This window comes from Coptis chinensis, chromosome 4 (assembly GCF_015680905.1).
Source record: "Coptis chinensis isolate HL-2020 chromosome 4, ASM1568090v1, whole genome shotgun sequence".
Lineage (NCBI taxonomy): Eukaryota > Viridiplantae > Streptophyta > Magnoliopsida > Ranunculales > Ranunculaceae > Coptis > Coptis chinensis.
The window spans coordinates 9,438,478-9,510,566 of record NC_141459.1 but is presented as its reverse complement, the minus strand read 5'-3'; the positions used below and the strand labels follow the sequence as shown (position 1 = coordinate 9,510,566).

At 36.9% G+C, this 72,089-nt stretch overlaps 5 protein-coding genes, 1 long non-coding RNA gene and 3 pseudogenes across 14 annotated transcripts in view; 6 read left to right on the top strand and 3 right to left on the bottom strand.

Moving 5' to 3' along the window:
- The window catches only part of LOC147501736 (costars family protein), a 747-nt gene extending 353 nt beyond the window's left edge, over window positions 1-394 (top strand). The window contains exon 2 of the mRNA XM_086606741.1: window positions 1-394. This exon is cut by the window's left edge and continues 11 nt beyond it. Within this exon, the coding sequence (XP_086462867.1) occupies window positions 1-187 (187 nt within the window). The 3' untranslated portion in view covers window positions 188-394.
- A 342-nt stretch (window positions 395-736) lies between these two features.
- LOC147501735 (KH domain-containing protein HEN4-like) lies at window positions 737-8,566 on the bottom strand. Its single transcript, XM_086606742.1, has 8 exons — window positions 7,759-8,566; window positions 5,924-6,601; window positions 5,545-5,814; window positions 5,253-5,358; window positions 5,028-5,218; window positions 4,866-4,948; window positions 1,645-1,756; window positions 737-1,232 (listed from the first exon to the last, which is right to left on the bottom strand). Exons 1-8 carry the CDS (start codon window positions 8,428-8,430, stop codon window positions 1,095-1,097), a joined length of 2,250 nt encoding a protein of 749 aa, XP_086462868.1. The 5' UTR covers window positions 8,431-8,566; the 3' UTR covers window positions 737-1,094.
- Window positions 8,567-9,060: 494 nt separating this feature from the next.
- On the top strand, window positions 9,061-10,914 carry LOC147501734 (pentatricopeptide repeat-containing protein At3g09650, chloroplastic-like; annotated as a pseudogene).
- A 1,682-nt stretch (window positions 10,915-12,596) lies between these two features.
- Window positions 12,597-15,877, top strand: LOC147501733 (putative UDP-rhamnose:rhamnosyltransferase 1 pseudogene; annotated as a pseudogene). Its single transcript, XR_015221448.1, has 3 exons — window positions 12,597-12,724; window positions 14,355-14,456; window positions 14,522-15,877. The product of XR_015221448.1 is annotated as a putative UDP-rhamnose:rhamnosyltransferase 1 pseudogene (transcript).
- Window positions 15,878-18,938: 3,061 nt separating this feature from the next.
- On the top strand, window positions 18,939-26,242 carry LOC147501732 (uncharacterized). 7 transcript variants are annotated; one of them, XR_015221445.1, is made up of 11 exons: window positions 18,939-19,589; window positions 19,691-19,900; window positions 19,995-20,123; window positions 20,504-20,574; window positions 21,792-22,131; window positions 22,227-22,441; window positions 22,537-23,024; window positions 24,065-24,272; window positions 25,001-25,130; window positions 25,339-25,480; window positions 25,573-25,944. It is a non-coding gene; the product is annotated as an uncharacterized LOC147501732 (long non-coding RNA). The 7 variants fall into 7 exon arrangements; XR_015221444.1 differs by lacking the exon at window positions 25,001-25,130 and having other exon boundaries at window positions 18,944-19,589; window positions 19,691-19,791; window positions 19,868-19,900; XR_015221443.1 differs by lacking the exon at window positions 25,001-25,130 and adding an exon at window positions 26,059-26,242 and having other exon boundaries at window positions 18,946-19,589; window positions 25,573-25,838.
- Window positions 26,243-27,126: 884 nt separating this feature from the next.
- LOC147501731 (cyanidin 3-O-galactoside 2''-O-xylosyltransferase FGGT1-like) lies at window positions 27,127-28,859 on the bottom strand. Its single transcript, XM_086604385.1, has 2 exons — window positions 28,023-28,859; window positions 27,127-27,991 (listed from the first exon to the last, which is right to left on the bottom strand). The coding sequence occupies exons 1-2, from the start codon at window positions 28,575-28,577 to the stop codon at window positions 27,218-27,220; spliced, it is 1,329 nt and encodes a 442-aa protein (XP_086460511.1). The 5' UTR covers window positions 28,578-28,859; the 3' UTR covers window positions 27,127-27,217.
- Window positions 28,860-31,596: 2,737 nt separating this feature from the next.
- On the top strand, window positions 31,597-33,120 carry LOC147501730 (limonoid 21-O-acetyltransferse-like). The gene has a single exon (XM_086603822.1). The coding sequence runs from the start codon at window positions 31,668-31,670 to the stop codon at window positions 32,970-32,972; it is 1,305 nt and encodes a 434-aa protein (XP_086459948.1). The 5' UTR covers window positions 31,597-31,667; the 3' UTR covers window positions 32,973-33,120.
- Window positions 33,121-61,335: 28,215 nt separating this feature from the next.
- On the bottom strand, window positions 61,336-62,238 carry LOC147501729 (uncharacterized). Its single transcript, XM_086604384.1, has one exon. The coding sequence runs from the start codon at window positions 62,236-62,238 to the stop codon at window positions 61,336-61,338; it is 903 nt and encodes a 300-aa protein (XP_086460510.1).
- A 266-nt stretch (window positions 62,239-62,504) lies between these two features.
- Window positions 62,505-64,241, top strand: LOC147501728 (putative UDP-rhamnose:rhamnosyltransferase 1 pseudogene; annotated as a pseudogene). The gene has a single exon (XR_015221440.1). The product of XR_015221440.1 is annotated as a putative UDP-rhamnose:rhamnosyltransferase 1 pseudogene (transcript).
- Window positions 64,242-72,089: the final 7,848 nt, after the last annotated feature.

The following is a 72,089-nucleotide window of genomic DNA, read 5'->3' as shown; positions in this document are numbered from 1 at the left end:
TGTGCTCTTTCACGATGATAGGTGTGCAAACTTATTTGAAGCTCTGGTTGGGACTCTGAGAGCAGCAAAGAAGCGAAAGATACTAACATATGATGGTGAGCTACTGCTTCAAGGAGTTCATGACAATGTAGATATAATTTTGAAACCGTCACCAGCTGCAGCTACAACGGCTTCCCCCATTGTTTAAGGATTCTTCAATTTTTTGCTCTATTTGTCTAATTGTCCTTTGTTTTTTCCAAAACAAATATGCATTCTTGCAAACATTGTCCCATTGGGGTTGAGGGACTTGTTCCTGTGCTAAGTCCGTGTTTATGTTTAGTAGCTCTTGTTCATTTGGAAGTGTGCTATATTAGTTTTCATTTTCAATGCCAAATCAAAAGTGTGATGTACTTGATTAGTGGATTGGTGGTTAGTGTTTATTGTTTTTAATCAGTAAGATGGATTATTGGCTGTCCGCATCGAAGGCAAAAGCACGATGTTAATTTCCATACATGAAAAAACTGGCCGGTTTTAGCATTCAGTATCAATCCTGCGTAATTGAGGACCATAATCAGCAAACATAAAACTCTTCAAAGAAAAACTGTTTTGATAAAACATAAAACATCTTCCCTAACCAAGAAGTAAATCACCTCTTGGTGTACACTAGCTTTGAAGTTCTCTTGTAGAGATGTGCAATTGACTTCTCTTTCCGGAACACTTGTTTTTGGAATGATGCTCGTTCCAAATTAGAACTCAATTTAGTTTTATGTAGTCATTAAGATTAATCACCAATCTCTTGGCAATACGGAATTTCAAATGCAACCCAACATTTACATCCCCGAATGCCATTAATTAAACCCTTGATATTATAAATACACCAACCAATAAACCTGCTCCTTAAAACCTTGGTAAAATAGTTACAAAATTGCCATGTCTCATTGATCAGTTCAAACAAATCAGCTGCATGATCCTTTTGCAGTCAAAATCAGTAATCGGTACTACATGGCTCAGATCATGTCTCACAAAATCCTCCTTGGATATCGAAGGGTAGTTGAAGCAAACGAGCAGTCTTCCCCTCTTATAGATGGTCATAACAGTAGGGAAGGATGGTCAGGTTATGATTGTCCACTCAAGATGAACGCTTGGAGGAGGCTCTGTGCAGCCTGAGTCTGATCGGGTGTCCCAGATATGACAACAATTGTCTCACTTGTTCCAGGACGAGGATCATGGATTGAAACTTTGGCACCAGAAATCTGATACAGAATGTTCCAACCACAAGGATGAGAAAAAAGCAGATGCTGAAAATAAAAAAGGAATTTGGAATGCAATATCATTTAAGGCCACTTGGCCAGCTTTTCGATATATGTGATTGTAAAATTCGATAAAGCTACGAAGGTCAGCAAACAACTTTTCTGTTAAAGGTTCTGTTCACCAAATATGATTGCTAATGGTAATAAATTATCATCTATTCGTATAAAAGTGGAATAGCTCCATAGGACATAGCAAGATAATTAATTTTTTTTTATCGATAAAACGGAATACTTTAATTAGTCGAATAAGTACAGTAGGTTACAACATGGTTTTCGTACCCAGAAGCTAGAATAGTAAATGGTAAGATAACTACTATAAAGGAATAAATGGAAGGTAAAGTTGTGCAGCACTCACCTGTCTTAGACGGTTCAGATTGGTACCATTTTCCCCATAGACAGATCCTAAAACTTGTTCGGGAACTAATATCTCCACAGTAGTATTCGTTACGATAGCGGTTTTGCCTCCACTGGAGAAAAAAACATAAATATCTGATGACCTTGAGTGAAAAAATCCAAACATCAACATAAAGAACCGGTTACATTTTGTGTTTTGGCAACCCGAAATGCAGTAAAACCGATCAATCAAACAAAGAAAACCAAAAACTTGAGTCTTATAACAGGGCTATAGTCTATAGCAAATTGTCTTCTATCTACTCCCCCAAATTGAGGAATCAGAAACATAGGCGGAAAAAAAATCCAATACGGAGGATTTCAAGCAACGATAAATAATCAGCTTGAACAAAGTTCAGTTTGTATAAGAGAGTGAAGGAAGTGGATTTGACCACCTAGTGTGATGCATTATACATATATACTATATATACATTACATGTGAAACAACAACCTGCAGATCACTTAAAATATGGAATGTAAAGCAAAAGCATATATTTGCAAAGATATTTGAATTTGAAGAGCAGAGCACCTAATAAACTTTAAAATCTCCATTTAAAGAGTCTAAACGTTTGTTCCATTCATCACATTACCGTATTGTTATAGTAAATCTCATCTCCGTTATACTTCATATTCTACTGTTGTTGTTGTTGTTGGATTGCTAGATATCCTATAAGACCGACCTACAGACCACCACCTGACTTCGTTGCTTGTGTGCTTCGACATACATAGCCAAACTGGGCGCCTACAGAAGTAAACCTTTCTAAATGCACAAGCTTTACTGTGCAGACGGAAAGCCCTCGATTAAAGCCATGGCTAGAATAAGACAGCTTCGAAGACGAATAATGCTATGGCAAAGCCTACAACTCTTTTATCTGTCTCCCACCCCATTCTTTCCCTAAGAAGAGGGGCCTCTGGTCTACCCTAGCCCTCCCCGATTGTCTTATTGTTTGTTGGTCTCTACTCCCTCGGGAGAAAGAAAAACGAAACCAATTCCACTGCCACCAGCAGCGGAAGCTCCATCGAAAAAAAATGTCAAAGATCTATGATGTTGGGCAGAAAAAACTTCTTCATCAGGAAGGTCATCAGAGATGACAACAGGATCATTGACGGGGTTGTCTGCTAACCAATCAGCAATGGCTTGCCCCTTAATAGCTCGTTGGGGTAGACATACAATCTCAAACTCCGATAGTTTAAGAAGCCATCGAGCGGTTCTCCCAGATAACTATGGCTGTGAATCCTGTGATAAGAGAGACTTCAACGGATCGGCCTTTGTCAGCAGATGAATTGTATTCCCCAACAAACATATAATGTATCAATTTCTGAGTTGCAAACACACCTTCTCAACCTTTGAATATTGTTGTTCTGTCGGCAACATAATCCTACTAAGGTAATTTATGGGACGTTCATGCCCCTCGTTATCCTCCTGTGCCAAGAGAACGCCTAAAGATGTATCGGTTGAAAAAAGATATAAGATCAACGGCCTCCCTGGAAGGAAGTGGGATCAGCATAAACGGATGGGAAAGAGAGGTAGGTGGGGCTGGTCGAACAACTGAATATCCGGACTCAACTGCTTAGGTCGTTGCGCTGGCAAAGGAAGGAGGGTGTTCCTGAAACTAGGTTACCACGGAAAAGGTTTGCCATAACCACTTCACCATACTTCCATAAGTTTGATCATCAGAGCTTGCGGCAAGGGACTGGACTCTACTTCCCTTCCTGTATCTATGTCTGTCTGCTGCTCTGCCCTTCTGTCAGTCACCAACACCATTCTATTGCCTATGCTTGTGAGCTATCTACTTCTTACGTACTTAAGTTGGTAAATGAATAGATGGCATTACCTCTCAGCTTCCATGAACGAACTCAGTGGAATCAACCTTCTAATTAATTGGCTATGCAATTAACTTTTGAATTAGCTTGTTTCATCTACGAGCTGAGGGAAATATAAGCCCCAAGGTAAGCTAAAAATTATCTCCGTCCTTCTGTCTTCCCCTCTCTTCTTCCTCTTCTTTCCTTCCTCCACCCTATGAAGCACGGATACTTCTATATGGGTGAAGTATCCGTATCCGACTGTCAGTCACCAATACCAATTTGGATTATCTGATTTTTAATTAATTTTTATTTTCCACTTCACGGGGGATACGGGGGATAAGTTGGTAAATGAATAGATGGCAATAGTAATCTCACAAATTTTTTTGGAACTTCAACAAAAAAAAAAAAAAAAGTGAAATAAAATCCAAGATAAGAAGAGATGCAAAGAATAAAGATGAAGTGAATTAAGATGTAGAAAATGACTTAGTTGAAGTTGGACAACTTGACTGACAAATCCATTGTATTGTTTTGAACTTTTTTGTTGACATTTGCTTGCAGTGTTATACACTTATACAAAGTTGCTGCTTAATGTGTTTGAATTGGTCATTTTATGAAGTAGAATTGCCATTTTAATTTGAATTTGGTGAAATATATATATATATATATTATTCAAACGTATCCATGACTTATATATTATTCAAACGTATCCATGACGTATCCGTATCCTATATTTTTGAAAAATGTCGTGTCTTCCGTATCCGTATCCGTGCTTCCTAGCCTCCACCCCCTCCCCTCCCCCTTCTTCTCCAATCATGCCCCCATTGCCTTGCACTTCACTAGTACTACCATCATAGGTTGCCAACTCTTCATATGTGTCCAAAAAGATGGCAAAATGCCAACTCTGCAGAAACATATACAAAATAGAGAAATTCCCTTCTAAGTTCCAGCCAAACTAGATGTTCAAGGAGACTCAGATATTCTTGTTTGACAGCCAGTCACACCCTCATATGTATGAGAAATGATAGGAATTCATCTACTGTCTCAAGTGACCCAAAATTCTTCCATAACATGAGCGATATCTTCCAAATAAACGTTCACCATCAGAGCAAATTTTGAAGAGGGAGAAAGTGGGTAACAGGATTAGGATTTCCACCACTACTGAAAAAATTGGAGGATCATATACAGTTTGTTGTCTGAAACACTACAGAGATAAACACAAGGTAACAGGAACTGAACAGCAGATGGCCCATAGGTACCAGACTTTCATTTATACTACTGAACTCAATAGTGGTTTCAGTTAAGAAAAATAGGAAGAATAAGAAAAAGAAAGAAAAAGGGAGGGGGAGGCAAATTCTTCATTCAGGATTACAGGGCACTAACCTGCCGAAATCCAAACTTCCCCTGAGGGATGTCAATCCTCTTCCAGAGTCTGTCATGCCTCTTGAATTACCTCCACCTATTGTCTGCAAAAGATATCACCATTAAAAAATGGGATAAAAATCACAAATCATGAGGCTTGTAGTTAGCCACAAAGAAAAGTACCTGTGATGTCCATAGCTGTGGAGAACGAGAGTGATCTAAACTGTGGGAAAGTCCGAGGTGATCAATACCATGTGCTAGCATAGTCTGCCTATCTATATTACGATGAAGGCCTAGAGATGGGTACAATGCTGGAGATGTTTGCTCCCGCAATCTTCCATAGGGACTGCTTTCATGAATGGTAGAGGATGAATAGATCCCCAGCACCAGCACCAGTACCAGTACCAGCACCAGCACCAGCACCATTCATCGTTTTATTGGGAAATAGGTTATCCCTTAGTCTACCAGTGACGTGAAACACAGCATTCTGAACATTTCTTAAATCACCAACTATCTGTAATAAACAGATCTCTTCTGATTAGAAAGAACTAGCATTTCTCAGGTTTTCAAAGTTTCCCAACCCAAACTTATCTGAACTGCTAATATCAAAATATAAAACATTAAAATGAAATCTTACAATCTACCGGTGTCATTAATTGAGTGTTCATACTTCACTACAACAAAATAAACACTCTCATACCTGGACCACTTGATCATTCTCTGAGTTAGACTTTGACACCTTATCACCTCCTATTATCCTTATAGCAGTATTAGTTAACTTCCTCATTTCTTGAATTATTGTGCCTCCTTTGCCCATCAAGCAACCGACTTGGTTAGGTGGTACTAGGAGACGTGCAGAAACAGATGCACCCTTGCTTGCATCTTGCCCCTTCTCAATGCCAACCTCCACAGACCTAGTAAACACACGTACAACAGCATTTTGTGCTGGAGAGTACCGTGATTCTGGATTCTACTCGAGAAGAAACCAAAACCAAATCAGAACACGACAAAATACCAATACCATCGTTTAAACATGGAACATGAGGTTAATAGAACAAAAACAAAAGGCTGGGGCAAACCTCCTTAGCAGAAACAGTAACAACACGCTCATCTGCCTCTGAAACAGATGATCCAACACTAATAGTAGCACCTGTTTCATCTTGCAGTGCCCTGACAATGGCCCCTCCCTTGCCAATAACACCTCCAACACTGTCGTTGGAGCATAGTAATTTGAACACAATTTCTTGTTGCCTCTGTGCGTCTAATGCAGAGATCCTATCTACCTCTGTTGGCAACGGGCGATTTCTTGAAGTATAATCACCCCTTGAAGGATAATCAAGAGAACTGCCGATGGTTGGTTGTACCAAGGAACTTCGATGTGGGAGCTCTCCATATACTTCAGGAAAAGTCCCTTGGACAGTCCCAATGGTCGGTTGTACCAAGGAACTTCGATGTGGGAGCTCTCCATATACTTCAGAAAAAGTCCCTTGTACAGCCCCAATGGTCGATTGTACCAAGGAACTTCGATGTGGGAGCTCTCCATATACTTCAGGAAATGTCCCTTGTAAAGTCCCAATGGTTGGTTGTATTAAAGAACTTCGATGTGGGAGCTCCGCATATGCTTCAGGAAAAGCCCCATGTAAAGTCCCAACAGGTCTGCTTCCAGCTGCCTGTGCCTTTTCAGTTGGCGGATTATCTTGGAGACGGCGGGAGATTGCAATAAGTGCTTTCTTTACAGCGAAGACATCACCCAGTATCTGGCACAATATCAAGCACTTTTCAACTGGAGAGGAGGAGAATGTATACAGAAAGTGCTTGATTGCAGATTTCAATAGCACAATATCACATCATTTTGTATACATATTTTTTTGGTAACTAAAAGAGGGTAATGATGTAAAGCACTTTTCACACCATTATAAAAAATTCACAATATTTTCTTGAGGTTTTGGTCGTATAACCTTCTTCCAAGGCATATATTTAAAAACATGTTAAAACACTATTTAAGGTTCTTACCCAAAACACCAAGGAATATAATAACTTCCATGAACATGTGTAATACAACCAAGTACCTAAACTTACCATAATATAACAGACTAAGAGAAATCGTCAAAAACTCGAGAATCTTACTCCAAATGAAGAATATGTTATTGTTTGTGTACAACTATATATTAACATGATAATATCCAATCCTATTTTTTTACTTGACAATATTACTATTAACACCAAAATTGATTCTTGCTTCAACGTTATTACCCTAAAATTGAAAATTCCTTTAAAGAGTATATCTAAACTGAACAATTACAACATCACAGAACATCATTCTTCAAAGGAGCTTTCATGCAGCTAATAGAGATATTAATTCCTAAACTTTGACACTGCACCTCTTTCTCTGTAAGTATAAATTGACAAAAGGAGAAAAAAAAAAGACTGTCAACATAACCTAGGACTACTACTATATGTACTTAGGTCTCATACGGATCACAAACAAAGTTTACAAACTCTTCTCCACCTCTTCTTCCGCATAGGAAAGTTAATGTAAGTCAGATTAACTAGCCTAATGCACCATAGTAAACTCTATCCAAGCTCATGCCTCATTGTAGAGCAGTCATTGGACAAATGTTGTTCATGTGACACCTTAAAAATAAAGACACAATCACCCCCCACTGCATCTAGTTACATAGATGACTAACAACAAATTTACTACAATTATCTTTCATATCAAGCATGGCCCAAACTCAAAACCACCCAAGTATTGACAATCCCATAAACTTACTGCATCTTTCTCAAGCTTACAACAAAATGCTCACTACATTCTGAAGCAATACCTATGAGGCTATGAATTTATACTACCTACATACGAACAATATAAAAACACACATTAAACCATTGAAAACAATAAATATAAAATGCTTACTTGTATAACTTCATCACCAGAAGAAGCACAAGCCGGACGTTGATCAGAAGGCATAACTCTAATTTTCGCCCCACTCTCTTTCCTAACTTTCTCAATATTCTTCCCACCTTTCCCCATTACTCCACCAATCTGACTAGTGACCGCAAGCATTCTACATGACACATTACCACCCGGGGGTGGAAATATCCCTTCGCTCTCGGCTTCCACATCCAATATCCTCTCAAACACTCTCAAAAACGCTTCCTGAGCTGGCGAAACTTCATACTCATCCCCACTCTCATCCTCCTCATCATTCAATCCTTTCAAAGTAATAATCTTTTTGGGATTCTCCTGCGCAACGACAAGTATAATTCTCTCGTCGCAAGCGTTAACGGGCTCTTCAATACGGATTTTGGCACCGGTTTCTTGACGGAAGAGTTTAACTACACTGCCTGATTTGCCTATAACACCACCTATTTTTGAGACGTGGCAGAGTAGACGTAGGGCGGTGTGTCCGTGGGGTGTGGTTAGTGGGTTCCTCGAATTAGAATTAGTGTTACTGTTGTTACGGCGTTTTGAGGAAGTGGTTGTTCCGTTTGAAGTTGGGTGTGGGTTGTTGTTTAATTCTTGCATTGTTGTGGAGAGATTGTGGTATTGTCTCTTTGCTGGTGGAGAGATAAACGATCCATCCATTATTATGGTCTCTTTCAGTGAGTTGAGTTTTGAGTCTATTGCTATTATTATTATTATGTTTGGGTTCGATTTGCTAACGTGAGATTCAAACAAGAAGGGAGATAGATGGATGGATTTCTTTTCTTTTTTCTGGGGATTCACAAGTACAGGTCGGGATTATGACTTTTTGACTTATGACCACCCTATCTCTCTATATCTTTGAGATTTTGACTTTCCTAATTGGGCTGGCCAAGGATAATTGGGCCCTCACTTTCTCTACTACCAACAGCAAAATGAGAATATCTACAAACTTCCTCACTCCCTACTCTCTCTCCTCCATCGCTTCATTTCCCGATTCCCTAACTCACTTTTAACTCACCCAAACCGGCAAAAAAACCCATCTCTTCAAAAACTAACTCCATTCTTGAGATGTTGGATAATAAATATATATACTTTCAATACAATGGTTAATGTGTATTGTAAAGTTGGGGATATTGAGATTACACAGCCGGGTTTGTGTCCGGATAAGGATGTGGATAATGCTAAAAGGGTGTTTTTGAGCTTATGACGAAAAAGGGTTGTCCAAGGAATGGTGTTGCGTATACTAGTGAGGATGAGAGGATTAGTGAAGCTTTTGCATTGTATGGTAAAATGGGTGATGATTATTACCGACCTACTGTTTGTACTTATACGCTTCTTATTTCGGCACTTTGTAGATTGGAAGCGTTTGATTTGTACAGGGGGATGAAAGAGAGCCGAATTTCTATACTTACAGTGTGTAAAGAGAAGAAACTTGATGATGTTGAATGAGATATTGGGGAAAGGTTTGACCTACAATGCTCTTATTAATGGATACTGCAATGATGGAAAGACTGATGTTGCATTTCAAATTATGGATTCAATGGCATCCAGTGGTTGTAAACCAGAGACTCGCACATACAACGAGGTGATATTTGGGTGTGTACGGAGAAAAAGGTTCATAAAGCTTGAGCGTGATTTGAAACCTAGTCCTGTCACATATCATTTGCTAATATGTGGCCAGTGCAAGGAAGGTCATTTAGACAGTGCTTTTAGGTTAATGCATTTGATGAAGGAGAATCGTGTGGACATACTCCATGCTAATAGACTCGCTATGTAAAAAGGGGAGGTTAGAAGAAGCTAGTTACCTATTTGATTCACTCACTCGGGGAGAAAAGCATAAAGCCATGTGAAGTGATATATACTGCTTTGATTGATGGGTACTGCAAGTTAGGGAACATGGACTTTGCCCAGAATTTGTTTGAGAAGTGCATTCCCAACTCACACACTTACAATGTGTTGATAGATGAAAAGAAAATGGACAAAGCGTTGCTGTTACTAGATAAGATGGTGGAAGTAGGTGTGGAGCCAACAGTTTTCACTTATACCATCCTTATTGATGGTATGCTGAAAGAATGTCAACCTGACAATGCAAATGATATCCTCAGGTCTAAAGCCATATGTTTGTACATATACTTCATTTATTCATAGGGAAGTTGGAACAAGCCGAGGATTTTATGATTAAGATGAACAAAGAAGGAATTCGTCCAGATCTGGTGACATACATACACTGCATTGTTAGATGGGTACGGAAATTCGGGATCAGTAGATTGTGCTTTTGATGTTCTCAAGCGGATGGTCGATGCTGGATTCAAGCCTTCTCACGAAACTTATACCATATTGGTCAAACATTTTATCAATGAAAAACGAGTCTTCAGAAAAATTTATAATACTTGTCTAGATCCAGCTGCAAATGGTGCTTCTATTAGTGTTGCTGATGTCTGGAAGATACTTGACCTCGAGACTGCTCTGAAGCTCATTGAAAAAATGGTTGAACTTGGTTACTCGCCTGATATCAGCACTTATGATGCTCTAATTGCTGGATTTTGCAAAGAAGGTCAGTTGGATGTCGCTCAGAATTTAGTCCATTATTTGACTGAAGTTGGATTAGATCCCAATGAGAGTATTTTTACCTCTCTTGCAAATTGTTGCTCCAAATATGGTATGTATGCAGAAGCATCAGCCCTGGTGGATATGATGGTTAAACAAGGTCATATACCGAATTTGGAATCATACAAGCTACTTATTTGTGGGTTATGCAACCAAGGAAACATTCAGAAGGCCAAAACTGTTTTCTGTACTCTACTTAGGCCCGAGTATAATTATGATGAAATAGCTTGGAAAGTTCTTATTGAAGGTTTACTTAAGTAGGGTCTTGTGGAGGAATGCTCCAAACTAGTTAGCATCATGGAGGAAAATGGTTGCAAACCTAATTCTCATACATATACATTGTTGATTGAAAGACTTTCTGATGGACACAATGGTGCAAGAAACAAGGAATAATGGTGGTCTTTGGATTGCTTTTGGCATGTCTTTATTGTGCAGTCAGTTTGGTTATCTTCATCGCTGGATTGGGTGGAGAGGCATCATCTCCTCAATTATTTACCTGTTGATGGTAATGGATATGGAGCAAAGATCCTTCTGGTTCAAGCCACAACAAGGATTACCTTCTCAATCCTGTGAAGGAATTGTAATAATTAATGAAGTGGAACTGGGAAAGTTGCTTCAAGATAGTGAAGAGGCACCCGTCCAACCTTCAGAGACTCCTGGGTTTTTAAAAACTTTTCAAGTAGCACTTTAATGAGCATCGCGTTCTGAAGAGGCAAGTAATTATCCACTTTGGTTATATACTTGTATTCCTTTTCACCCCCAACCAAAAAATTCATATTTAAAACTCTGATCATATTTTATGCCTTGAGAAGCTCCCCTCTAAAATTTGACTCAATATATCTGTAGATCTAATTTGTAAATCGGTTTACACAAATACTTAATGCCACTTACAAAGAAGTGCTTTGCTTTTGTTTTGTTTTTGTTTTTTGTTTTTTTTTAATGTTTTCTCATTTTATTATTTTATCAGTGTATGCTATGGGAATCGACTAGTTTTATTTCTAATCTAGGGAATAAGTGTGTATATATATATACTTTTTTTAATTTTTTTAATTTTTTTAAACTTACTTTATTGTTCCTTTTCTTGATTATCAGTCCTCTCTTTCTATTTTCTCCTAGTTTTAAATCTTTTTTCGTTTACTTGGTGAGAGAAAGGCAAGTATAGATTATACGTGAAAACGATATATTGATTTAATATGGAAGGAATGAAACAAAAAGTTGAAGATAACAGTCGATGAGTAAATTGGCACTCCTTTTGGAACATTTACTTCCGAATTTACTGAATTCACGGCTTCTGATTGGAATGGAGTTTGATACCTCAATATTTGATAAAAGTCCATCAAATATGTTGGTTCTTCTCTTCTTTTAATGACCAAAGACAGGGAATAGATCTATGTCCCTTTGTCCCCTTACTTAGTTTAGTTCTCTTTTTGGTTCAGTTTGTATTTACTGAAGTGCAGGCCATACACAATAAAAGGATTGTTGTAGTTCAACTTCTTTATGCCCCCCACCACCACCACCACCCAAACCCAAACCCGGACCCAAACCGAGAAAAGAGAGGAAATATGCTATTTTTCTGAACTTATTTTACTCAGGAAATTCACATAGCCGAGTACCGAAGTTTATAAGCTGTCTTTGATCCTTTATAAGGATCAGTAAGAGGTAGTCACAGGATGTTGATAGATTCCTAGGCACAGTTGGAATGAATGTAGATATAGTTGATGGTGACCCCCCATTCTTAGTCCCAATGGCTCCCATGTGAAGGATCAAATCACACAACTCACATTTATCACTATTTCAATTGCCTCTGCAAGAACATGTTCAAGTGTATACTCGTAAATGAAAAGGAGAAGGCTTCTCAATTTACTTTTAGATTATGCGGCGAGGATGCTTCATTTTCCAAGCATTTTCCGTACACTGTATTACCCTCCATTTCATAGGATTTTGAGAACTAAATTTAAATAATACTCAGTGTGTTGGAGACTTTGTACACATCTTGGACGCTAAAGCACAAGTCCATGACAGCATTATATGGCTTTTGTCTGCATTGTTTTCTTATTTTGTAGAAGCTAAGCACCAAGAGTATTCATTGTAATGCTAAATTCTTATATTGTGTACGTCTGTGGGTGTTTCCCTTTGTGTGCTGTTTTTCCCCTTTGTTCTTGACTTCTTGTTTAGTTTCTAAGTTTCATTTCTGATCTAGTTGAACTCTATGGTTGTGCAGATATCTTCAGTTTTGTCCAGTGGAATAAATGGACCATTCTTTGTTCGGAATTATCTCATGCGTCAACATCTAAGAATGGACGTAGAAGTGAAATACCAAGGTTCCCTCCCCGCATCTTTTACTGTGGTAAGGAGTGTTGGGACCATTTGGAACTTGATTCTATTCTTTATTAATAATAAAACGGAAAATGTTGTCTTGTATAACTCATATCATAGTATTTCATTGTTCTCTTTTATTTTCATGTGGTAATAGAAATGAATACACAGTTGGAAATTGGAGCAATACCTACAAAAGCAATCACATGCACATATTTTCTGCAGTATTATTATTATTGTGCTTATTATGTGAATGACGAACCAGCGAAATGCAGCGAGGATATTTGCTAGAATACTGTCTAAATAAAATAGACTTGGGATAGTTCAAAAATGGTAACAGCAGCTGGTGTAGTACTGTAGTGCACTAGTGCTTAGGTTCATGCCAAATGGCTATTGTTCTTGGTAAGAGCAATTTCCCTCCATATATCATGCCACTTACGCTTAACGTCATGCCACTTACGCTTAACATAATGCCAAATGCATTTCAACTGCCTTTTTTTTGAACCCCGAGTGGCCGTCGTTATGACTTTATGTGCAACAACAAACATATGAACTGGAGATATGCCCAAGCAACATAACAGGGTTTCTTTCATCGACCCACCCATAATGTGAGTTTCAGTAAAAATTGTTGATTTAGCACTCGAAATAAAAAATGAACCTCCACCGACCACCACAAAAAGGAAAGGAATCAGATTCGTTAGTCATACTGTATCCCCACACCCCTACAATTCTTCTACCCACGACCTGAAATGGCACTTTGGCAGTGGCTAAAAGGATTTTAGAAACTCACGAGTGAGGCGTACATATTCCAGCTGTTGACAGTGTCTCCTGGTTTCTTATACTTTTACCATTTTATCAACCTTTGAATTTGTTTAAGTATTCATTTATATCATGAAACATCTGATTACCGTTTTCGAATTGTTGAAGATGGTATCACATTGCGTCAGGGTTCAGAATTAAACATTTCTGCTATACATAATAATCCTCTATCCTAGTGTACTTAAAAGATAACCGGAACTGAGATTTATATCACTGTCATCTGATTTTTGGCGAGGCTTCCATAATTATGCTGCATTTGTCGATAAAACCATGCATTTGTTCAGAATTTAGCACCATTTCAGCTGTAATCCTCTGTCCAAATTATCTTCATTTTGCATCATGATTTGTATGAATTTGAGAGTGGAAAACCCGAAATGTACTCCAGTTTGCTGTGCCCCTGATTTTGTCTTCGACAGCCAGCCAGACCCGTTATGCTTGAAACTATGACGGTAGGACACCTGCTAATTATAAGTAAAGCCCAAAGACAAGTAAAGATGCTTTTCTTGTACATGTGTGGTGTGTCACTGATGATTTCATGCTTTTTGTCACTCTTGATAAGCTGATCACAGTCATCTTCTTATGTGGGGGTTGAAACTAGTCACCATCTGCTCTCTTTATTTTTGTTTTTTTTTCTTTGTTTTGTAAATGAATAGAGAATGATGTTGTAATAAGATTTGAATCAGGTATACTGTAAGCAGGCACCTGGTTATCATGATGAATGTTTTGATTAGTTTTAGGCTTTTAGCCATAATTTAATTGCTCAAATACACCACAATCTAGCCTTAGCCTTCGTGCGCCATTTATTAAATGCCTGATACATGTGTTCTCCGGATCTCTCTCAGCCTGCTCTTGTTTTTTACTTGGAAGTGTCAATGCCTGTGTCCTACTACGAAGACACCTAGACACCTAGTCCAAGTGCAATGAGACAGTGGCATCAAAACAAGGTATGTATATGCTGCCATAAACTTAGTATAATAACTTCGAAGTACTCAACAAAATTCACCTGCAGTGCGTTTCTTCTACCATGTATAACAAAGGGAAGCTTCATGTAGTTATGCTTCCATGGTTAGCTATGGGTCACATAATACCTTTTTTAGAGCTTTCAAAGTGCTTGGCGCAAAAGGGTCTTCGTATATCCTTGGTGTCCACCCCAAGAAATATCAAAAGACTTCCAGAGATTCCTCAAAACATATCAGCTTTGATAAACTTGGTGGGACTCCCTTTACCTAGTGTTGATAACTTACCAGAAGATGCAGAGGCTACCATTGACCTTCCACCAAACAAGGTTCACTACCTTAAGAAGGCATTTGACGGGCTGAAGAATCCTTTTGCTTGTTTCTTAGAAGATTCGGTTCCAGACTGGATTATATACGACTTCTCATCATACTGGTTGCCTCCAATAGCAACTAAACTTGGTGTCCCTTGTGCTTTCTTCAGTCTATTTAATGCTGCATCAGTTGCGTTCTTTGGACCGCCATTCAAGTTAATGGGAAATAATGAAGAATCCGGAGGATGCTTATCGGTATGGTTCCGCTGTCAATGGTTCTGACGTTGTACTAATCCGAAGTTGCTTGGAATTTGAACATTTTTGGTTAAATTTCGTCGAGGAAGAGGTTCTTCAGAGACCAGTAATTCCTGTAGGCCTACTTCCTCCCTCGGTGCAAGGGAGAAGGGATGATGAAATTGGGGAATGGGCTGAAATAAAAGTATGGTTAGACAAACAGAACAAGGGATCAGTGGTTTACATAGCACTAGGGACTGAGGCAGCATTAACTCAAGAAGAAATAGATGAATTGGCGCTTGGCCTAGAGCTATCAGATGTTCCCTTCTTTTGGGTACTAAGGAAACCACTTTCACTCGAAGGTGACTCATACATGCTGCCAGTTGGGTTTGAGGATAGAACGAGGAACCACGGGGTTGTTTGTATGGGTGGGGCTCCTCAGGTTAAGATACTTGCACACTCATCAGTAGGGGGTTTGTTGACTCATTGTGGTTGGAATTCCATCATCGAGGCTCTCGCTTTGGATGTGCTCTCATACTGTTGCCTCTCTTAGCAGAACAAGGGCTGAATGCGAGGAAGTTACATGGGGATAAGATTGGACTGGAGATACCGAGAGACGAACAAGATGGATCATTCACAAGGTACTCGGTAGCTGAGTCATTGAGGACAGTAATGGTGGAGGATAAGGGTAACTCCTTCAGAAGAAAATCAAAGGAAATGAAAGAGATCTTTGGTAATAAGGATCTTCATGATCAATATGTCAACAATATTATTCAGTATCTCCAAGATCATAAACACCAAAAAAAGTAATTAACTTCTCCAAGAGTCTCACATATGAAGTTTGTGCGAACCATCTCTTAATTATATTCCTCTCTTGATCTTGGAAATGCTGTATAATCTGTTAGAAATGCTGCATGTTCTGTCATTATATACCATCCTGTACTAGCTTGTTCGTTATTTAAACACGTAGTCAATCAATATCACTTCCATTTCATCTTGACACCTGTTCATAATTTGTTATACTTAGTTATGTTGCTGAACAATCCAACTTAGGAGTGATAAGTATTGTATCAAGAGATCCTATCATCTCACAGCAAGAAACTTCTAAAAAATATATTGGTGGTTGTTACATTCGGATAAAACAAGGAGCTGTTGTAACCCCATAATACCACATATTCAGTACCTGTGAAGTTAAAATATGGTATATCAAGCAATCCAGGGCTTCCCAGCCATGCTGGATTTACACTCGAATCCGTATTTGAAGACAGACTTGTCCACAATTCTATTGGTTAACAGTTTTTTTGGGCAGTAGCACAGTTTTTTGGGGCAGCCACTCCACTAATAAGCCACTCCACTAATAAGAAGCTGAGGTCTTCTGGACAGCAAACAGTTTACACTCAATGACCTCGCCCATTCTCATAGCGGAGTTAGTGACTCACAAACCATGGGATTTGCACAAGCAAAAGCTAGCAGCTCTTTCTGACATTCAAATCATGCCATGTCCTCCCCACCCAAAGTCACCCAAGCTTCAATTACATCATCATTATTTGCATCCATCAATAAAACAGCATTCTTTATATTTAAGTTAACTGGAGATACCCACACTGTCTCTCCCCACCCAAAATCAGCTTTAGAGAAAGAGAACCTACACCAACTAGTTAAGGTGTACACCTTGGTCTAGTTTTTCATGTAAAGATCTTTGTATTGATTACAATAATCTAAAAACAATATGATGTAAGGAGAAATGCAGCGTTAGCTCTCAAACAATCTAAATATCGCTCTCTAACTAAGAAACGATAAAAAGTCGATATTTAACTGAATGAACAAGAAGTGTCTTTACGAACCATATAAAGGGGCGGCCTTAACTAGGGGTGGAATTTGAGCCGAGTAGCTTGGGCTTGGCTCATTTAAGCTTAGCTCAAGCTCGTTCATTTAACTAAATGAGCCAAGCTTGATCCCATATTATAGCTCGCTTAATAAACAAGCAGGGTGAAACTCGGCTCAATAAGCTCAAATACCATCATCACAGTGTAAAATAGCCGAGCTATTCGGACTTGGCTCAGGCTCAGCTCATTTAAGCTCAGCTCGGACTCGTTCATATAATATATGAGCCAAGCTTGAGCCTATATTAAAGCTCGTTTAAATAAACGAGTTGAGCCGAGCTTAGTGAAACTTAGTTCGATTAGCTCGAATTCCACCCCTAGCCTTAACTAGGCGACCTAAAACATGAATAACCAAGGACTAGTTTACCCCTCTACGAGGTTCACAAAACCTAAAACTTGCGGAAATTAACAGACCTCGAAATAATAATACCCTACGTGCGCCTATGCAAAGAGTACTCTAAAGGATGTGCCCATCAGGTTATGGAAAAAAAAAAAAAATGTGCCCATCTGGACCCATCTATTCCTTACCACAATACCGCATTATCAGCTTGTAACTTGGAACAATCTATTAACACTACTAAAGGGATGTCCTTTACCGTGTTCTCATAGTGCCACGTCATCTTAACAAAAATTAAGAGAGAAATTCGCAAAAAAAATTATAGTAATAGCCGCAAAGCGTACTGTTTCGCTCACTCTCTGTTTTCTTCCCTCGCAAAACATTATATTAAAAACCGCAAAGCTTACCGTTTCACTCACTCTCTATTTCCTTCCCCGAGCGTTGCAACACTTGAGTAGAAACTACTTGATCCCTCACTGCTAATTCCCTATTTCAATCCCTCACTGATTTCTAATCTATTATTTTTTCCTTCTCCTTATTTTTCATTTACATCCATACACAGACTCTATAAAAAAAAAAAGTGTGTTCAGTCATTCTATCACCCAAAGCTTACGATTATTTGTGATATATCTTTATTCAGGCACAAATGAATACTGTTACCAGGGAGGAGGCGAGAAAGTCGAGATTCCTTCGTCGAAGTATTCTTCAGCAGAGATACAACAAGAGGAATATTGAGTGTCTATGTAATCGGCATTTAAATAAAAGGTCCCGACCGATGTCTAAACGTCCTACCTAAGGTTTGTTTACATTCACGTACTGTTGTTCGTGAGGATGGCACAACTACAACAACCACAAGCCAGACACATGGTTGCACCGTTGCAAATGATGAAGTTAATGTGACCTTGCGCCATGAACAGTCTAATGGATGCTCACATAATAGTGAAAGAGACACAGGCATGATGAATGGGTTATGTTCTTTCTTTAGTTATGGAGTTATGTATAGGTAACATAGATATGACTTTGATTTTTACTTTCATTATAGGCCATCTGTTGGAGATGCATTATTTGGGACCAATGGATCAAATGTGCCATCATTGTGGAGCATTTGCCTGGTATGAAAAAGGAACCAGAAGTGGAAACGGCCATGTCGTCCATCTTTTTCGATTTGTTGCCAAGCGGGAAAAGTCCAGTTACCTTTACTAAAAGACCCACCTCACTTTTTGGGTCAGCTTTTAGACATTCTGAGGGCATCTCCAATAGGGGGTGTAAAATTACACCTCCACCTAGGCTCCACGTAGGTGCCATTAGGATTTTACACCTCTAATCAGATATAGTATTGTTATAAATATCCACACTCTATACTCTCTCCGAAGGAAGAGTGTAAAAAATAGATTTTAAACTTCGGACGTCACTCCAAGTGACGTCCCTTTTAATTTAAACCTGGGGCGTCAAAGTGACGTCCGAGTTAAAAAATTACTTTAGAATTAGAAAGGGACGTTATTCCAAATGACGTCCAGAAAATTATTTCACTCGGGCGTCGGTTCGGTGTCGCCTGGTTTTTTTTTAACTAATAATGGTAGGAGGAATTCCCACCCTCTATTAGCTAATACACTATTTTACCTACGGTATAGCACCCCCATTGGAGAGAGTTTTTTGATATTTTGAGTGTAAAATTTCCACTCTATACGGTTTACACCCCCCATTGGAGATGCCCTGACTACGACAAGTCAGATTGTAGATGACATAAATGGTCATGTTATTTCTCTCATACCTGGAGAGTCACATACGTATTTGAGTGCTGACCCAATTAGTTCAGATTCCATGGCAACTGAAGATCAAGATATTTGGTATCCTACTGAATTTCTTAACACGTTGGAAATGTCTGGTATGCCGACACATGTTCTTCAACTAAAAGTTGGAGTACCGATTATGTTGCTTAGAAATTTGAACCCGAGCAGAGGACTTTGTAATGGCACTAGGATGATTGTTACCATTTTAGGAACGAGAGCTTTTGAGGCAGAAATCTTGATTGGTAGCCACATTGGAAATAGAGAACTGATCCCGAGGATAGTGTTGTCTTCATCTGATTCGAGCTGGCCTTTTATTTTGAGACGTCTACAATTTCCAGTTAAGATATGTTTTGCGATGACGATAAACAAGAGCCAGGGTCAGACTTTGAGATATGTTGGAGTTTATTTGTCAAAAACTGTCTTTTCACATGGCCAATTATGTGTCGCTGTATCACAGACGTCATCTGATGATGGACTTAAAATTTTGATCAATCACTCTGACTGTGAGAAACTGGGTTATACAAGAAATATTGTTTACAAAGAGGTTTTCAATAATTTGCCTACAGGTAACGCTTTAGAAACAGTGAAATTATTTTAAAATGTTGCTATTACGAGCTTTACAACCTAATATAGTAGTGTTGCATTCATGGGTTTTCTTTTTTTACAGATTCTGGGTCTAATGCCGAGGCTGATCAGTCACAACCCTCACATTTGTGAATACAATCCAACTTCTTTTCTTATATTTGGACTCGCATAATATTCTCAAAGGTATAAAATTCACTTTTGGGCACTGCACTTTACTTACTGGATAAGGTGCCCAATCATAATACAACAGATGATGCAGGCTTTACTCCATTGCACTATTTTGCTGAAAGAGGTCCTTTTCCTTTGCCATTTTTTCTGTTTCAAATGATGTTCTTTATTGCTTTGAATCACTAACTTGGGTTGGTATTATCACATGAGACAACCAGTTATTCGAATTACTACTTTTGAGAGGTTCTGAGGTGAACATTGACTCAAGTCTTGGAACTCCTCTACAAAGCGCATTGGGTGCTGGAAAGCATGAAGCACTTCAAACATTGTTGAAGCACAGTGCTGATGTAAGTTTTTGTTTCATATCTATGTAACTATGTTAATGTAGGCTATGTACACCTTATTGTAGGATCCTAGATATTGTGCAACAGTTTTGAATCATGTGCTATAAAACATTTTTGTTTGCTTTATATCTATTAGGACATAAATGACAATCATGCAGTCTACATTTTTATTTGTTGCTAATAATATTACCTCTATCAAAATCATAATGTTATTTCATTATATTAGCTCTGTCAGTAAAAAAAAAATTATAAAAGCTTTGTGTCTTATCTTATGCTATAAGACTTATAATGTTTTTCACCTCTGTTAAGTTTTTCCAGTTGGAGCTAATATAATGTTTTTCCCCCTCTCCATTAAACTGATGTATGCTATATGTCTATCACAGTGCTTTGACCCCCCCTGGCATCAGCTTCTATTCTTGCGGAGTCTTTGAGTTGCATTGACATTTTGGTGCAGGTAAGAAAGTTACCTATTTCATGTGCACAAAAGCCATTTGATCAGGACATTTTTTTTTTTCCATTTATGCTTACCTGTGTATATGCTCGGCCCGACATTAACGTCGGTCATGCGGAGCAGTACCAATACTTCTTACTGCTTCAGGCGGGTTAACAGAAACACTCAGACTTTCAGCGCAAATGTTATTTGATGATGTAGGAAAAAAAGGCCAGCTTCTGTTTTGATTTTTGATTTTTGATTTTTGATTTTTTTTTAATTTAAAATTGTGATAGTTGGCAAATTTGGCATCTTCCCATGTCCCTATCATTATTTTTACAGGATAGTCTGACAGCGTTATTTGAGGCAGAGATCTTGCCTATTTGCCACATTGGAAATAGAGAACCAATCCCGAGGATAGTGCTATCTTCATCTTATTCGAACTGGCCATTTATTTTGAGACGTCTACACTTTCCATTTAAGATATGTTTTGTGATGATGATAAACAAGAGCCAGGGTCAGACTTTGAGATATGTAGGAGTTTATTTGTCAAAACCTGTCTTCTCACATGGCCAATTATATGTCGATGTATCACAGACGTCGTCTGCTAATGGACTTAAAATTTTGATCAATCACAGTGAACAGCTGGGTTCTACAAAAATATTGTTTACAAGGAGGTTTTCAATAATTTGCCTACATGTAATGCTTTAGAAACAATTAAATTATTTGTACATGTTGTTATTACGGGCTTGATATCCTGATATAGCGGTGCTGCATTCATGGGTTTTCTTTTTAACATATTCTGAATGTAGTGCCAGCGATGATCACTCACAACCCTCACATGTGTGAATACAATCAAACTTCTTTTCTTATATTTGGACTCACATAATATTCTTTAAGGTATAAAATTCGCTTTTGCGACTATAGTTACGCTTCGTTTTTTTAGAATAGCCTGTTATGATTTAATTTGCCAAATGCATTAGTTGCTACTCATCTTGGGACTTTATTCAAAACTGAAATTCTTTTTCTTACATAAACCAATTTATGATGAGCGGTGAATTATATGCTGATTTCAAATAGTGGAATAAGACATGGTACAAGATATGATTAACTGATGAAAGTGTAAGAAATTTGGAGAAAGAAATGCCGGTATGGCAATCAACATGTGATCTTCATGGTTTGGAATTTATGTTTTTTTTAACATGTAGTGATGTATGTACCTATTATTAATGGTTTTGGAGGTTCGAGAGAGAAGCTGCTGAGATGAACAAAAGGTCATTCAAGTATGCCTGGGTTCTGGACAGGCTCAAGTCTGACAGGGAACGTGGCATCACCATTGATATCGCGCTATCGGAGTTTGAGACCACCAAGTACTACTGTACTGTTATTGCTGATCCAGGCCATCGTGATTTCATCAAGAACATGACTACTGGTACTTCATAGTCTGATTGTGTTGTACTCATTATTGACTCAACCCCTGGAGGTTTTGAAGCTGGTATATCCAAGGATGGTCAGACCAGTGAGGACACTCTACTTGCCTTCACTCGGGGAGTGAAGCTGATGATTTGTTGTTGTTACAATGTATAACATCTTTATTAAAGTGTTTATGTTTATGTGAATATCTTGATGAACCTTGGTATATTCAACAGATTCCTAATCGAATTTTTTGTGTGTAGATGGATGCCACTCCTCCAAATTATTCTAAGGCTTTGTATGAGTAAATTTTCAAGGAAGTATGTACCTACTTGAAGAAGGTTGGGTACAACCCTGATGAAATACCCTTTGTTCCCATCTCTAGTTTTAAGGTTGACAACATGATTGAAAGGTCTACCAACCTTGATTGTTCCAAGGGCCCATCCCTCCTTGAGGAACTTGACTTGATCTCAACAAGGTATAACAGCTTTATTGACGTGTTTATGTTTATGTGAATATCTTTATGAAGCTTGGTATATTCAACAGATTCCTAATTGAATCTTGTGTGTGTAGATGGATGCCACTACTACAAATTATTCCAAGGCTTGGTATGAGAAAAGTTTCAAGGAAGTCTCTACTTACCTGAAGAAGGTTGGGTACAACCCTGATGAAATACCCTTTGTTCCCATCTCTGGTTTTGAGGTTGACAACATGATTGAAAGGTCTACCAACCTTGATTGTTCTAAGGGCCCATCCCTCCTTGAGGCACTTGACTTGATCTCAGAACCCAAGAGACCCACAGACAAGCCTCTACATCTCCCACTTCAGGATGTTTACAAGATTGGTGGTATTGGAACTGTGCCAGTTGGTCGTGTCGAGACTGGTTTGATCAAACCTGGTATGGTTATCACCTTTGGCACTATTGGATAGACCACTGAAGTTAAATCAGCCGAAATGCACCTTGAGGCTCTTCAGGAACCGCTACCCAGTGACAATGTTGGTTTTAATGTGAAGAATGTTGCTTTCATTCAATTATCAGCGGGTTCACTTGGCGTCTCACAGTAAGTTCTAACTCGCAGTATTCTTTTTCGCAATAGTCTTAAAGTTTAATTCTTATTAAATACATGCTCTTTGCCTTGGTTTGGAGGTATCAACGTTTAAAGTAGAACATTTCATTTTAATTGTGAGTGGCACTAAAGAGTTGTCGCACGAAACTTTGACCAAAGTAAGTGAGACCACTCTAAAGCAACAATAAAACTTACTGAGGGATTCAGGCTTAGGTACTTGAGAAGTAGTAAGTTTTATCAAATTAGTAGGACACAATCACATTATCATATTGAAATAGTATGTTATCCAATTCTGACCCAAAGTAAGTTGCAATAAGACAAGTATAAGAGGTTGCTTTAATACATAATGTACTTAAGTCAAAGGAAAATAACACACAAAAAAGACAAAGAAAGAGAGCAAGTAGGAAAAAAAAAGACAAGAAAGGATTTCAATAGGACTTACGCCTTGAGGTGTACGTAGTCGTCAATTTCTTCAACTAGATTAGAAGCTGTAGTGCTCGGATCGGTGTGTTTTTCCCATAAGTCTTCCAGTTGTGCCTTGCGGCATAAGCCTTGGTATCTTTTCTTAAACATTATCTGGTGTCACTATGGATTGCAAGAACAAATGTAGTTGAATGAGACAGCAGGCGGGTTACATGTTGGATTGTGCCGAGTTGTGAACTTTTTCAGATGCAGAATAGCCGCTGTTTCAGTTTTCACAACGAAAAAAGAATTAAAAAAATGAACTACATTTAGTTATTGGTTTATATATATAATGATAATTTTGATATGAATTATTTAACTGTTTCTTAAATAGTAATTGCTTCTGGATTGTTTAGTCTCATTTCACGCTAGGTAGAAAAACTTCCATATGTTAAGCTTCTTTTCTTATAGTTGGACTTGCATTATATTCTCAAAGGTTTAAAATTCGCTTTTGCAACTTATAGTTAAGCTACATCTTTTTAGAATAGCCTGTTATGATTTAACTTGCCAAATGCATTAGTTGCTACTCATCTTGGTACCTTGATTCAAAACTGAACTTCTTTTACTTACAGAAACCAATTTATGATGAGCGGCGAATTATATGCTGATTTCAAATAGTGGAATAAGACATGGTACAAGATATGCTTAACTGATGAAAGTGTAAGAAATTTGGAGAAAGAAATACCGGTATGGCAAGCAACATGTGATCTTCGTAGTTTGGAATTTCTATAAGCGGTTTTATGTCTTAGCCATGGACTCTGCCAATACCTATCAGGACATGTGAGTTCTCTTTTTATTCATCATCATTGTATCCGATCTTTCCCTTGTCAGAGTTCTCCTATTATTTTTTTTCAATTGCATCAGTAGATAAGGTTACTCATTCCAGGCCATTTTTTCCTTTATTGGGGATGTTGTGTCTGTTCTATGTCTGTTTCTTTTCCCTGCATCTTTATATATAATTTTCACCAAGTCAGTACTTTGCTTAAAAACACTTCTAGGCATTGGAATTTTTCTCTTGAATTTTGATGAGGTATATACTTTTCACCAAGTCAGTACTTTGCTTAAAAACACTTCTAGGCATTGGAATTTTTCTCTTGAGTTTTGATGAGGAATATTATGTAATTTAATAGGTCAAATATAACACGTTGTCCTCGAAGTTCACAATCACATACATGTAAACAAGAATGATGTTTTTAAATTAATTAATTGTGCAATCATCTATGTGTGGAACTCGAAATTATGGTAGCCTTTGTTTATCTGCTCTCAGTCGATGTAGCAGACCTGAGTATGGAAGTATGAATAATTGTCTGGATTATTGTTGTTTGGTTATTAAAGCCCCTGAGTGTGTATAATGCTGATAAATGTTTACAGCTTTAGTTGAACTTGATTACTAACCGATCAATTGTATTGTACGTAAACAAATGTTTTACTCATCGAATTTTTAAATCTGAATTTTTAAAAGGTTATGTTACATACAACTATTAATGTGATTTTTTTTTAACCAAAAGGTACTTCACTACTCTGCTTCCAGTTTGATTGTATGGTTCTCTTCGTAGAGGAAATATGTCTGACCAAGCTAATGTTATGTGGCAGAGGCATCCACTCAACTCCTCAATCATCATTGTTGGTGATTGAATGGTACTATTCAAGCATGAAAACAAAACTAATCAGCTTTTTTAGGGTATCTAGCGTTTAAGTTGGTACTTCCATGCTTCATTTTCTTAGTGTAGAATCTTGGTTTTTGGTGATAACATGGTGACATTTCTGCTTTTTACTGTTAGCATAATGTAATGTTACAACTTAGAAACCTACAACTTACAATTGTTCTGTCATTTTGATCTATAAGCTTGGAGGTATTGACAAGCGTGTGATCTAGAGGTGTAAGAGAGAAGCTGCTGAGATGAACAAAAGGTCATTCAAGTATGACTGGGTTCTGGACAGGCTTAAGTCCGATAGGGAACTTGGCATCACCATTGATATCGTGCTATGTAAGTATGAGACCACCAAGTACTACTGTACTGTTATTACTGATCCAGGCCATCGTGATTTCATCAAGAACATGATTACTGGTACTTCACAGGCTGATTGCGCTATACTCATTATTGACTCAACCACTGGAGGTTTTGAAGCTGGTTAGACCAGTGAGTGTCAATGCACAGATTGCACAGACTGCACTACTTGAAAGAGTGGAATAGGGAGCTGTCTCAGATTCACATCAGAATTTCTACATGGAACTAACTAATTCGAGCCGTTACATCTACATGAACTTTGTAACCATATTAGTTGTATGATAAAAGAACTACGTGTCGCTTGATCCGTAAGCGGGGTGACAGTTAATCCCCCCAGGTACGTAGGCAACCCAGAAGTTACTTGGGTGCAATGGCAACTAGATTTACAACAAAAAAAAAATCAATTCTTTATGAACATTTAATAAGTATACTATTACTTTTAATGATTCTTGCATTTCTCCCTAAACTAGAATCAAAATTGAGTCTAAGGACATCTAATGACCACTTTTCCAACTTAAATTAAGCTTGGTTGTTTCCATATATGTATGTATATGTAGGTATGCAAGGATGGTGGGACTACTTCTAAAGATTCCAGGGACAATCATCTATCTCATACTCCTATACTTAATTTATGTTGCCTGTATACCATCCAATTCTTTACTCTGTACAAGAATTCAGATGGCTTAGTATGTAATATATACTTTCATATACAATCGTATCCATATGACTACACTTCTATATTTGTTGTTGCTGTTGTTGCTCTGTACTTCCTTAAATGTAAACTCTACCAATCCAAATAGATTAGCCTGTGCAACGCACAGGCCAAAGAACTAGTAGTACTCTAAAGGATAACTTATAAGCCCACGGTAGGCTCTTCTTCCTTCCCTGTTCCTCTCTAACAATACTAATGGATACATGGACTGGTGGTGATGGTATAGAAGCATGGGTGAGCTTGGATAATGAGGCCATGGTAAAATTTGGATGGTGATGGCTTTCTTCTTCATTGTAAGAACCTCACTTATCTGCTATTAATACAACACCGGCTATTTGCAAAAAATAAAAATAAAAAGTAAAAATTCACACTATTTAGTTCGCGTCAAAATGCACTGCGTATTTTCATCACTTCTGCAATGTTCTCGGGGAGATAGTGAGATACCACCACAACGATACAACTTTGGTCGTACAGTTATGTTTTTTTTTAAAATGGTTATGGGGTTAGGGCATCTGTGTTTATTAAAAGTTGAACCTTACAAAACTTCCGGAGAGTTAGATCATTAGGGAAGCAAACAATGACTTACAAAAAAAATTTGTTCGATAAACTGTGACTTAAAAAATCTACAAGCAACAAGCTTGACATACAGTGATGTTTAAATCACTATAAAAGGTTAACTATATAAACGCGAACTTTGTCATAAAGCGATGTTTAAATCACTATAAATAGGTTAACTATATTATAAATGCAATAAGCCACTATTTGTAGTGGCGGATCGGAACTGCAAGGAAAATCCAATATTATCAACTTTGTAGCAAAGTAAAGTTTTTACGCGTAACTAATGTTGTTTTAAATAATGGGACATGATAACATGAGGGGAGTTGTGGAATTGTTAGGGGCAAACTAAGACACAATAACAGAACACATGTTCATATTTAGGACCGCTTTCTGGCTTTCAACAATACCAGGATTTATTCAAACTTCGAACACCATTAACATAGAAATCAATTTAGAGTATCTTGCAACTTGATGAAGAAATTGTCAAGATATGATGACTCAAGCCCTTCACTTAACAGGAAATCTTTCCACTTGTGGTGGTTGGCCCTGACTTGTTCACCAACTTCACTTCCTTGATCCATCACCAACTTCACTGCTTTGCACATACTCTCCTTTGTAAACCAGCCATCTTCTTCCCTCCTCTCCACATCCACAGCAACCTTTAGTTCTCTAGTCATAAACTTGGCATTTACAAATTGATCCCCAGCATGGGGCACCACAATTATCTGGCAAGTGTTCACCAAGGATTCCCACATAGACCCAAAGCCACAATGACTCACAAAACAACCCACTGAAGGGTGATTCAAGATAAGTTCTTGTTGAACCCAGTCTCCATGAACTACCCCTCTTCCACCGATTCTATCTTTAAACCCGTCTGGCAAAGCTTCCTCCACTGTATCAACCCCAAATGGAGGTTTCAATCTTACAATGAACGGAAAGCCAGTAAGCTCTAGTCCCAAAACTAGCTCTTGGAACTGATCCTTCGTTAAAACACACTCACTTCCAAATGCACAGTATACAACTGAGCCTTTCTCAAAGCCTGCCAACCACTTGCCCCATTTTTCTGCCAATGGGATATGTGAAGGCTTTCGCAATACTGGTCCTAGTAGCAAAACCCGCTTCTTGTACTGGTTCCCTATGTACTCGCAAAAGTGACCTTCAAGTTCCCTGCAACCCTGAAAACAAAGTGCTTTAGATTCACTCACCCATGGCGGTGGTATGTCGTTGTAAAAATGATATCCCAACACCAAAGTCACTCGACAGCAATGATACATGTCTTGTTTGATAGGGAGGTTGTTTCAAACTTAAAAAGCTACTTGGAAAACCTGGTGGTGGTTCTATATTGTATTTAAGATTCATCGATGAAACAAGCATAGTAAGTGTTGCAACACTAACAGTAGGAAAATACATAGGTTTAATCCCAAGAGGGCACGCTAAGGTTGGAACCCAGTAAGCAAGATCAAAGAAAATGAAATTTGGTTTGAGATGTTGTAGAACAACTTTTACTTGGTCTTGTGTGGGATCAAATGCTTGAGCAAAAAGACTTCCTTTGTGTAATGGTACATCTGACATGGTTTCGACACCAACAGCGAGACCATCAACTGGAGGAATGTCAATAGATATGAACTTGATGAGATCTGATTTGTGATTGAGTTGGCTGAATTTGTGTTGTGTTTTAGTTGGAATGAAGAAGGTGATTCTATGACCTCTTTCAGCAAATTTGTTTGAGAAATGAAGGTATTGGGTGATATGACCCATGGCAAACCAAGGAAACATAGCTATGTGAAATGTGGGTGTAGTGACCATTTTCACTGGAGTGTGTTATGCAGCAGTGCAACTCTTGTGATTGTAAGGATTACCAAAAAAAACGCTTGTGAATGTAAGGATTATACATACCTAGGGAAGATGGAGTATGGTTTTAGGCCTAGAGATCTCACTAAGTCACTAGCATCGATAGTCCCCACTTAACCACCTTGTACTTGATCAAGGTGTGGGGTCTTTTCTGAAACGCTTATGTACTTGGTAACTACTGTGAAATATGCAGTAAGTACAACATATCATAGTTGTTTGTGGCTGGAAAACTAGCTGATGCCCTGTAATTTCTGTTTTGGTATACAATTTCACATGTGTCATACAAATAGTGTTGTGAAGGAAATCCATTTTATTTTATTTAGAAAGTATGCTGAGGCTCTACCTCTTTGTTCACTATCTTGTTTTCATTAGTTGACGACTTGATGTGGATTTTAACCAATTCCATATCATGTTCTTGACTTCTTGTTGAGACACAGGGTTTTTACTTTGTTGAGGCAGGGGACTAGTTTGTCTTGTGGCAAAAGATTGAAGCATCCAACTATTCAAGATGCCTTTGTTTTGTGAAAATGGCAAGATGGATGGCCACACAGTGATGGAATGCGAAAAGCTCAAAGCTCAAAGCTCAACTTCCGTTGGGTTCCTCTTAGACAGCTCTTAGCTCTGCGGTTCCGTATATTTGAAGTCCATAATATTTTACTAAAACATAAATTCCCAGTGTTTGTGCACGGGAAATGAGAGTAAAATCAATAATTCCTCTTCTTAAAGATTGTTTGGACATGAAAAAAAAAGGATCAATAATTAAGGGAAGAAAATCTTTGATACAGAGAAGTTGGAGTTGGATTTCTCCTTGAATAGATCGATGTATTCCCAATAGGAAAATTTTACGGTGTCCTGACACCTTATATATTGCACTATTCTATCTTTGGAATTCAAGACAACGTAGATACAAGATACTCACCATGGTGCGTATATCGTTTGGACAAGAATATCTATTCATGGCGCCACTAATGAAGCCAGACTTTCTTCTAATTAGCTGAAGTCTTAAACTCAACAGTCATTACTAGAAACCATATTAAGCAAAACAGAATTTTTTTTGCTACTTGAGCTATTTGCTCGTTACAAGTGGCTGAAAATTTAATGGAAGTAGAGGCTCTGAATACAATTAAGTACGAAGAACGTACTGTACTGTAATCTTGGAAAATTGAACAATGAAATAGATACGAAGTTAGTGAAAAATAGGAGATTTTCAGACTTTTCTTAGAGAGAAATTATGTGGTATCATTGATAGTAATGGAAAAAAGAATTAAGTAATTGCTTCAAATTTCTACTTGAAGTCCCAAATCGCAATTGTAAAATTAAGAAACGAATGCAATTGTCGAGAAATGCGTAGTTGACCAGTAATACTTTAAAATAAATAGGCAGTGGTGGATCGGAGAAGGACAATTATTTCCCGATGAGCATGGTATGACAACAAATTTTAGTCATTTCTGTTTTTCACACACATCCATTTTAGTTTTGTGATCAAGTGTGAGAATGATAAATTTTAGAAGAAGAGAAGTGAATTGATAATAATTGATGAAATAGGTTTATATAGATATTACACACCAAAGACTCAATATAAAAACTAAATGCTTGATTAGCTAGTGCTAGCAAAATCAAATTACATAGTAACTTTTCATTGCCTTACCTACTGGCTACTAGGGGCGTCTCTTTTTGCCGAATTTCTGAATTTTCCGAAATCCGACCCGAAATTGGTTTGGTTCTGGGTGTAGTTTTCATGGGCCGATTTTTCGATTTCTGAAAATTCCAAAAAAATATTGGATCGGATTCGGATATAACTTTAAAACAGATCCGATCCGAAAGTTCCGATATATAGCCGATCCGAAATTTCCGATATTATTGCCAATTTATTCCGAAAATATATACTTCTCTCACTGTCCACTTGATTAGATCTCGACCAGATCTCGACCGTTCATTCATTTTCTAGTTTTTTACTTCCAAAAACAAAACAAAAACCTAACCTAACCACTACTTCCCCACTTGAATTGGACAACTCTACTGTCATTATACCGTCTGCCATAACAACAATGATATGAAAAAAAATATCATTGAGTCATACAATGACTTCTCGACCAATCCAAAAGCCAAATTCCAATAGATAGAATGTTATATAAAGCTACTTAGAGTCCAATACCATAATCCATTATTCATGGAGACACTTCACGCTTTAATTTCCACACACGAAAAAAGATTGAAACATTAAAAATACCCAGACCTCAACAGAATGCAATGCTTGATGTTGGTGGCTACAAATTCTTTTTCTCATTTTTTCTTGGATCACTTATTTGAATGAAAATGGGTTTTCTCAGTAAACAAGTGCGTATTGCTTTGTTGGTACATTAGTGTTGTGGATATGGTTTTCTCTCCCTACAATGAACATTGGTATGATATTCCAAAAATAATTGAAAGTAATGAGATCTTTGAAAATTTACCAAATATTCTGAAATTTCCGAAAGTTATGAAATTAGAAATATATTTTGAATCCGAAAAAATATTAGATCGGATTTGACTAGCATATTAGATTCCGAAAAAAATTCGGAAAAATTACGAAAGAGGTTAATCCGATCCGAAATCACCCCTAGCCTTACCATACCAAGTTCCCAACTTTTATCATGAAACTACTAAGGATAATTCTAGACCTTTCCATGCACTTCACTACATATCTACATCTTATACTAGTAGACTCTCATGAGTTCTTGTGGAGTACAAGATTTAGTTTATAGCATTCTTAGATAGCTAGAGCATAATCGCTTTGGCATTGGACCGTTAATGTGTGAACGAATGATTCAAAGTGCGAAAATTGCACCAGAGAGTCTTTGTAGACAGTGACTTTCTGTTGTGTGACTTTGAAAATTGGTGTTTTGTTGTCTCTTTCAAGATCTTAATTAATTACGTTTGGTTTTTCTCTGTCGCATTCTTGAACTTGTTCAATACGTTGTGAATCTATATGTATATGAATTTCTTGAGTCAATAAGATTACAATTTTAGAACAATTTTATTCAGAGTGAGACCATTTTGAGGACAATGGATGTAGTAGTGATCTCAAGAGAAATCATCAAACCATCATCTCCAACACCTGCTCACCTTAGAAGCTACAAACTTGGCCTTCTAGACCAGTACCAACCTCCAATTTATGTGCGTATTCTACTCTTCTATTCAGCAAATGGAGTAGTAGACCGACATAAAAATGCAAAAACGACCAATCTTCTAAAGAAATCCTTATCGGAGACCTTAACCGTGTTCTACCCAGTAGGAGGAAGATTTAATGACGATCAGTCAATTGATTGCATCAATGATGGTGTAGAATACTTGGAAGCTCGAGTTACTGGTAGGATTGAAGTAGTCCTCGCATGTCCTAAAGCAGAGGACCTGAACCAATTGCTTCCACCATATGTACGCCCTCTGGGCTTTGATGGAATATCATCCATTCAGGTTAATATATTTGACTGTGGTGGCATGGCAATTGGTATGAGTGTACCACACATAATTGCTGATGCATCATCTTTGAGTACATTTCTAAATCATTGGGCTGCCATTGCTCGTGGTGCTAATGAGAAAGTTTCTCCAAAAAGGTTGGGCTTTGCGTCGTTGTTCCCTCCCAGAGATGTGCCGTGGGTAGTTAAATATGACGCTTATAAGGAAGGGAATCCAACTATACCAAGATTTGTAAGTAAAAGGTTTGTTTTCGATGCTTTGAAAATTTCTGCTCTCAAGGCAAAATATTCTGAGAAGTCTTATGTTGAGTGCCCAACAAGAGTGGAGGCAGTCGGAGCACTTGTATTGAGGTGTATGATGAAAGCGGCGTCAGGACTAACAAAATCTAAAATAATCAACACGATTATAAATTTTCGTCGCAGAACGAATCCACCACAGCCTCAAAATTCTTTTGGCAATCTAGTATTTGGCATAATATTACCACCATGGACTACAGGAAGTGAGCCAGAGTTGCATTGTTTGGTGAGGCAGCTGCAGGAAAAAATAAGGAAGATTGATAGTGATTATACAAAACAACAACTAGCTGACAAAGGGTTATTATTGTGCCATTATCTTAATCAAGTCAGTGAAATGTATTCCGAGAAATATACAAACGTTTATACCTTCAGTAGTTGGTGCAGGTTCCCTTTTTACAAAGCTGATTTTGGCTGGGGACAGCCCATATGGGCATCTCCAGTTAATTTGACTATGAAGAACTCACTGACGTTAATGGACACAAAAAATGGTGATGGAATCGAGGCATGGGTGACACTGGATGAGGAGGATATGGCAAGGCTTGAATGTGAGCAGGAGCTGTTAGCTTTTGCTTGTGCAAATGCCATTGTGTATGAATGAGCAGCTAGCTAGTTCTTGTTTGGTATGATCTGCGATAAAAAGTTTGAATCAGCACAGTAACAACTTTGTTTCTTGGATGCTCACTGTAATATCCCTATAAAGTTCCATAATAACAATTTACTATTATGATTTGGTTCAAATGGTATAAGCTGAGTCTAGACGTGTAGTGTAGAAATTTGGCGTATTATTCAATTCTTTAGCAGATTATTACAGTGAAAATTTGATTGGATTGATAAGAAAGAGGAATTATACAGAAAGGTTAGCCTGATGGACTATCCATCAGGAAAAATATCTAACGGCCCAAAGCTAATGTTTAGCATCTCAAGGTAAGCCATTGACTTGACTTTAATTTGTTTAATCAATCCTAACAAATAGGGAAGGAAAAAGGAAAGCGCCGGTGAAATAAAGAAAATCAAAGAGCGGCGAACAAAATAAATAACTTCAATTTAATTTTTAATTTTTTTTTTTGAAAGGCATTTGATTGAAAGATATCGATTATCTTCTTCCTCTGAAACCTACAACTCCTTCACAATCCCATTTTTTTTTGTAGTTTAATTCAGCACTCATCAAATTGGATATCAAATTGGATTGGGCAACCCCTAAATTTTTTTTTTACAAGTTTGTCATATTACAAGTTTGCAATCAAAGCTCAGGCCCAACAACCAATTCAACCGGTCTTGCCTTAACGAAACCTTCAGGTCGTTTGAGTATACACTCAAACGGTCTCACCATATCGTTTGAGTATACACTCAAATGATACCACTATGTCGTTCTAGTGTACATCCACGCGGTCTGAGCTTGTCGTTTGAGAATTGGCTCTTGGAATCTCCATGGAACGGTCTGATCATGCCGTTTAAGTGTACCACCATATCATTTGAGTGTACACTCAAACGACAAGCTCAGCTCAACGCGGTTTGAGCTTGTCGTTTGAGAATTGGCTCTTGGAATCTCCATGGAACCGTCTGATCATGCCGTTTAAGTGTACTACCATATCGTTTGAGTGTACACTCAAATGGCTTGAACATATCAATGGCTTGGCCATATCGTTTGAGACAGAGCTCTCTGTTTTTTCTATGGAACGGTCTGACCATGTTGTTTGGTATTACATGCAAGCGGTATGGCTGGGTCGTTTGGGGCTTCTATGGGGCAACCTGGGGGAGTTGTTTGGACTAAAATAATTGAGAAGTTCTAAACCAATAAAATTCCTGATTAACTAATGATAGATTAACCTAATTAACCAATAAAAATTGATTACATAATAAACACCAATTACACTTTTCTTATAATATAAAATCATTAATCGATCATAATTGTACAATAATTTATTTAAATAATGATCTACAAAATTGAATTAGTAATGATCAATTATCAATACATCCCAATTGAATTAGCAAAATTGAAATCCGATTTAAAAAATTGGATTAGGAATAACACAATTAGTTGCACCAACACAATTACATGCTCTGTTATGACATAGTATCTATATAATTTATCTGTTATGACATAATATCTATATAATTTATCTGTTATATAATTACATGCACCAACAAAATTACATAATTTATCTGTTATGACATAGTATCTATATAACCAAGTTAAAACATGTAATCAAACATGCCAAAATCTAAAATAATAATTTTTTTTTTTTTTTTTTTTTCTGAACTTGTTATTTTTCATTTTTTTTCCAATTGTAAATCATAAACTAGTTTGGAGTTTTTAGGTTTAGGGTTTACAAATTTCATCCCAACATATTTCACTCAATTATTCGAAATAATAATTTGTTTTATATCTAAACTTGTTATTTTTTATTTTCCTTTTCAAATTGTGAATCATAAACTAGTTTGGGGTTTGGGATTTAGGGTTTACAAATTTCGTACCAATATATTTCACTTAATTATTCGAAATAATAATTTGTTTTATATCTAAACTTGTTATTTTTCCATTTTCTTTTTCAAATTGTGAATCATAAATGAGTTTGGGGTTTAGGGTTTAGGGTTTACAAATTTTGTACTGACATAATTTTTTTTTTTTAATTTCAAACATATTTCACTCAATTATCCAAATATAAAATAATAATTTGTTTTATATCTAAACTTGTTATTTTTCATTTTTTTTTTCAATTGTGAATAATAAACTAGTTTGGGGTTTATGGTTTAGGGTTTACAAACATATTTTACTCAATTATTCGAAATATATCAAAATTTCAAATATCTCTACATAGAATACTCAAGTTTCTTATTTACTCCTTACTATTTTCATACTCAATCAAAACCCAATCAAAATCCTAAATGGAACACGAAGATGAAGAAGAAGCATTTGAGGTAATGCTTGAGGTGCAACAACAAATTAGAGAAGGAGAAAATAGAAGAAATATTGAAGGTGAAGAACAACCAATAGAAAGTGAAGAAGTGGCAAAAAATATTGAAGGTGAAGGTGAAAAGTTGAAGAAATAGAAGATGCGATTAGTCGAGCAAATGAGATGCCGAGAAATCGTCGACGACAAAGACAAACAAACCTAAATAATGAGGTAACACTTGATTAGAATGAATACAAAACACTTGATTGATTGAATGAATGAATGAATCTACAAGAGAGAATTGATTAGAATGAATGCAAAATACTTGATTGATTGAATGAATGAATGAATGCAAAACACTTGAATGAATGAATCAACAACATTTAGAACCCGTGCCCAAATGACACCTCTGGGTCGTTTGGGGACTCTAGCAACCAACATGGCTGGGTCGTTTGGACCCTCTATAGAACTACATGACTGGGTCGTTTAGGAACCCTATTGGCCAATGTGGTTGAGTCGTTTGGACTAAATTTAGTGAGAAGTTCATTTTTTTTTGGTGACTTTGAAATCCCTCATTACACAAATTGTTTTAGACTCTTGTTTTATTATATATGTAGGATCCTTTGCCGCTCTTCGAGAATCGATCCTTTACAAACTCGAATGATGTGGATTGTCAACTGATTTTAAGTGATACAAAAGAAATATTTACTACGGAAGAGGTATGATGGAGTAGGCATTGATTTCATTTTTTTTTTAAAATTTTTCTAAATGTAATTATATTAGTGTATTAATAATAGTTATTGTTTTTTATGTGTTTAGGTCTTTCATACATGTAGCAAGGCAATTAGTTGGGCAACCTGATAAATGTAAAAACTATAGTTTTACCTACTCTTAACTAGTTATGCTATGAATAAGTAAAACTAAATGATGTTTACACTATTGATCAAAGTTCTACTCTTGTGAATCAGAATATAATTGGAGTAGAGAATTCGTTCCACTTCTAGCTCGTTTAGATATAACAATTCATAGTTTATGTAATTCTAACAAAATCGATGAGAGTAATGAAATGAAATTATGCTAAGACAGTGAATTAACTAATTTAGATGTTATGATTTAAACTACGGCAATTCAATACTACGATGCGAATATGGGAAGGAATTAGGGGAATTTGATTTCACCTTGATTCGACTTAATAAACTAGCATAGAATTTGTTGTAATCCTAATCTTTACGTTTTCACGTAAATATTGGGTATTTCTAATCCCTAATTATTCATGACAATCTCTACAAACTAATAATTAGCATGTGAAGTAATTAAACCCATTCTCATGGTGAACTAATTACTTTCTAGAGTGGAATAGATTATCACAACTATATCTACACTAACACAATCAAGTCTTCATCAAAGCTTCCTCAAACCCCTCAAATGGAGGTTTAGCTTTGATTCATCAAACTATCATTCATGGAATAAGAATAATAAGAACAAGACATTATTGAAAGAATAATAATTACTTTATTAATCTAATTGAAAGAGTTTAAGAATTCAAACTGTACTAAAATTGAATTAAAACTAACTTAAAACTAAGTTTATGAATAACTAACTATATATCAAGAGTGATGCCTTAGTCCTCTTTATATAGAAGAGGGCTAGGTCTACAAATTCGTGCATGGGCTTTGGAGCCATGTTTTGGGCCATAAAATCGAGCCCAAAACTTGATTACTTTGGTCCAAAAGGGGTTTCTCTATTAGAAATTACTGAAACAGCCTTTTCGTCCACTTTTACTCCTCTGATTGGGTCAAAACTTAGACCATTATAAAGCTCTTTCTGAGTCGGTCGTTTTGACATATGGTATGCCTAATTCCGAGGTCTGAGTCCAAAGATACGACCTTCAGAAGTTCTATTGACGTTTATGCGCTATTTCTGCCTGCGTTGACTTTGACTTTTCACTTTTGATCGGGCTTTAAAAAGGCTTTTTCTCCTTGAATCTTGGTCTTTAATCATAGAACTTCTTAGCAACCAACCTTTGCTCCTTTATCTCACAAAATGGATACATTTCTGCACATAATTAACTCTAATGCCTGAAATACATAAAAGCACGTAAACATCACTAACTCTTGTTTATTAATCACATAATTGGTAAGCAATATTGTTTAGGGGTTAAAACTACAGTTTTGGGCTCTTATTACAATCACTAGAGGAAAACAAGTTAATGTGGTTGTGGTAATTGAAAAGTCGAGAGTATACTAAGGAAAACCGAGTAGCAAGATTGAATTTGGCTTGCGAGTGCTCGGGTGTGTATCAGTCACACAATAAGGAAGGCGAAGGGAGGGCTAATAAGAGAAAGTTGGGAACTAAGAAATCGGGATGTCCATTTAAGTTAAAAGATATTTTCCAACGTGGCACTGTTGATAGTTGGAAAATAGATGTTAGAAATGGTATTCACAACCATGTATTGGCGAAGACCCTTGAAGGACATGCATTTGCTGCTCATCTGACCGTTCCAGAGTTCGAGTACTTGTCAGAGATGAGTAAGTGTAGAATAAAGCCTAAACAAATTTTGGATTCCATCAAGAATAGATATCATGAAAACATATCTAGTATATCCTAAGTCTACACTGCAAGGCAGAAGGTGAGGAGATTGGATATGAACGGTCTCACACAATTGCAGAGCGAGATTGCGTGAGTTATTAGTAAAAGAACATTATTTTAAGGAGTTGAGAGAGGATGAGAATACCGAGGAGATAACGGGGTTGTTATAGGCCCATCCAGAAGGTGTTAAGTTAGCTTGGACTTTTCCAACATATTTTATGTTAGACGCTACCTACAAAACTAACAAATATCGGTGGCCTTTCATATAGTTTGTTAGGGTGAGTTCAACGTGGAAGTCTTTCGCCGTGTGTCAGGTGCTGCTTCAATCTAAAATAACAGTCGACTATGAATGGGCCATGAGTCAGTTTAGTGGCTTACTTGGTGATAGAAGCCCATCCGTGATCATGTCTAACATGGATTTGGCCCTGATGAGTGTCGCTGATAAAGTTTTCCCTAACGTACACAAGCATCTATGTAGATGACATATCATTATGTGCGTCCTTTCAAAATGTTACGATATTTTTCCAACCACAGAATTTATAGAGAACCCAGTTATCGTGGAACACTGTAGTAAAATCAAAGACAGAGGTTATTTTCCAGCGTAGATGGGATGCTTTGGAAAAATATTACAGGGTTGAGTACTCTAATTTTGTCATTTATTTGTGAGAGACTTGGTTTTCTCACAGGGATCAATTCATATATTGTTGTTAGACTGACCAACACATTCACTTTGGGAGTACAACAACCAATAGAGTTGAAAGGTCTCATGCTCAGGTGAAGCGTGTACTAGGAAATGCAAACTGTCATGATTTTTTGAGTATGTTTAGCTTAATCCACCTAATTCTAGAGATCCAGATGTCCGAGATTAGAGCTACCTTTAAGAGGAGTATGATTGTAACTCAGCACCATCACCAGATTCCTTTGTTTCGTGAACTCAGAGGCCTTGTCTCACGCAAATGTTTGGACTTGCTATTTGAAGAAATAGATACCCGCGTAAAGCGTGTTAAAGATGGAGAGATTAGGTGTTGGTGCTATTTGCGCAAGAGCCATGGACTGCCATGTGTTCATGAATTAATTGAGTTTGAAGAGCAAGCTAGAGCGGTCCATCCCTTTGATTGCTATCGACCCCTTTTGGAAAACATTGTTTGCTTCTCCCAATGTGTCAGTGGGTGTTGGTCCTGATGTTAGACCTTCGATCGACTTGTTCATGAAAAGGCTTGCAATGGTTTCTGAAGAAGAGCAGAAAGTTATGATTAGGAAGCTTATGGAGAATGCCATACCAAAAAGTACATGACTAGTACTGCCTTGTGAGGAAGCAAAAACCAAAGGTCGGCCAAAAGGTAGCTACAAGAGAAAGCTTCCAACTAGAGATGAGAATTCTTCAAAGCGAGATCCATCTCATTTTGAACATTCTCAACGTGACCATGAGGAGTAGGTCTCGTCACAATAAAATACTACGCTCACCCAAAACACCCACACCACACCAAGAAAGAAGGCTTCTCCAAAAACACCAACCCAAAACACCCACACTACACCAAGAAAGAAGCCTTCTCCAAAAACAACCACCTAAAACACCCACACCACACCACGAAGAAAGAAGGCTTCTCCAAAAACACCAAAAACAACCACACCAAGAAATAAGGCTTCTCCAAAAACAACCACACCACGAAATATGAAAGGTGGGGTAAACTTTGGAAAGACGAGGGGTCCTAGGGATTACGGGTTGGATATTCTTGAAGAAATGCACAAATATATTGTTAAAGTCAATGACCCTATTGGCTATGGCAACTGCAGTTATAGAGCTTTGTGCATTGCATTAGGAAGAAGTCAAGAAGATTTGCCGCAGATGAGAAAGGACTTGTACCAAGAGCTTATTGACCACATTCCCCCTTTATTGTACTTTGTACACTCAAAATGAGATTGTTTATGTGAAGAAAACAATCCCACATGAAGAAGGTTACACACCCTTAAATAAGTGGATGAGCATGTCCTTTGTTGGATACCTATTTGCTTCAAGATTTAATATTGTCATCCTGCATTTAGGAAGTTGTCAGTGCTTTCTTATCATGCCGCTGAGAACCCAAGAAAATCTTGAGAGAGTGAAAAAAGTGTTGGGTAGCGCACATGTTGGTGGAAATCATTTTGTCAATGTTGAACTTGTTGAAGATTGTCCTGTTCCTCCAGTAATGCGCTAATGGCTTAGAGCTTGATATGATATTGTTGAAAGTTGGAATTTGGCATTTACAGCAAGATAATTACAATTTATGGCATTGAACATTCCCAATCTAATATGGGAAGATGAGCCCGTTGAAGACCCAACAACATATGTTATCGACTAAGTTGTTCGTATATTGTCGATATGATATTTTGATGTAATTTGGAACAAGTGTAATTTGATTTGATTTTTATGTTATTTGGAAATAATGTTTGGGCTTTTATTTGATTTGATTTGAAAATCGAGTGATCGACTAAATTGATTCGGACGGCAATCGAGTGATTTGGAAATAATGTTCGTATGTTGTCAACATAATATTTTGATGTAATTTGGAATAAGTGTAATTTGATTTGATTTGATTTAATTTTTACCCCAAACGACATGGTGAAGTCGTTTGAACTTTGAACCAAACGGTCTGAGCTGGTCATTTGACCTTTGAACCAAACGGTCTGAACTGGTCATTTGACCTTTGAACCAAACGGTCTGAGCTAGTCGTTTGAGAAGAGTTCTCTGTTTTTTCATAAAACAATTTGAGCTGGTCGTCTGGGAATTCAAAGGAAAGATGTGGCTAGGTCGTTTGAGCATTCTAGGGGACGACATGGCTGGGTCGTTTGGACAAATTTTTTTTTAGAATTTCATTTTGTTTTTACAACACTTTCATATCCACAAAACAAACAAATTCCACTTTCAAAACTTCAAATTTATATACTCAAATAATCTATCCATCAAGTTAACATCAAATTCAAATCCACTTCGAACATCAAATTCCATTCATTCCAAAATTCATTCTTTGTAAACTCAAAAAACAACAAATTCCATTTAACATCCATTCATTCCAAAATCAAAATTCATTCATTCTAATCAAAATTCATTCATTCCAATAAAAATTCATTCATTAATCCATCTATTTTTTCCAAAGTTACAAATTACAAAGCTAACAAAGTTACAAACCCTAAACTGGAACAAATCATGAACTATAACGCCCACTACATACTGTACTTGCACCTAGTCAAATTGTATGCCTGTTCGAAGGAGGACCTTGCTTCCTCTGGAATATTATTCCCAGCCAATTGTAGACCTCTCTCTAGCATGCGACTAGTTTCATCGATGACGTCGTTCTGTCGAAAAAATGGAAATCAAGATAAGTTACCAATCGAATGCAAAAATCACAAAACTCACAATCAGTGTACAGTTTCACAATTAGAGAAACTCAATTAAAAATCACAATACTCACAATTGGTGTACAGTTGGAAAGTGTCTCTAGGGAGAAATGAATAGGAAGACGCTCAGGGTTTACCAATCGAATGTGAGAATTTCCTCGTATACCAAGTCATGTAGTTTGGATGACACTCTCATGGATAAGATGAGATAGGTCCTCGATTGCAGGGTTGGATCATGTGATTTTTCCATGACTCCCAGTAAGTTGGCCCAATATTGGTCTATCTCACCTCATACTCGCGTCCTGCTATAGTTCTTGTCGTCCAATTTGGTGTTGGAGGAGCTGCAGGTATAAACTGCACGTGACCCAACTGACGCACAACCCTTGCGACAGCGTAAAGCTCGACAATGTTGAAAAAATATATCAATCCCTCAAAAAATACAATGTCATCGATCGGGCTTGTAGCTCTGACATTATTTTAGGGATGCCCATCAACTTGAAACAAAATCAAATGTCATTAACAACTCTAATGATAAATTACTAAAAAAAAATAATATAAACAAACTTAAATACTTACATTGAAACAATTCATATCATCAAGTATCGCTTGATAATACTGCAATGCATGCTTTGTATTATAATAGTGAAGAACGACTATTGCGTGTCTATGAGCATGTGCCTCAGACAAGCTATAGTCCATGTTTGGGATTGGTCTGAATACCGGGAAGTACTCATAGATCCATGCATATATATATATATATATACACAAATAGTTAACATATTGATAGAGTAATAAAATTACCATTAAAAATAATCTCTAAAATACTAAACTTTTACCTATAGAAGAGTCATATAGCTTGTAACCCCTTTCACCTTTGCACATGTGGCAGCCCCAAGACCTTTATACAAAAACACCAAAATTGTTGCCATGCATACTCTCCTATCTCACTGAATTTCAACAACGACCTCAGATAACATAGATGCACTTGATAAGAGTCCAAAACTGTAGTTTTAACCCCTTAACAATAATACTTTTAGACCAATTATGCGAGTAATAAATAAGAGTTAATGTTGATTACGTGCTTTTATGTATTTCAGGCATTGAAGTCTATTATGTGCAGAAATGTGCTACTTTGGCGATATAAAAGAGTAAGGGTTGGTTGCTAAGAAGTTCTGTGATTAAAAGCCAAGATTCAAGGAGAAAAAGCCTTTGTAAAGCCTGGTCAGAAGCTGAAAAGTCAGAGTCAACGCGGGTAGAAACATCACACAAAAGTCAGCAAAACTTCCGAAGACCGTATCTTTGGACTCAGGCCTCAGAATTGGGCCTACCTTATATCAAAACGACCAGTTCGGAAAGAGATTTCCAATGGTCCAATCCTTGACCCAATCAAAAGAGCAAAAGTGGACAAAAAGCCTACTGAAGTTAGATCCAGCTGAAAAGGGCCCTGTGGACTGAAGAGATTGGGTTTTGGGCTCGATTTTCCAGCCCAAAACATGGCTCCTCACCATGCACGAAAATGTGGATCTGGTTTCCTCCATTTCCACATACAAGACTTAGCTCTTAAGTGATAGTTAGCTTAGGATAGAAGATAGCCATTAGAAAATAATCTAGATCTAGTTTTGAGTTTTTGAATTAGTTAATTAATTAGTTTTCATTCCATTAATTAGTTTAATTCCTTGTTTTAGATTAGTTATTGGAATCATTGTTCATCATTCATTAGATAAATAAAATAGTTAGTTCTTGATAATTTCGATTTTGTTATTTAAAATTGCTTAGATCTAATTTCAATTCTTGTTATTTAATGATTTCTTAGTTGTTAATTTAGATTTCAATTATTGTTTAGTTGAATTTAATAAAGTTAGAATCTTTATATTATGTGTAATTCAATTTCATATGGAAATGATAACATAATAATTCTAGGCTAAACCTTCATTAGAGGGGGTTGAAGAAGCCTTGATGAAGCTTGATCTTTGTTAACTTAGAAATCGTCGTGATAATCTATTCAATTCTTGAAAGTAATTAGTTCACCATGAGAATGGGTTTAGTTGCTTCACATGTTAGTTATTAATTGGTAGAGATGCCATGTATAATTAGGGATTAGAATTAGCATTTTGATATGCAAAACATTGAAATTTGGATCATGACGAATCTTTGTTAGTTGATTAAGTCGAGTTAAGGTGGATTCAATCCCCCCTAATTCTTTATCTAGATTCAAACCTTAGTATTCCGCAGCATTTCGTAGTTGAATCATTATAGTTAATATCTTGTTATTTGAATTTGCATCGTAGTATTACTCTCATTAGACTTTGGATAGATTCGCAATATTAGAAAACATTGAATGCTAAAGAACTAGGAGTGGAACAAATCTTCTATTCCAACTCTATTTCAATAGTATCGAGAGTAGAAATCTTTGATAAACAATCTGTTTTCGTAAAATTTTAGTTTTACTTGCGTTGGAATTTTATCATTTATTCGTAGGTAGAGTTAATCAAATTTTACGATTATCAGCATTACAGTCCCAGACTTGTTAGTAAAAACGGCACATCCAAAGAAAATGAGGATAAAAGCTCTGACAGCCCGTTGGACTTCTTGCAAACGCGTGGCCTTCTCCACCACCTTCCCAGCAACGTTATATATGGGCTTATCATAAAAACCTTGTTAGCAAAATACTTCCGGAGAAATTCTAGTCTTACTTTTGAAATGAACTTGCTAGCTTCCATCTCCTCCTTAATCAAAGAAATGGGGAGACCCAGAGCACGGTGTAGGAGATTTACCGATTGTTGTAAGTTTATCTCACTATCCCCTTGCACCGCTCTTCCTCTAACTATGACTCCACAGATTTGCACAACATCGTCCAAAGTCACAGTCATCTCCCCAAATGGCATATAGAAGGTGTTGGTCTCCGGATGCCACCTCTCCACAAATGCAGAGACCAATGGTTGATCAATATGCTCGTAATAACTTAATAGGAGATCATACAACCCAGTCCTTCTCAGCTCGTGCTCAAATCTCGGAGACTTTCTAAATTCGTTCATGAAATCCCATTGGCACAACTTCGCTAAGTGCGAAATACACTTCAACGCTCCGCTATCCTCCTAAAACAACCAAACACGCATTTGACTCAATGAGCAGAAACAAAAGATTTTGTAAAAGAAAATCAAAGTAATAAAGAAAATCAAAATATTATCCTCTTCTCTCAAACATCGCGAGCGACATGCACCGCATAGTCATACAACAACTGTGACTCATACGGGCCACCCCCATATTGATATTCACATGTTTATGTAAACTAACTATTTATGCGTAAACACAAATAATCAATCAACTAAACAAGTGCTTAGATCAATATTCAATTCCTACTCTCAAATAATAATGAAGTAATATAAAGAGTACGGATTCGTTCCACTCTTAAACTACTAAGACTAAATAAAATCCAATTAATCAAACACAAAGAAATAATGGTGAGAGTAATATTATCTTGAGAATTTATACTACGAGATAATACTATCAATTGATCTTATACTAATATTAACTAAAGTAATTATTTATAGGTGAGTCAAATATGGAGAAAACTAGAGAGAGATTGAAATTCCACTTTTAATTTCTTAACATGCTAGCATAGATTTGTATAGAAAACCCTAGTCTAGATATTCTCACACAAGGTTAAAATATAAAGACTAGACCTTTAATGATCCCTAATTACTTTATACTATCTCTAGTCATAAACTAATTAGCATGAGAGAAAGCGTGTTCCCATTCTCATGGCAAACTCACTATTCTCTAGTTTATGTTAAACTTTTCTTATCTCTAAGTCAAGAAAAACCTAAACTTAAAACCCTAACAACAAATCTATACTAACAAATCAAGTCCTTTCAAAGCTTCATTCAAACTCCCTCTAATGGGAGTTTATCTTTGATTCATAGGACTATCATGAACAAAAGAATGAAAGGAAGACATAATGTAAAGAAGAAGTAATTGAATTAAATAAACTAAAGCTTTTATTAATATATTTTAATGGAGGCTACAAACTAAACTAATTAACTAAACCTAACTTAAACTAAAAAGGGAGAGATAGAGAGAACCCTAATTTAAAACGAAACTAAAGAGGGGAGTAGCCAAGTTTTGTTTAGCCTTAAACCTCTTTATATAGGAGAAAGTTAGGTTTACAATTTCATGCATGGGCTTTGGAGCCATGTTTTGGGCCATGAAATCAAGCCCAAAACCTAATTACATATGTCCAAAAAGGGTTTCTCTGTGCAAAATTACTTCAACACCCTTTTTGTCAACTTTTACTGCTCTGATTAGGACAAGTTTTAGACCATTATAAATCTCTTTCTTAGCTGGTCGTTTTGACATATAATAAGCCCAATTCCGAGGTCTGAGTCCAAAGATACGGCCTACGGAAGTTCTGTTGACTTTTCTGCTCTTCTTCTACCCGCGTTGACTTTGACTTTTGAGCTTTGACTAGGTTTTAAAAAAGCTTTTTATCCTTGAAACTTGGGCTTTAACCATAGAACTTCTTAGCAACCAACATTTGCTCCTTTCTCTTGCAAAAGTGACATATTTCATCACATATTTAACTCCAAGACCTGAAATACACAAAAGCACGTAAACAATACTAACTCTTATTTAATATACACATAATTGGTCTAAATGTGATATTATTAAGGGGTTAAAACTACAGTTTTGGGCTCTTATCAAACCACCCCCAAATAGGATTTTGCTTGTCCTTAGGTAAATATGAGAAATTAAAATAAGTGACCAAAAATGTATTTTTAACTAGTCTCGTTTCGCTGAGTGCGACTGCATTGACCATATGCAATAATGCCTTAAACCACTAAGAATTCCCTAGTGGACGAGTTATAGTCTCATGAGAGTTTTCTAGATAAGGTACTCACAAACTTCATTTATACTACAACGATTAAGAAATAAAAGTAATTGTTCCCTAATTTTATCTCAGAATCTATACGTCTCACTAATATTTAAACAAGGATGATCATTCTAAAACTTAAACCAATACATGCATAATAATCAAATCATCTTAAGATAAACAACTATACAATGAACTATGATATGAAATGCAATGGTAGGTCCGTTTATGAAATTTTTGGGTAGCGTGCCTAAGTAGGTTCTCACAAGGAATGTGTCAAAACACATAACACTCTGATTTTTCCACTCAAGTTTGCTAACTCCAGTGTGCAGTGGGCACGTTTTCCTCACAATCTCAATGACAATCCAAGGAAGCTAAGGTTGATCGAACACATCTACCACTTACTATCACACCAACCTATTCCTAGTTGAGCTTAGAGGTCTTTATTAGGTGATATGGGGTGTAGGTGTTGGTTAAAGAAGGAAGGAAATGAATATTCAAAAAGACAAGTCTGAGAAAATAGGGTCTTCATATTATGTAACTAGAGAAAACCTTGTTCTTTTGCTTCTACACTTTGTTTCAATCCTTAGCCTTTTTATTTTGGTTTTTGACTCATTTTATTCTATTTTTGGAGTTTTTATTTTATTTTTATTTCTATTTTTATTTTATTTTATTTTTTTTGGATGGAAATTTCTTTTCTTTTCTAAAACAACTAACTAATTTTTGTTTACACATGTTTTTCTCTCCTCTTTTCTTCACTCATCCTATTTCTCATACTTATCCAGATAGGTAGGCTGATTTTAATTTTAATTTTGTTTTATTGGATAAAGGATTTTTGGTTTGTGAAAAGGCTAATGAAAGGCTTAGTGGGGCGACTAGCGGATAATAAATTTCATATAGGTGTGAATTTCTGGCTTATATCGATCCAAAGAGGGCCTGAATTCTCGCTTAGGATATTGTATGGTAATCAAGTAAGTGGATGTGTGATTTCTCTACTCGGAATTTACTTATCTCTTGTGTCATCACTCAGATATTTCACTCTTATGAGGTTTTTAGGCTAGATGCTCACAGGATATGTATTAAGTCTCAGAAAAATATTGCCAAGTACAATCAAAGATGCTCATGCAAGATGTTCATGAAAAGATGCAATGACTATTACCTATATATTAATCTAAGTTTTAAAAATTAAATCCTAATTCAAGTACTACGTGAGATTTTTAGACTAATATCATCATGGAGAAGGGAACAATACCATTATCACTAAGTGCCTAGTATAAACAATATTTATGATTTTTTAATACTTTATAAAGAAAAGTGCGTAATTTACGTCCTAAAAGTGCCTAATTTTTTCAAATGTTTCTATCCCACTCCCAAACAATCGAACGCTTTGTCCTCAAAGTGTAAAGAGATAAGGAAAGAATTTACCAAAGAAACGTGGCAAAAATTGGCAGTACCTGTAACAGAAATATTATAAAGATGATATAATAACATGAAACACAATTAAACTGTTACGTACTAACTAAATTGGAGTAAACATGACAGGCAATGGGTGACAAAACATTTTGAAATGAAATACCAAAATATGCCACCCCTAAACAAAATTGGAAAACTCATTTTAAGTTTGAAAATTTTTGTTTGACCTATACTCTAGAAAAGTGGTATTAAACAAAAACTTGGGTATTTTAAAGTCATATTCCCTAGTCTTAATATGATATATATGTATTAACATACAGTTTACCATATATCAATATAAATAATTGTGGATCTTTCCATAAATAGTTAACACGGAATGCACCATCAAACAGAATCAAGCACCAAGATTTCCTATGATGTGGCTTAGTGGAATGGGAAGGAATTCTGATGGATATAGAACCTAATCGAGTATACAATTTCTTCTTTTTCCTCCTACGAAAGGGAGACCAAGTGAATGAGTGTGAGAAAATAGATGGTTTTGGAAAATATGTGGGATGTAGATAAGTTTTAGAAGGATTGAATGAAAAAAATTGTTGGATTCTATGAAGGATTAGCTCAGGTGAATGGTGGTCGGGTGGTGCTCTAAGTAGTGTTTGAGAGGGTGGATCATCACAGGCTCTTAGAAACTCATAGAATTCCTCATCTAGCTTGGTCGCATCCACATAATTATGGTATTCATCTCTATCTTTGATGAATTCATCTATCTCATCTATTGTGAGATTTACTCCATCTCTCATAGGGTTAGAAGGCAAGGTGGAAAATGCTTTATCTATTTCAATTATATTCAAGGAGTCAAAATTACGATATTTGTCTTCTTCCATAAGAGGGGTATCTACTAGTGTGGGGACGAGATCGTTGGAAGCACTAATGTAATATACAAAACTCTCAATGGACTTCACTTCTCCTTCTATAAGCAAACCTAGTTGTCCATACTTTTGTCTAAACATATTAACTTCCATATAAAGATTTCCAAAAGAAAGAGTCATTGAGCTATCCCGACAATTGATTTGGGCATTGGCGGTTTCCAAGAAAGGACGCCCTAAGATGATGGGAATGGAATCATGAGCAACTTCTATGTCGAGAATAATGAAGTCAACGGGGTAGTAAAAATCCTAAACTTTAATGAGAATATTTTCAACTACACCTTAGGGATACTTAATAGAACGATCGGCTAACTGCAAAGTTATTTTGGTTGGTTGAAGTTTTGTTAGACCTAATTGTTTATATAAATAAAAAAGGAGTAAGTTAACACTCACCCCTAGGTCTAATAAAGCAGTTGTTATGAAGGTATCACCTAAAGTGCATTGTATAGTAGGACGACCAGGGTCCTTGTACTTAACAATTCCGTTATGTTCAGATAAAGAGGGATATTGTTTAGTTAAAAAGGCTTCGTGGGATATGTTGGTTTTCCTCTTCTTGGTGCACAACTCTTTTAGAAACTTAGCGTGTCTAGGTAGACTTTTTATAGCATCAAGAAAAGATAGGTTTATAGTCAGATTTTTAAACACTTCCCTAATCTCATCAAAGTTCTCGTCCTTTTTAGACATAATTAGTCTATCGGGATACGGTAGTTTATCTTTATATTTAGCATAAGGTTCAAAAGTATTATTGATCTTTGCTTTATCTTTAGCCATTTTCCATCTAGGTGTCCATATTGGAACCTCTACAGGTGTAGGATCATCAATTTCTATGGTGGTAGTTAGTAAGGTTGTACCTCTTGGTTGTGGTTGGACTGGAACTTCTACAGTTGTAGGGTTTTTAGTTTCTATGACAGTATTCGGTATGGTTTCATTTTCAGCTTCTGTTTGTGGGCGATCTGTAAGCATAGTCACTTTGTTATCAAGTATTCTACCTGAACGAAGGGTAGTGATTGCCTGTAGGTCCCCTAGGGTTATATTACCATTACACTGAATACTGCTTATTTCGAAGGCGGTGTTTGTTGACTTAGGATTAGGCAATCGCTTGACACAGAAACACGTCGTTGGTTATTATTTTGGTTAGGAGACATGTCAATAACCTTTTGGCACAAAGACTGCATCATTTGCATCGTTTGTTTAATCATATTAGAGTTTTGATCATGCTGATCTTTCATCAAGTTGGAGTTTTGTTGCATAATTTGATTTTGTTTTTCCAACAAGGTCACTACTACTTTGTCTGTAGATGGTTGGACTGGAATTAAGGCTTGTTGAGTGTTCATGTCTTGATGTTGATAGTTCTGGGTCATGGGTAGTAAACCTCTATTCTGGTCACCTAAGTTTCCTTGTCCTTGAGGTTGAGTTAACTGGTTGAAATTTGATGGTTGTGGTGGTGGTTGTGCATAGACAATAGGACAATAGAAGTCGGAATGCTCAAGACTAAAACAGACATTACAATGAGTAAAGTTAATGTTCATGACTGGAGTGGGTTGTTGTTGAACAGAGAGGGCATCTACCTTTTTAGTGAGGGCATCGATAAGAGTTTTAAGCTCGGGATCATGTTTAACCTCAAAAGAAGAAAGAGTGGAGTGGGAAGAGTCATTACCTCCCAATTGTTATTCCTCTTAGATTGATCTTCTAAGAATTTATAAGCCTCCAAGGCTCCTTTACTAAGAAAACTACCCCCAGTCATGATATCTAGAACCTCCTTATAATGATATAAAATCCCCTTGAAAAAGGCACGAACAAGCGTGTCTTTCGCAAGATTATGATGCGGGCATTCAATGAGAAGATTAGTGAAACGATTCCAGGCCTCTTAAAAGGTTTCATGAGGATTCTGGTGGAAGAAATGAATCTTTTGAAGCATTTCATTTGTTTTCAGGGGTGAGTAAAACTATTCCATGAACAATTGAACAAGATTAGCCCATGAGTCCACAGAGTTTGGCATTTGGACAGTTAACTAAGACACCGCCTTGTCGGCTAGGGTGAATGGAAACACCCTAAGTTTAACTTGATCCGGACTTACGCTAGGATAATGGAATATAGTGAGAACTTGTTCTATCCTACGCATGTGTTGATAAGGCTTCTCGTGGTCTAAACCATGGAAAATCGGTAACAATTTAAATATATTCTGGGGAATTCAAAAATCCCCTACTAGGTCTGCAAGAACGATGCACGACTTAGGGCCATTGTTTAGTGCTTTATAAAAATCAGAGAGAGGAGTCTCTAGTTCTTTAACCATTGATGCAGGTGTAGTGTGTGAAATTCTAGATAGGTGTGTAGTATCGCGTCTACAAAAAAAAAGCCTGATTATACTATAATTGAAACTCCTCTGATAGAAGAGGCGAGGAGTGGAAGAAGGAGTACCTGAATGCCTCCTTGCTACGCGTATGAATAACGTCTTGTATACACAATCTCAGTGTATTTTAAGAAGTTGGAAATACTGAATATAAAATAGTTGAACAAAAGGAGAGCCGGTGACTCACCTAGGAAAATTGGGCTTCCTTCAGAAGGCGCGAGCACTTGGAAACATGCTTATAAAGGCACAGGCGCGCTCTTGCCTGACACGATGTCCAGTACTTTGAGGGCGGGCGCGCTCAAATGATAGGGTTAATATGGCATGGGCACGCACTCTAAAAAATTTGAAATTTTTATAGTAGTTTTTTAAGACATACATTAAGTCGCCTATAAAATTTCAGATCAATCGGAGTTATGAAAGTTCTTCTACTACCCTGCAAAGTTTGTAAAACAGTTTTTGGACACAACACAAACAACCGAATGGTTAACTAATCAAAACAGAGCCAAAAATCACCAAAATTGTATTGGAGAATCTTGACAGATCATGCGTGTTTCTGTAAAATATTTAGAGCAATTGGAGTTTTACAAATCCTCTTTATCGGTTGTTGTTCCAGAAATTAAGTGTTGCAAACCTGCAGAAACACACTGGAAACAATCCACTAGTTAGGTAGTCAAAACAAATAAAAAATACTTCAAATTTATACCGTAAACTCCTGACTTATGTTAGATACTCCTGTAAAAATCTTAGAATTTTTGAAGCTGCCTAAGTAACTTTACTCGTTAGTATTTCCCAAAACTTATGGTTTGAAAGCTGAAATGTAGCACTATAAAGATGGTAATAGTTCACTAGGTAAAACAACTATGACAAATCTGAAAATATTCTAGTAAATAAAAACACCGTAAATATTATGTCTGAAAATTTTCAGAATTTTTGGAAATTTAGAAATATCTTTACTACAGTGTTCTTCACTGTGAATCCGCAGACACAAGGGAGGGCGGGCGCCCCTTTGCCTAAAACAGTGAACAGTACCAAAAATGCAAGAAATAAGAAAGAAAAATTAAAAGGGTGGGTGGGTTGAGAATGGGGATTGCCCCTTGGATTCAACCAATTGAATTCTTGTCCTGAATGAGTTTAAGATGACAACGACGCCATTTGATATTCACATGTTTATATAAACTAACTATCTATGCATAAACACAAATAATCAATTAACTAAACAAGTGCTTATATCAATATTCCTACTCTCAAATAATAATGAAGTAATATAAAGAGTTCGGATTCGTTCCACTCTTAAACTACCAAGACTAAATAAAATTCAATTAATCAAACACAAAGAAACAATGGTGAGAGTAATATTATGTTGAAAATTTATACTACAAGATAATACTATCAATTGATCTTATACTAATATTAACTAAAGTAATTATTTATAGGTGAATCAAATATAGAGAAACTAGAGAGAGATTGAAATTCACTTTTAATTTCTTAACATGCTAGCATAGATTTGTATAGAAAACCCTAGTCTAGATATTCTCACACAAGGTTAAAATATAAAGACTAGACCTTTAATGATCCCTAATTACTTTATACTATCTCTAGTCATAAACTAATTAGCATGAGAGAAAGTTTGTTCTCATTCTCATGGCAAACTCACTATTCTCTAGTTTAGGTTAAACTCTAGTTTAGGTTAAACTTTTCTTATCTCTAAGACAAGAAAAACCTAAACTTAAAACCCTAGCTAACAACAAATCTATATTAACAAATCAAGTCCTCTCAAAGCTTCATTCAAACTCCTCTAATGGGAGTTTAGCTTTGATTCATGGAACTATCATGAACAAAAGAATGAAAGGAAGATATAATGTGAAGAAGAAGTAATTGAATTGAATAAACTAAAGCTTTTATTAATAGATTCTAATGGAGGCTACAAACTAAACTAATTAACTAAACCTAACTTAAACTAAAAAGGGAGAGAGAGAGAACCTTAATTTAAAACTAAACTAAAGAGGGGAGTAACCAAGTTTTGTTTAGCTTTAAACCTCTTTATATAGGAGAGAGTTAAATTTATAATTTCATGCATGGGCTTTGGAGCCATGTTTTGGGCCATGAAATCAAGCCCAAAACCGAATTACATATGTCCAAAAAGAGTTTCTATATGCAAAATTACTTCAACACCCTTTTCGTCCACTTTTACTACTCTGTTTGGGACAATGCTTAGACCATTAAAAATCTCTTTCCGAGCTGGTCGTTTTGACATATAATAAGCCCAATTCTGAGGTCTGAGTCCAAAGATACGGCCTGCGGAAGTTCTGTTGACTTTTCTGCTCTTTTTCTACCCGCGTTGACTTTGACTTTTCAGCTTTGACTAGGCTTTAAAAAAACTTTTTCTCCTTAAAACTTGGGCTTTAACCATATAACTTCTTAGTAACCAACCTTTGTTCCTTTCTCTTGCAAAAGTGACATATTTCTTTACATATTTGACTTCAAGACCTGTAATACACAAAAGCACGTAAACAATACTAACTCTTATTTATTATATACATAATTGGTCTAAATATGATATTATTAAGGGGTTAAAACTACAGTTTTGGACTCTTATCACATACTCACCTCTTTTGAACTCCAAATCATCATTGGATTTTCTCACAAAATCCAATACTATATGTTCTTTTTCCACTGGTGGTACGACTTCTACCAAATTTTCTTCCACATCATCATCCTGCTGCTCCTCCTCCTCCTCCTCATCCCTATTGTCATCCTCTTCATCACCCTCCTCATCACTCTCCTCTTCCCCCTCCTCACCTTCCTCTTCCACTATATTCTTCCCACGATCCATATTTACATCTAAACCTACATTGTTATCGCTATCTACACTATCTTCACTCGGAACTTTAGGAATTTCAGGAACCTTAAAAACTTCAGGAACCTCTTTTTCTTTGTTGTTCCCTCTATGCACTGATGTCATGGTGCCCTCTTCCTTTTTCTCTTTCTTTCAGCCGTGTCACCACTAGAGGAACCGCCGCCAAACAATTTCTGCACACCATTGAATGTAGTTTTCACTATATTCTTCATATTCTTTGATCGCGGACCAATTGCTATAAAGAAAAATAAAACAAGTATTAGTAACTATAATAAGTTTAATCAAATCTAAATCATTTCAAGCTAAATTACAATTCTTTTCACATTACGAGCTAAATTATAATTCTTTCGACATTACAAGTGCCACAAAATACAAACACTCTAAAACGAATAATTGAAATATACAAACACTCAAACACTGCAAACACTCAACTCTATTTCTAACTTTAAATCTTGTATTAACTCATACAACTCATACAAAGAATATTCAAGAATATTAAAACACACACACACACACACACACATTCAAATGACCTCACTGGGTCGTTTGGGCCATTTCCAAAATGACCTCCTTGAGTCGTTTGGGGTATCTTCAAAATGACTTCATTGGGTCGTTTCAATGTTTTTCAAACAATATTTCGTTTTGGAGTCCAAACAACTTGTATTGTATAATAATCAACAATAGAAACCACAAATTATTCAATAATAACAACCATACTTATTATTCAACAATAGAAACTACAAATTGAGAAACTAAAGTTGAATTAAAAAAAAATTAAACAAAATGCACTCACAAAAATTGATATTCGAAACTGAAGAAATCTTTGTTTGCACTAACGAAACTATCCTTGTCTGCACTCCACAACAACCCAATTGAATCAATAAGGTCAAAATCTCCAAACTCCAACTCCAATTCTCAAACTCAACTCCACAATGTTGCCCAAACTCAATGTCTACAATGAGTGTTAACAACAATGTCCACAATCAATTCAAATTCAAACTCAAATTTTGTTTTGGGTGTTTTTTTGGTGATAAATTGCGAGAGAGATGACCGGTTAGAACAATTTGTAGCCGGTATGTGTTGAGGGGGGAGGGGCTGTATTGGGATTTTGCTGTTGGGCTTCGTTTTTGGGCTTGGGTTGGAGTATGCCCAATCAAACTCTAGTGGTGCCGAATATAGGACTTTTTTTTTTTTTTTTTTTTTTTTTTTTTTCAATTTCAATGATTTAATCTTGTTTTTGTAGTTCTAAAAGACTAAAACTCTTATTAACTCATTATTGTTTTAAACAATTTCATCTACACGACTACATGTTCAATTGATGGAATGTCACCTGATTTAGTTGACAAATAGCAATATCCATGAGCCGTTTTGTTAGATTTGGTATTGAAAAACTTCCAAACTCTCCAAATATTATTTATCAAGTACTTTCGTTTGATGGGTCTGAATCTTAATGAGTTAGAAACGGAAAGAGAAGTAGTAGACGATTGTTTTTGGTATTTGTTACTCCCGGACCCCAATTTGTGTTGTGCGGACTCCAAAAAAAAACGATTATTACAAGTGTGTCATTGGTTTCAAAAAATCCAAAAAAAAACAATTATTACAAGTATGCCATTGATTCCCAAAAAATTGAATTTGAAACCCCAAACTTAAACGACCCGGCTAGGTCGTTTGGACTAAGTCCCAAACGACTTGGCCACACCGTTTGGGACTTAGTCCAAACGACCTGGCCACACCGGTCAAGAGCCCAAAAAACAGAATTTTGAATTTTTTTTCAAAGTTCAAATCCCAAACGACATGGCCACACCGTCTAAACTGAGTCCAAAACGATGTGGCCATGTCGTTTGGGATTTGGACTTATAAAAAAATGGCCACATCGTTTGGACTTAGAAAAATCCCCAATGATATAGCCACACCGTTTGGACTAAGTCTCCAACGATATGGCCACACCGTTTGGACTTAGTCCAAAACGATATGGCCATGTCGTTTGGGATTTGAACTTTGAAAAAATTTTAAAATTCTGTTTTTTGGGCTCTTACCCGGTGTGGCCGGGTCGTTTGGACTAAGTCCCAAATGGTGTGGCCAAGTCGTTTGGGACTTAGTCCAAACGACCTAGCCGGGTCGTTTAAGTTTGGGGGTTCGAATTCAATTTTTTGAAGACCAATGGCATACTTGTAATAATTGTTTTTTTTTTTTATAGATTTTTTGAAACCAATGGCATACTTGTAATAATTGTTTTTTGTGGAGTCCCATGCCTAAACACAAATTGGGGTCCCAAGCAAAAATAGACCATTTTTTTTTTTTTTTTTTTTTTTTGGGCATACCTAGAGATTCGAAACAGTAATTTTGGGCCATTAAGGATAGTCCATCAGGCTAGCCTTTATGGATAAATACTCTGATCAGATAGCCTGTATGCTTTCGAATTATGTCATAGATAGCGCCTATCTCTCACAATTTTCTTGAGGATTCAACTTTTGGACCGGCAGTTGGCACACTACTTAGAGCATTCATTCCCCATCCAGATGAATATCAAATGGATGTGACAATATTCACCTCCAAATAGTCAAAAACTTTTGCCCAATGCAAAAGTGAATATCAAGGTGACTATTTTCCCAAGTCAAAACGAGAGTGAAACTTTCAACCGAGATAATAGTTGAGTTGGGAATTTCGGACGAAATGTTTTATTACGTCTCGTGTGTTTTTTTGACTTTTTTCGGTTTTTTTAACTTCAGACGGAATGTTTCATTATGTCCGGCGCGTTTTTTCGATTTTTATATTCAGACGGAATCAAACATTACGTCCGAGAATAATAGTCACTTTTGCATTGGGCAGCCTCACCTTGCTTTTCACCAAAACGGAAGAAAAGAGGAGAAATAGAACTGACGTGGAGGTGAATAAGAGTGGCTTGCATTGGAAATGCTCTTAAAATTTTGGTTTTTTTATTCGACGTGCTTAGAGATCTTCTTCGAAAGATTTCTTTTTGAAATCTCCTACTTAGAAAATCAATGTTTCATATCAAAAGGCAATCTTCTTTACACATTGTGTCATGGCGATATGGCCTAAATTATTGTATTTGTTTAACATAATAATCGGTGGTATTGCAAAGATGGCTTCTGTATAGCATTATTTCTTTTTGGTGGTTTTTTTTTCAAGTCACCACGTCTTGATCGCATAACCAAACTAGCCAATAGTCAGGGTCAGAATAAACAACTGGTTAGGCCCGGCTCTAGCCTATAGCAGAATAAACAACTGGTTAGGCCCAGCAGTCCAAAAGCCCCCAATTCAGCCTACTATTTGGATTTTTTTTAAATTATTTTATAATTTTAACAATTGAAAAAATATTAATGCATTAAACACAAGCGTCCACATCCATCTCGATACATTAGCAGAGTCTTGAAACACATATAGATGGTTATGGAAGTCATGTCCCGCCAGACGCATAGGGAAAAAATGCTGGTTTATATTAAATGGTTCCCACCCAAAGAAGGCCTGGTTAAACTGAATACAGATGGGGCTTCTATTAGGAATCCAGGATATGCAGGGGGAGGATGTATTCTCAGGGATTCAGCAGGTTATTTCATAATGGGAGCTTCGATTCCAATTTTTTTCGCAACCAACAATGAAGCGGAATTTGTTGCTCTATTATACGGACTTCAAATTGTGACAGCAGCTGGATATATGAAGGTTGAGGTAGAAACAGATTCTCAATTGCTGTTTAAGGTTTTAACGGAGGATAACTTGAACTATCATTGGTTATTAGATAGAATTGTTACTCAGATTAAGATAGTGCTGAGTAACTTCCAAGAAGTGCACTTCAGCTGGGTTTATCGTGAAGCAAATGGGGTCATGGACGCACGCTAGCCTCACATCGCGGCGGCTCAAGTAAAGAACTATCGATTGTTACGGCAATCAAATGTACACTTTTCAACTGGGCCTGTTCGAGACTTGTCTTTCCTTCCGCCATTTTCGTCTGTATGGTGGCATCAGGCACCAATAGTTGTAAATATGCAAGTCCTTTATGATGTCTTGGGTATATGTAAATCTCGTTTTGTTTAATAAAAGGTTTACTGTTACATCAAAAAAAAAAAAACAAGAAAGTACAATTACATTTTCAATACAAACCCTCATTCCCCCTCACTTCTCCAACAAAAAAACTTTTACTTTTTTTTTTTCGATAATACTTTTAATTTTCCTTAGTAATAAGAGTACAATTCAAATAATAAATAGTTCTTCACCGAATAACCGAAAAAGAAACAATTTATTTATGTATTGTGGCTCTGTTAGTAGCAATTATTTACACTGCATTAGGATGTCCACACACAGTAGATATATAAACAAAATATTAGAGTTATAAACAAAAGAAAAGTGAGTGTAACACAATGGCAGAATGCCGCTTTTTGAACTTTGCTTAGGACCTCCAAATGGCTTGAGCCGCCCTGCCAATAGTCAATCTCTAGAAAGAGATTTATCTTATCCGAACTCCGAAAGACACCAAGGGAGGTACCTTGTTGGCCACATACATAAAATGTTTTTCTATAGCGGCACTAGGTAAATTTATGAATTATTGAAAAGAAAAAACAGGTAAATTTATGCAACAAGATGTCGACCATATCGAACCTGTAATGTTTTACTTTTGGCGGTACCAACCCACGGAGTTAATAATTTTGTCGGATTGCAGAAAACTTGGATAGAAATTATTGTTTTCTGTAAGTCTCGAGCACTAAGTGACAAAAATTTACGGCACAAAAAATCAACAGAAAAAAAAGGACTTCAGGTTACCTCAAAATTTTTTTTTTTTTTTTTTTTGATAATACCAAATATATTATTAATAACCATTAAACCAGAACAGGGATAATCTTGTCTGCCTGAACACAAAAGGGTAGCTGCTCCATTTGCAGCTGATGGATGGCCCATTGTGCTAGCACATGTGCCTCTCCATTAGCTCTTCTGTTTACCCATTTAAACTTACAGAAATCAAATTCGAAATTACATAGTCTCGCAAACTCTCAGACTGGTCTCCATTAGCTCTTCTGTTTACCCATTTAAACTTACAGAAATCAAATTCGGAGCTTAACTTAATTACATAGTCTCGCAAACTCTCAGACTGCCAAGAACAAGATAGGCCATTAAGTGCCTTAATAACCTCTAAACAATCCCCTTCTATATTCACAGCTTTCCATCCATGATGCTTTGCCAGTCCTAGTGCCACCTCTGCAGCTACCATCTCTGCTTCCTCTGCAGACCTGGCCTGAAACCTTCTAGTACCTGCCCCTACTACTTTGCCTTCCGAGTCCCAAGCTATTGTTCCAGCAGCTGCCTCCCCTGTTATAACCTGAAATGCAGCATCATATCTCATATTAATACATTCATTTGGGATAACAGGGAACAGAGAATCAAAATCATAGATGTTATGATCAGAATTAATTTCAGAGGGGATAGAGTTCTCATTCTGGTTGTTGGCTGTAGCAAGGCCATTGTAACAATTGTATGCCTCCATCTCACTTCTTCTGAGAATTCTTTCTCTGTTAGGTAGCCTCTGTTCAAACTTGGCCTCATTCCTTGCTTTCCAAATGTTGTATAGAATATAACACGCCTGAACTCCTGCCTGAGCTATCTGTTGGCTCTTGTTACTGCTCCAACTAATGAATTTGTAAATCCATTCTTTAGTATTGTTCCTTCCCTGAGTCTCCATTCTTAACCCCAACCTTGAGGTGAACCACAAATTTCTGGTCCAGTCACATTCAAAAAACAGATGACTATCTGTTTCCAAATTCTTATAGCACCAAGGGCAGGAACATTCTCCCCCCACCTTCCAGGAAGTCAGCCTATCTCCCATAGGTAAGGCATTCATATATGCTTTCCATATGAACATTTGGATATTGGCTGGTATTTTAGCCTTCCAAATGAGCTTGACTGTTTTGACACTGAAGCTAGAACTCTGTCCTTCACCACCTTCCTTTGTTAGAAACCTGTAGGCAGATTTTATTGTAAATCTCCCAGTTTTCTCTCCACTCCAGATCAGCCTATCCTTTCCAAGGCCCAAAGGTCTGATCATAATCTCTTTAATCCTTATCACTAGGAAGGGAGGGAAAAAGCCTTGTAGCTTGGCTTCATCCCATCCAGTCCTATCCTCACAAAAGAGGTCAGCCATATGGAGGCCTTCAAGTCTGGGATCCTCCACCCCTAACTCTCTCAGAGTCCGAGGTTTCCCATTACATATCACCCAGGGGTCATCCAGAACAGAAGTGGTGTTACCACTATGTATCCCCCTGACAAGCCCTCCATTGATAAGATTGAAAGTGCTGTGTATGCCTTTCCAAAAGAAAGAGGCATGCCCAGTGGCTTCCAAACATCCCCTATCCAGTTTTTGCTATATATGCTAGCAAGAGTTCTTGTCCAAACAGATTCAGTATCTGTAGCAGCTTTCCAAGGGAGCTTAGCTAGCATGGCTACATTAATATCTCTCATCTTTCTAAACCCCAATCCTCCTTCGGATCTAGTTTTGCATAACTTGTCCCACCCAATGGTGTGGACACTTCTTGAGTTTTCAACACCATGCCAAAAGAAATCTCGACAAGCTTTGTCTATTTTGTTGCAAGTAGACATGGGAAGCATATAGGTAGACATAGCATAAAGTGGAGTGGCTTGGACCACAGACTGGATTAGGGTAGCCCTTCCAGCCTGTGAAAGTACCTTTGCCTTCCAACCTTTGATTTTTTTATGGATTTTGTCGACTAAAAAGTCAAAATCCTCAGCCTTCTTTTTTGATAACATGATTGGAATACCCAAATATTTGTCCTTTGGATAAAAAAGCCTCATTTTCCAGAATCTTTTTAACTTTATTTTATTACGAAACTTGATGTTTCGACTGAAAAAGATGCTCGATTTGTCAAAGCTAATCAGCTGGCTAGAAGCATCACAGTAGTCTTGGAGGATATCTTTAAGATGCCCCCCATCCTCAAGATTTCCTCTGGTGAACAAAATCAGGTCATCCGCATATAGGAGGTGAGAGATGGGAGGAGAAGCCCTCCGGATCTTAATCCCATGGACTTTTTCCTCTGCCTCAGCTTTTGCAATCATCCTAGACAGGGCCTCAGACATGATGATGAAGAGATATGGTGATAGAGGATCACCCTGTCTGAGGCCTCTTTCAGGGATGATCTTATTGAGAGGGCTCCCATTTAGCAAAACTTGAAAGGAAACAGTGGAAATACACTGCTTGATCAGATCCCTCCATCTCTGACTAAACCCTAATCTATCAAAGATATTATCAACCAGGGTCCATTCTACTCTATCGTAAGCTTTAGCCATATCCATCTTCAAGGCTACCCAGCCATGATGTTTATCTTTCATGTTTTTCATGTGGTGGAAAAGCTCACATGCTAGCCCTGTATTATCTCCTATGTTTCTGCCTTTGATGAAAGCCCCTTGGAAGGGTGAAACAATCTTATTCAGGTGCTGCTTAAGTTTATTTGCTAGGATTTTAGATATGACTTTATAACTAAAGTTGCAAAGACTGATAGGCCTAAACTGTGCCACAGTCTCAGGATTATTAGTCTTAGGAATAAGAGCAATATAGGTTTCATTAAAGGAGGGGTTTAGCACCCCTTTATGAAAAAAATCCTTCACAAAAGCCACAATGCTACTACCCACTATCTCCCAAGTGTTTTGGTAGAAACACCCTTGGAAGCCATCAGGCCCATGAGCCTTCATTCAGGCTTCCCATCTTTTGAACCACTCTCCAAATATCCTCAGAAGAAGGGGTAGCAGTAAGCATTTCATTTTCTCTATCCGTAATACAGGGAGTAAACAGGTTGAGGATGCTATCATTTTTCTGAGGTTGATCAAATTTGAAGAGAGCATTGAAATAAGAGTTAATGTTAACTCCCAGTTCCCCCCTCCCCTTACACCAATCACCCCCCAGCTTCTGCAACTTCTCAATACTGTTCTTCCGTCTTCTGAAGATGGTGGATAAATGAAAAAATCTAGTGTTTTTTCCCCCATCCTTCAGCCAGTGAACAGTGGATTTCTGTTTCCAGAAACTTTCCTCCTTCACCAACCACTCAAGCAACTTAGCCTTTAAGCCCTTTGCTTTCTCATAGTTGGCAAGAGAAAAAGGTTTCATAAGGACCTCTTCCAGCTCTTTATTGACCTTTTTCAGATTTGTGAAGATGTTGCCAAACACCCTCTTATTCCATATAGATAGATGATGTTGAGTCATCTTATGTTTTAGAACCACATTAATATCAGGCAACTCATGAGAGATAGCCTTCCAAGCTGTCTCTATAACAGGCATACAGGTATTGTTTGACAACCACATATTGTAAAAGCGAAAGAGTTTCTCATGCTTAGTCCTATTCTCATCCTTAGCTTTTAGATTTATCATAATAGACAAGTGATCAGAACTAGCATTAACTACGTTCTCCACATGCATGTTAGGAAACAGGACCACCCAGGCATCATTAGCCAGGGCTCTATCTAGTCTCTCTATGATATGGTCATGGGGTGCTCTGTTATTACTCCAAGTATACATAGGGCCTTTAAACCCTAGGTCAATTAGCCCAAGGTCATTGATGAACCCATTGAATTCAACCATACTTCTATCAAAAATACTCCTAGCCCTATTTTTTCATTAAGCGAAGTAATGGCATGTGATGAAAATGAAATACTTTTCAATTTGTATCCGATTTCTGGGAAAAAGTAATTTCACCCAAACGGCCAAAAGTCTTTCAATCCTCCTACTTAAAAATGTAGACGACGACAGACATAATAGTAATATTACAAGTTTTAGTGTTTTACAACCCAAGAAAAAAAAAAATATATAAATTAGCACGTAGCACTTCGAGATTACATCACAGCGTGCGTCACGATAATTTCTACCTACTTCGATGTACGTCGGTTGTCAACAGTCAACACCGTTATAAAAGAGAACAAAACCACACTTGCACTTGGATACTTGATAACTAACCATCTCAAATTCCTAATCCTAAAAATGGATCTTGATGGAAATGGTTTTCTTCATATTGTCATGTTTCCATGGCTTGCTTTTGGTCATATGATGCCTTTTTTTGAGCTTGCAGTGTCTTTAGCGAAAAAAGGTAATCAAATCTCTTTCATTTCCACCCCAAAAAACATCCAAAGACTACCTAAAATACCTTCAGATTTAGCTCATGTCCTTGAATTTATTGAACTTTTACTGCCTCAAACTGAAAACTTGCCATTTGGAGCAGAGGCAACCAGTGATGTTCCTTGGCTTGAAGTTGACTATCTCAAGAAAGCTTTTGACGGCTTAGAATCTCCTTTTGTTACTTATTTAGGAACTCTGTCTTCCCCTCCAGATTGGGTCATTCACGATTTTACCCACTATTGGGTCCCACCTATCGCAGCTAAACTTCATGTACCTTGTGTCTTCTTCTGTATTTTCAATGCTTCATTTATGAGCTATTTTGGACCAACGTCCGTTTTTCTGGGAGGTAAATATGAAGGTGCACGTGCAAATCCCGAGGACTTCACCGTTATCTCGAAATGGATTCCATTTGAGAATAACTTTGCATTTCGGATGTTTGAAATTTTGAAAATGCTGAAATCGGTTCACGTAAATGTATCGGGTGTGACGGATGGATTTCGGATTGCGTCAACGGTAGAAAATTGTGAGGTTGTCGCGATACGGAGTTGTAACGAAATCGAGTCGGAATATTTGAGTCTACTTCAAGACGAAATATATCAAAAACCGGTTATTCCGATTGGTTTACTTCCACCACCACGCGTACACTCAGAAGACGACAAAGATGAAAAGTGGGTGCAAATAAAATATTGGCTAGACACCCATTGCGAAAAATCGGCTGTATACGTGGCATTGGGGAGTGAGGCAACACTGAGTCAAGACGAAATGACCGAGTTGGCTCTTGGGTTAGAATTATCCGAGTTACCGTTCTTTTGGGTGTTAAGAAAACCAGCTGGTTCAACTGATTTTCCTGAGATTCCAATCGGGTTTGAAGACCGAGTCAAAGGACGTGGGTTCATTTGCAAGAGTTGGGCTGAGCAACACAAGATACTGAGTCATCCATCCATAGGTGGTTTCTTGACTCATTGTGGTTGGAGTTCAGTGATTGAGTCACTCGGGTGCGGTTGTCCACTTGTTTTGTTACCAATGATTAATGATCAAGCAATAGTTGCGAGATTGTTGGAATGGAAGAAAATATCGTTTGAGATACCAAGAAATGAGTCGGATGGATCGTTTACAAGGGAATCAGTAGCAGAGTCATTGAGGAAATTAGTTGTAGAAAAAGAAGGTGAGTTTTACAGAGCCAAAGCTAAGGAATTGAAAAAGATAGTTGGAGATACGTCCAGGCAAGAACAATACATTGATGATTTTTTACGTTATCTTAAAGAGCACAAGCGCATAGGCAATCGGCCATAAAGTTGGGACTTGGGACAACTTGTAATCACATTACCAATCACAAGTTTTCTGATATTTTCCCAAATTGTGCCAAACTACTCTGTCAGAAAAATACGTACGAGACATTCTGTAGATCAGATCATCGGATATGTAGATCAATTCATGGGAGCTTATTTACACAAGCTTAGCATTTTTTTTTTTTTTTTTTAACAATAGGATTATATTAATATATCATTGAATGGGAGTTAAATTTGCTCATATATATAAAATAATTTTCTCAACCTTAAGTAAAATAAAAATGGCTAATGTGAGCATTTTAAAATAATTGTGATAAGTAAAATAAAAATGGCTAATGTGAACATTTTAGAAATGTGTGATAGCAGGCACATATTTTACATGGTTGTAGTCGCACCCTCTGCCCAGAACTCAGATTAGAATATTAGATATTCCAAAATTAGAAACAGTTAGGTATCTATTTTGTGATTAAAAGAGTAAAAAGATACATGATTCAAGGGCTTCTAAAAGTTCCTAGAACCATTAACCATAGCAACATTATCCAAGTATCCAACACACATCTAGTGAGGATTTACGCATTTAGGCATTTTTTTTCGCTACAAAACTCACACACACACATATATATATGCTAGGGTCAATATACAACACTTTTTGTACAACAGTTTATACAACAATGGCCTCCATTTCACTCTACAAATTTACTTATGACTTGATTTTTTGTGGATGTCATCTTCCTACCATGGAGAACATCTTTGTAAAAATTGGGCTCATTTGGAAATTTCTAAAAATGCTAAAAGAGGGTTGTAAAATTTTAAAGCAAGTTTTGAAAGGAATAGAAATTTTGGAATGATATGAAATATTGTGGATATGATCTCTATAGTGGTAAGACCATACCTACAAAGTATTAGACCATAGTTCAACTTATAAAAGGGTGTTGTATATGGATTTCTCCTATATATATATATACACGGTTTGGCTATACTACCACTCTAAATCTGCCACTCTTATCTCACACTTCTTCTCAGCTGTCCGATCCCACCTCAAGATCTGATGATCTAATTTACTGAAAAAATTTGATATTTCAAAATTTCGCGTTATTTCAAAATCCAAAAAACCAAAATCACCAAAAACGCGAAATTGCTCTCTCTCTCTCTCTCTCTCTCTCTCTCTCTCGGCTTCTTCTTCTCCAAACCGTACCAAGCTTCTGGATTAAGGTAGCAACCACTTTTAATTCGTTTGATTTTCGTTTTTGAAGTTTGGTTTTTGTTTAATGTTGTATTCTTCAATAATATTTGATAAATCTTCATCAATTCGTTTGGGTTTAAAGACAAGATTGAAGTTTGAATGGTGTTTAATAATCATCGTATAAATCATGTTGTATACAAGTAGGCCATCATGTTGTATACATTTATTCTTGTCCGTAACAACATATAACTACACAATATTATAACTAAAAGACTCCACATTGCTGCAGGTCCTTGAAATAGAGTCCCTCTTTCTGAATCCTGATTTTAGCAGAAACGATCTTGCTTGCCTCTTAAGATCTGTTCCAACACATGAGAAACATATGTTATTTGATTTCAATTAGTAATCCCACTCTTTTGGATTTCAATTATTTGAGTGATGCTTATTGTTATCTCTGTTCATATGATTGATATCCTCGTTTAAAGACGACGACAATCCAAGTTTTGAACTAGCATATTCGGTGAACTCTGTCAGAGTTTTGAATTCTGTCAAAGTTTTGATGTTTAAGTTATCTACACTGTTTATGTACATTGGGATTTTTGTCTGTTTAAGTTATTTATATTTTTAATTTTTTCGATTTATAGAAATGGAGACGGAGACATCAATCAATATCGAAGAAGATGTAGTTGGGTCTTCGTCTACTAAATCCCCTGTTCAAGGCACACAAACATTAGCTGCTCCTTATATAGGAATGACTTTTACAAGTGTTGTCGAAGCAAAGACTTACTACAAAGAGTATGGTCAACAAGAGGGATTTGAGACTCATGTTCGGACGACTTCCAAGCAACAAAATCAGGTGGATTTGGTTAGTGGTTGTTTACTGGTTTGCTCACGTGAAGGGGTTACCAAGAGAGATGAAGTCCGATCAAGAAATACATCAACTATCCGGTGTGGTTGCCAAGCTAGAATTAAGTATTAAGAAAAAGAATGCATGAAGAGATATATGAGGTCGGTTTGCTCAAAATGACCATAGTCACGGTCCTCAGTGACCCCATCGAAGAATTTGCATGAAAACTAATAAACATATGCACCGGGCGGTGAAGTGCTTGACCGAGATGTTTAGTGATAACAGTTTACCTGTTGGGAAAATGGCATCTGTTTTCCATGGAGAGGAAGTTGGGTTTACACAGAAAGATTGTTGGAACCATCATTATGGTTTGACCAGAAAGATGCCTAAAGAAGGTGATGCAACTGCCGTGCTGAAATATTTTATGCAGAAGAGTGCCGAGGATCCCAGGTTCTACTATGCTATTGATTTAGATGAAAATGGGACTGCGGTGAACTTTTTCTGGGTTCATGGGAGGTCTCGATGCCAGTATGACTATTTCGGGGATGTTGTGTCTTTTGATACCACATATCGTACCAATGCATATTCCATGCCTTTTGCCCCTTTTACTGGAGTCAACCATCATTATCAGTCGATTCAGTTTGGTTGCACATTGTTTCTTGATGAGACAGAAGATACGTTCATATGGCTATTTAAGGCCTGGCTTGCAGCCATGGGTGGTCGTGCGCCAACTGCAATCATCACTGACCAGGATAGAGCGATGACTGCAACCATTGCCAAAGTGTTCCCTAATACTCGTCATCGTTACTGTCTTTGGCATATTATGTAGAAATTCCAAGAGAAGATGTCATTTACCAAATTTGAGACATTGGTAACTGAGTTGAAGAACACTATTTCTTTTTCGTATATGATTGTTGATTTTGAGAGAAGATGGTGTACAATCATTGAGAAGTATGAGTTGTCTGAAAATCCTTGGTTGATAGAGATATATTCAATGCGGGAGAAATGGGTTCCTTGTTATCTCAGTGACACCTTTTTGGTGGTATGCACCACGACCGGGTCGGCGAATCGATGAATGCTCATTATGACCCGGTTTGTCAATTCGACGACTACGCTTATGCAGTTTGTACATGGTAATGAGAAGTCTTTGGCTTTGCTTGCTAGGAAAGAACGAGATTCTGATTACCGCACCGAGCATAGTTCATGGATTGTGCCTAACGATGCTTTCCTCTTTATGCATGCCGCGAAGGTCTATACGATCTCAATATTCAATAAATTTAAGGAGCAACTAGAAAAGGCAAAGATGGAGTACAAAATTGATGGGGAACAGATTGACAGGTATGGAACCGGAAGCTACATGGTGAAATGGGGAGACCCGCTGAAGAAGTCTGTTTGGAGAGTGAGTTTCGATAGAGGAACCTTAGATGGAGACTGCGAATGCAAGTACTTTCAGTTTATGGGGTTGCTTTGTGGTCATATGTTAAAGGTTTTTATGCGTTACGGGATTGAAGAGATTCTAGGCCATTTTAGATTGACGCGGTGGATGCAAAAGGCTAACACTTATAGAGCGGAGATTGGTACTGGATTTGTGGTCGGGAATGTCTCAAATGAACCTTTGAGAGTGGCTCATTCTATCAAGGTTGCTTCTCAAGTGGCTTACGATGCGTTGCATACTTTTAAGGGTTATTTATATTTTATTGAAAAGATTGGTGAAATGGCTATTGGAATTTCAAAGTTTAATGAGACTTCTTACGAAGGAGACGCAGATGATGAAGAGCCTCAAGTTGCAGAGCTTTCGATACCTTCGGTTAATACATCACAGGTTTTTTTTTTATTTGAATGTTTAATTTGATATAAATTTAGTGTTTAATTCGGTGTTTAATTTGATATAAATATTGATTTTAATTTGGTCTTTATTTCAGCTATTGATTTTGAATCCCAACATTTCTCAAACAAAAGGGAGGGGGAAGAAGAAAGCGGATAGATGGAAATCCCCCAAAGAGATAGCCCTAAACAATTCAGAAAGAAAGTGTCACAGATGTGGACAGATTGCTAACCATGACTCGAAAAATTGTCCAAAGAAAAATAATACGTAATCTGTCGATTGTAAGTATAGCTTTATTCAAAACTCTTTGATTCATTTGTTCACTAGTTCTAATGATATTTTATCTGCGCATCAAATATTTGATTCTATATTGGTCCCAGATGTTGTGTCATGAACTTCATTGATGTCTGGACTTGTTAAGAGTGGTTTAGATATGGCAGCCTTGTTACAATTTTATCAAGTGTTGTTAAGTAGAACTGTGTCGAGGGTTGTGTTCTATTGCATCATTATGTCCATTGGATAGTATCTAATGTTGCCTTCTAAGCTCTAGATAGGAAACAACATAATGATACTGTGGCATCATTATGTTGTATAGTTTATTCCATTGATTTTTTGCTTGACAGATTCGAGGGTTATAGTTAGTTCTTATCATTCAATCAACTATCAATTTTGCACAAAAGTTTGTTTTTTTTTGATAACTTCTTTCTCCCTTTTTAGTTTCAAAGTTCAATATTGCTGGTTTAGGACACTTTTGGGGAGTTTAATTAGATTGAGTTCTAATCTCATTGATGTTGTAGAAAAGAGAAGTATGGATCAAGGAGAAATGGAGAATCTGGAGGCAAAACTTTGCTTTAGGTAAAAATACTACCTACTCATCTGTTCGTTTCCAGTCCCTCAACTTTGCATCAGTCGATCTTCAGTCTTTTCATCATTCTCTGCGGTTATGTTTTTCGATCAAGCATAGTTCCACAAGATGCCACAAGATCAACTTTGCCACCTTGATCGCGCACCATTCGAGATTCAAAAGATGATTCTGCCATACATTTTCCTCTGTTTGGTTGTTCCGCAAAACACATGCATGTACCTTCTGCTGTGTTTGTAATGGCTAGTGGCAGATTTGCTAGTTTCAAGTTCTTCTGCTGTGTTTGTAATGGCTAGTGGCAAATTTGCTGGTTTCAAGTTCTTCTGCTAGTGTTTGTAATGGCTAGTGGCAGATTTGCTAGTTTCAAGTATCTTCTGCTGTGTTTGTAATGGCTAGTGGCAGATTACTGCACTTGTTGTGAAAAAACTATTTTGGGGCTCCTTAGTATTGCATTTTGATCTTTTGTTGAGTCAGGCACATTTCTGCCACTATGGTTATGTAGTTGGAAATCATTTTAAGTTGAAACTAGCTTATTAGTCAGGCACATTTATGAAAGAAGATTATTTAGTATGGATTTTCTAGGAAATCCTTCCATCTCCTTATACTGTTGGTATAATGTGGCTCAGCATATACTCTAAACCATATTGTAGGAAAGTAAACCAAGTAAGTCCAGATTTTTTATCACTTAAAGTTTAAAATCCTGACCACTTTTTGCTGAACATATCAAAGAATCTCAATGCACTATACCTTTTTCCTCCAAAGTCATGCTAACAAGTTTCATACATATGATATGAAACCAAATAATTGGAAAAAAAAATTGATATGCAACGCTTGAATTGTAAAAAATTGGAAAAGAAAAATAATAAGATTACGAAGGTTAGAACCATAATTCCTATAAGTATATGGAGAAAGAATCAGTAAGTTATTCAATATGTATATGTCGTGGCTTGAACTTTAAAGAGTTTGATATGAAGTGATTTAGATAGTGTCAATATCTATCACAAAAAAAATGCCAAATACCATACGGACATACCTCGTCAAAGAGGATCCTGTAAGCATTCAAATCATGATAAATTCTTCGATTTTCAGTATTGCAATGGTCAAGTGCTTGTGTAATGATAAATTCTTAATTATTAGTTCAAATTTTCTTGACATTCAAGTGGCTGCCACCAAGCAAGGAAAATGAAGCATAAAGAATTGGAGTAAACTTGTGACGAATCTTCTTGACTGATGCCATTTTTTCCATCCAAGTATAAACACCACTCTACAGTGGTATCCCAACAGACCAACTTCAGCAAAACGAATTGAGATTCAGCAAAGCAATAGACGAATTGAGATTCAACAAAGCAATAGACAAAAGAACTAGAATACAAAGTGCATATTTTGTTAAAAAAAGCAAACAAATTTTGGACGCCAAGTTTTAAAAGAATTGTACTTTGAGCGCAAGTCCTTCCAAGATTGAACTTCCACAATAAATTCACATACACATGCCAAATTCTCTGACAGAGTTCAAATACACATACCAAATCCTTTCAAGATTTATGCATACTAAATTCAAACTACTAACCAAATACACCTGAATTTCCCGAAGGTACAGTTCCAAAGCCCCGAGTCTAACTGATGGTTACCTCCATAGCAACATCATTCAAAGCAGAAGCTACATCCAAAGCAACTTAGGATAACTCATCATCGACAATGCCACACGACATCCAAAGCAACTTAAGCCAATAACACCTTAACCAGCCACTTGATAATACACAAAACCGCTAAGAGAAGATAGACCAACAACAACTTAAATATTAACATTCCGATTGAGTGAATTTCCGAATCAGTCGTTATCCTCCTTGTGCAAATAGAAGCTCGACTCTCAGTTAGGAAAAATGTTGGAGTTCAACTCTCAGCTATATTCAACGACGACGAGCTTCCATAATTATTTTCTTCATCCGCCCACTTAAAATACCTACATTTCTTATCCTTAGGCAAACGTACGTTTGTCATTTTTTTCGCAAACACAGAAAGATCGTCTAGGATTCATTTGGGTATTCGAGACTCTATTAAGAACTGAACTTCCACAATAAGGGCACCTCATTTATAGATAGAATTTCACTGTATAAGGAAAAAATTAAAAAATATCAAAATATGCAAATGTAAAATCACCTGAATATGTAATAACTATAGAACCCTAAAACAATAACATTAAAAAACAAATGAACAAGCAAAAGTTAAATAGAATATGCTAGTTCAAAACTCTAACAGAGTTCAAAACTCTGACAGAGTTTACCGAATATGCTAGTTCAAAACTCTGACAGAGTTCACCGAACTCTGACAGAATTCAAAACTCTGACAGAGTTCACCAAATATGCTAGTTCAAAACTTGGATTGTCGCCGTCTTTAAACGAGGATATCAATCATATGAACAGAGATAACAATAAGCATCACACAAATAATTGAAATCCAAAATAGTGGGATTACTAATTGAAATCAAATAACATATGCTTCTCATGTGTTTGAACAGATCTTAAGAGGCAAGCAAGATCGTTTCTGCTAAAATCAGGATTCAGAAAAAGGGACTCTATTTCAAGGACCTGCAGCAATGTGGAGTCTTTTAGTTATAATATTGTGTAGTTATATGTTGTTACGGACAAGAATAAATGTATACAACATGATGGCCTACTTGTATACAACATGATTTATATGATGATTATTAAACACCATTCAAACTTCAATCTTGTCTTTAAACCCAAACGAATTGATGAAGATTTATCAAATATTATTGAAGAATACGACATTAAACAAAAACCAAACTTCAAAAATGAAAATCAAACGAATTAAAAGTGGTTGCTACCTTAATCCAGAAGCTTGGTACGGTTTGGAGAAGAAGAAGCCAAGAGAGAGAGAGAGAGTTAGCCCAATTTCGCGTTTTTGGTGATTTTGGTTTTTTGGATTTTGAAATAATGCAAAATTTTGAAATATCGAATTTTTTCAGTAAATTAGATCATCAGATCTTGAGGTGGGATCGGACGGCTGAGAAGAAATGTGAGATAAGAGTGGCAGTATAGCCAAACCGATATATATATACACCTGACAGTTAATTAGATACACCTGACAGTTCGAGAACATTATACATGGGCTGTCTTAAAGGATAAATGATACCATAGTGAAGGTGAAGCAAGAGAAATATTAAGGATCCAAGAGGTTGGTACTGCATGTCTTGCTTATTGAAATGATATAACATATGGTATAAAGTATGGTTAATAACTTACCAGTGGGTACATTGCTTGCTTTTGCAGGGGTACAATAATCCATGGAGATCG

Excerpts from the sequence above, each read along its gene's own strand:
- LOC147501730 (XM_086603822.1), top strand. The coding sequence starts at position 31,668 with ATGGATGTAGTAGTGATCTCAAGAGAAATCATCAAACCATCATCTCCA.
- LOC147501729 (XM_086604384.1), bottom strand. The coding sequence starts at position 62,238 with ATGGTTGAATTCAATGGGTTCATCAATGACCTTGGGCTAATTGACCTA.
- LOC147501731 (XM_086604385.1), bottom strand. The coding sequence starts at position 28,577 with ATGGTCACTACACCCACATTTCACATAGCTATGTTTCCTTGGTTTGCC. Across the intron at positions 27,992-28,022 it reads TATCATTGCTGTCGAGTGAC|ATACCACCGCCATGGGTGAG; the intron begins TTTGGTGTTGGG and ends TTTTACAACGAC.
- LOC147501735 (XM_086606742.1), bottom strand. The coding sequence starts at position 8,430 with ATGGATGGATCGTTTATCTCTCCACCAGCAAAGAGACAATACCACAAT. Across the intron at positions 5,815-5,923 it reads TTACTGTTTCTGCTAAGGAG|AATCCAGAATCACGGTACTC; the intron begins GTTTGCCCCAGC and ends CTTCTCGAGTAG. Across the intron at positions 1,757-4,865 it reads GGAAGTTTGGATTTCGGCAG|TGGAGGCAAAACCGCTATCG; the intron begins GTTAGTGCCCTG and ends TTTTTTCTCCAG.